The 72,089-nt window shown below is 35.0% G+C and overlaps 3 protein-coding genes across 5 annotated transcripts in view; all 3 read right to left on the reverse strand.

Moving 5' to 3' along the window:
- Positions 1-3,378: 3,378 nt before the first annotated feature.
- On the reverse strand, positions 3,379-19,040 carry LOC125664764 (uncharacterized). Its single transcript, XM_056149453.1, has 3 exons — positions 16,482-19,040; positions 6,051-6,117; positions 3,379-3,801 (listed from the first exon to the last, which is right to left on the reverse strand). Exons 1-2 carry the CDS (start codon positions 16,950-16,952, stop codon positions 6,085-6,087), a joined length of 504 nt encoding a protein of 167 aa, XP_056005428.1. The 5' UTR covers positions 16,953-19,040; the 3' UTR covers positions 3,379-3,801; positions 6,051-6,084.
- Positions 19,041-19,491: 451 nt separating this feature from the next.
- LOC130050205 (uncharacterized) lies at positions 19,492-41,288 on the reverse strand. The gene is made up of 3 exons (XM_056149454.1): positions 41,111-41,288; positions 31,984-32,159; positions 19,492-21,227 (listed from the first exon to the last, which is right to left on the reverse strand). Exons 2-3 carry the CDS (start codon positions 32,131-32,133, stop codon positions 20,358-20,360), a joined length of 1,020 nt encoding a protein of 339 aa, XP_056005429.1. The 5' UTR covers positions 32,134-32,159; positions 41,111-41,288; the 3' UTR covers positions 19,492-20,357.
- A 16,979-nt stretch (positions 41,289-58,267) lies between these two features.
- The window catches only part of LOC125659385 (uncharacterized), a 39,615-nt gene continuing 25,793 nt past the window's right edge, over positions 58,268-72,089 (reverse strand). For all 3 annotated transcript variants that reach the window (XM_048891042.2, XM_048891044.2, XM_048891045.2), the window contains one exon: positions 58,268-60,674. In XM_048891042.2, coding sequence (XP_048746999.2) covers positions 59,805-60,674 — 870 coding nt within the window. In that variant the 3' untranslated portion in view covers positions 58,268-59,804. The remainder of the gene's footprint in view (positions 60,675-72,089) is intronic.

Raw genomic sequence — 72,089 nt, forward strand, 5'->3', positions numbered from 1 at the left:
ACTAATATATTTTATAATTGTTCAAATTTTCATCAACGAAGTGTAAATAGAAAAGGTGCTCACAAGTTTTTATCTCTGTAGTCAAAAATATATTTGTAAATCATTTAAATATTAGAACATTTAAAACGGGGTTTGTTTTTTTTTAAATCGCAAATAGCTACAGTGTATATAGGCCTATATGTATGGCTTTTTGAATAATTTTTGAATTTTAAAAAAGGAATGGAAAAGATATTCATCGCCAAAACACAAGAGAGTACGTTCTGGTAAATCCGACAAAACTCATTTCCGTTTTTCTCATTTGTTCCTATAATGAAAAGTAAGTAATAAGAAAATTTTGACGGACATATTTTGAAAGAGAAGATTTTCGAGCTTAAGATATAGATTTGTTATGATTGATAACGCTGAATTTCGCCATGCTCATCAAATAAAAAGCAAGCATCGAGTAAATCCGGACACCAGTGGTATGACTTGTATAAATATTTCTCCCTTACCTTAAAAGCTTTAAGATGCAGGTTTCGGATGGTTAAAACCCCTTTTTCTCTTAATCATTTATGAAGCATTATTTCTAATTTCCTGTGTAATGGGTTAACCGGACCTGTCATCCTCTTGTTTAACACCAGTTATGCAATATTATCATTGAAATTGGACTAAATTTTACAAAGTTGTTATAGTTGTTTTTCCTTAAGTTGATTTATTCCTTTACCCTTTCTACGGGTTAGGTTTTCTTTTCAATTGGCTTTTCTATTAATTAAGAGCTAAGACGAAATTGATTTCTGTCCATGTTTTGACAATTTCTATTTTAATGATTTATGTTGAATTAATACCTATGTGGGTGAATAGTGTATGTGTGTAATGAATACAGTGTGGGTTTTTTCTTTGAAAATACAATTTAGCCGACATTTTAGCACTCTCAGCCGAAAATGTAAATAGTGCCTAAAGCACAGTGCATTGTGACGTAAAAAAACCCAACTTGGCGGTGATTCAAATCACAATCTAGCCAGATTTTTTACGTCATTTTTACAATTTTACAGCGATTTAGTTCCCATCTTGCGACTGTTGATAATAGTTTCTATTAGCTTTGGTACAATAACACCCCTTATTAGTAATACAAAATAATGATTGCATTTATACATGTAAATATAAATCATACGGAAAAGCAATCTTTCATTTCATACGTATTTGTTAAATCTTATTAAGAAAGTATCAATTTTATTAGGCCTATGTAGAATATTAGTAGCATACATGTACATGTATGCTATATTACAATTTTGAATATTTTAAGATCAATTCCATGTAAAAATCAAAGAAATCAGATAGGGTCTGGCCACTCAATGTCACAGATTTCTTTGATTTTCACAGTATTAACTTTACTTGCACCATCTTACATAATTTCAACCCCACCACCGAATTTCTACCATCCGTTGCCATGGAAACCGACAGCAGTCTATGAGGGCTAATTAAACTGCAAAATTCAGCCCGTTTTGCCCATGTTTGTCCTTGTGGTATATAAAAAATTGAAAAAGACAACTAATTTTCTCCATAAATCTCGATTCCCCATAAAATTCCCTCCTTATTTATGATATCTATATCCACCTATGGTAAAGAGTGTGTTACTGACCGCTGTACCAATGTATTATAATTTGGCACTTTGCCAAAAAGTGATTTTTTGTTGGATTTCATTGATGAATTTAGATAATTTGGAAAATACAAACAGCATAATCAACTGCCATCAAAGGATGTCCATATCAAAGACTCTTAATATATATAAAAAGATTAATGGTGAAACGTAGTGCAATTGATCTGTAGTAGCATGAAAACTGTAGATTTGGGCATTTTGCCAAAACGGGATTTTTTGTTGGATTTCGTTGATGAATTTAGATAATTTGGAAAATACATACAGTATAATCAACTGTCATCAAAGGATGTCCATATCAAAGACTCTTAATATATATAAAAAGATTAATGGTGAAACGTAGTGCAATAGATCTATTGTAGCATGAAAACTGTAGATTTGGGCATTTTGCCAAAACGGGATTTTTTGTTGGATTTTGTTGATGAATTTAGATAATTTGGAAAATACATACAGCATAATCAACTGTCATCAAAGGATGTCCATATCAAAGACTCTTAATGTATATAAAAAGATTAATGGTGAAACGTAGTGCAATAGATCTATTGTAGTACGAAAACTGTAGATTTGGGCATTTTGCCAAAACGGGATTTTTTGTTGGATTTCGTTGATGAATTTAGATAATTTGGAAAATACATACAGCATAATCAACTGTCATCAAAGGATGTCCATATCAAAGACTCCTAATTTATATAAAAAGATTAATGGTGAAATGTAGTACAATTGATCTATTGTAGTATGAAAACTGTAGATTTGGGCATTTTGCCAAAAATTCATACTAATGACAAATAATACAACCTACACCATTTTCAGTTAAAATGAACAATATGAGCAATTGATATTTAAAAAATAAACATGGAGAAGTTTAACATATCAATAAAAATTAGTTAGAGTGATTAAAAAAACCCATGTAAACATAAACTGTAATCCAGTAGAACCCCCCCCCCCCCCTCCCCAAGCACAAGTAGATTTTGCAATCATTTCCATAAACGAGCTATATTACATGTACTGTATTGACATGTAAACTATTATCAATAACTATAAAGTCTTCTCAAGATATTGGGTAGATACCAATAAATTGTTCATTGTACTGCCTTGTATTTGTTGACCTTTGACTTGGAAATCATTAGGGTCATCTACTATTCATAACCAACCAACATATGAAATATCATAATTGAACAACAGGCCCAAGATATTGGGGGGACACCATTGCAGAGAGTACTAGCTACATTGCACCTAGTCATTTTTAATTGATTGATTTATTGATATTTTCCGCCACACTCAACAATTTTTCAGTTTTCTGGTGGTGCCCAGTGTTTATTGGTGAAAGTGAGAACCCAGATACAATGTACCTGGGAAGAGACCACCGACCTTCCGAAAGTAAATTGGGAAACTTTCTCACTTAATACCAGTGCGAGCGGGATTCGAACCCGCGCCGACTGAGGCCGTGTCATTTTGAACGCTATGCTCCAACCACTCGGCCATGGAGGCCACTGCCATTTTTAATCTTTTGACCTGAAAATCAATGGGGGTCATATACTACCAGTGACCAACCCCTGTATGAAATATCACTATCAATCAAAGGGTTCTGAAGAAACTGGTCAGACATCAATTGTACAGAGTATTGCATTGCACCTGGTGACCTTTGGACCAGAAAATCAATAGGTGTCATTTTCTACTGCAGAAACTGCATGAAACTTTAAAATTTATTGAAGTTTGTTGAGTGTTACTGTAATTTATGTTGACATACCAGTAATTAGTAAATTTATAATATTAACACAGAACAACTCATTTTTGCAAAGTTGTTTATTCAACAAACATGGATCACAATGTTATCCAAACAACACAATCATCTTTTTTTAAAAATCATTATAATAGTGATTTTCCTTCAACTGTTCAGTAATGAATCCTTATTCAGTAGGTTCACATAAGACACTTGCAGGTTAATTTTGCAATGTTTTAGTTACATTAGTCTTCTGACACCAAAACTTGATCTTAACTAAGTCATGCTGTTTCCTTAGAAGAATAGTTTACTGAATCAGGATGGACTTGTGTCGTGAGGTGTGTTCATTGACTGTAAAACTCGCAGTTTTTTTTTCCATTCTCAAGAGCTCTTCTTTGTCTTCTATATCACATAAGAGTCATGGAATGCATCTTCTGCTCTTCAAGTTCTAAAAAAATGTGTTGAACAAATATTGAAAAGTTCATCTTATTTTTCACATTTTCATACAATACACACCTAATTCAATTTGATTAAACTAAATTTACATGTACAAGATCATTCATGATGCTAGAATAGTAATTTTACCACTTAATTAATTACTTAGTTGATAGATTATCATGCTCGCCCACCCGCCCCTCAAAAACATCTGTGAAATAACATAGATTTATATATCTGGCATTAAATTATGCACTTCTGTTGACAAAAACTCGTTTGTCATCAATATATTTCTCAGAAAATAAAAATTAAGAAATAAAATCTTCCCACAGTCTGCCCCATACTTTTTGGTGACCCCGGATGATAATCTTACTAATTAAGTTGAATTGGCCTAAAGGATGTTATGTTTTGATACAGTTTGTATACATGTGTTTATGCTGTATTGAAGAGCTATTAATAGTGTTACTACTCATAAATTAACAAGATGTCCACAAACCTTATTGGTTACCTGAGCATTAATCAAATTTAAAAAAAATTCAACGTATCACTATAGCTCTAAGGGCTACAAAATCCATGTTATACACTATATGACTCTTTTGGACCCACATTCACAACCCTGTGTTTTCGAAATTCGCAATTTTGGTACCCCTTTCTGGTTTTCCTTCATAAGCATTCAGCTTTATTTAAGGTGATGTCATAATATTTTGCGGAGTCAATGATTTAATAAGATTTATGCATAACATGAACATAAATTGTGTTCGAGTCTTTTTCAATAGTTATTGTAAAAAATCTTGTATAACCATAAAATATTTCAAACGTATATGAATAATCAATGAGCTACATTTTTCACAATGCTATACGAGTTATTTCCCCCTGATTACAGGGAGCGTGCATCACATTACTGTCATTCGATGGTGTCAAGTAAGGAATAAATAGAAAATTTGCAATTTCTTATTGCAATCAATTGCCAGTTAAGGATTTTTTCTAAGAATTAAGTATAATGACTTGAAAACAGTATAACTGAACAAAATGTCGTAGTCACTGATTACATGTATGTGGCCCATGTGTGTTTTTCTTGCAAGCAATGTATGGTCATGATGTAACAAAGTATGTAAATATTAACTAGTCCTCAATTTCTTTAGATCAGAATCATGATGTCCTCAGTATATCAGCAATTCTTCATTATTAATTTCTATCAATATTTTCGACAACCAAACACAACAAAACATGCAAGAAGATATGCCTAAAACACATGTACAACCAACGCATACATGTACATTATCAATTTATCGTTTCACAATGAACAACACTACTTGTTGCTAAATGTACACCAGATGCCAATAAACAAAGCATGTTAATTATCTTGAATTGGCATCTCTAGTGTAAATTTTAACAAAAATTTACTTGTTAAGAATTTTCAGGCATTATTAGGAAGTCCCCCCTCCTTATCACATGTATGCTTTCATTGTGCTCTTAATTCTAAGTGTCTGTTGTTTTAAAAACAGACTACTACTGAAATCCTCAGTGTTAATTGCATAATTTGGACACAAATAGATGTCAAATACACTTATAACCCCCCCCCCCTTCCCCAACTCTACAATTTAACGAAGTGTATATCTGAAAAAGTTTTCTCCATAAAATTGAAGAAATCAAACCCTGGTTCTAAAACAAAATTCTCAATTTTGGTATAGAGCATTTTTAAAAGTACCGTCAATCCAGAGTCCTTAGATTTACAATCTATGTTAATTCCCCTTGTCCCAAAGATGCTTAAAAGAAATTTGAAAAGAATTGGACGGGTGGTTATCAAGAAAAAATATTAATGTTCAATTAACGTCTTATGATGACTGACGCACACAAATAGCAACATGTAGGTCACTTGAGTGATTCTCAACATTGACCTAATTAGAATTAATCATTTTTACAAATGATACTGAGCTCATACACGTGTACATATATATGTGCGTCATTGACAACAAAACAACTAGTCTTTTTGAGTATGCCAATTAAGTGAAGTAATAAATTTTTTTTTTAGGAAGTTGTGATTAAAACGTTTCAAGTCATCATGTCGCATAAAAAATGGATGGTCTCCTGTGATTATTCTAGAGAATTCAGTTTCCATGCAGGCTCTATAACCAAAAAACTAAACCCAATGTACCACATTCCCCACATCTATTAATTTGTTTTAGGATTTATAATACTGGGATTCAAATTTGAATTTCAAATTATGTATTCAATGTGAATGTATTAATGCTGAATATTTACCTCCTCAAAGTTAGCAACTTGGTCAACTCCATCTTCAGGTGAATTGCACAGTATGATGCTCATATAGCTGAAACACAGAAAAGCACACATTAATTACATAAAATAGTGGTCATGTACTTTGGCCAAAATATGTGATTATTGGATGAATTAGTAAGAATTCAAAAGTATTTGAATATTTACAATTTACATTTAATATTTTTTGATTTACTTAAGTTGACAGGACCTACATGTATTAAAATTTGAGGGCCCAGTTACAGGACCCAATTCAAAATCATCAATTTTTCATCATTTAATTTTTCCAAACCAAGTGTCCTAAAGTTCATAATTACAGAGATGAGAAAACTTTAAATCATAATAGTATTTGTGTGATTTCTTCTGTAGATTAGAACCATCACATATTTGTGGGGGTTACCACAGGTAAACAAACTTGAAAGTAGCCTGGCTCACCAATATATATGATTTTAACAATCTTTATCTAGAATGCACACAGGCATTCACATGTTTGTTTTTATTGTAAACTTGACAGTCAGAGAGAGAGAGAGAGAGAGAGAGAGGGGGGGTCATCACTTAGGATTACATAAATTAAGCCTAGTCCTTTTGAAAATTTCCACATGAAACATGATTTTATAAGTATTCCCCAATTTTTACAGATCCTGAACTCTGTGTAAATGTGATAGGAAACTCCCCGAGTGAATGTTAGGTTGGGGACATACTTAACTAGTATTCTATATTGTACACCCATGCAGTAAATGATAGGACTACTTACAATGTTCAGTCTACATGTATACCACTATAGCTGACTAGCCTGGCTGGCAGTATAAAATAAATTGGGGTTCTCATATGTTTACTAAAAGCCAAATTTTCTGATACATTTTATTCAGCCTTTACTTTAGAATTTGGATTCTAAATCAAATAGAATACTGAAACGTCAATACAAGTTCCAACACGGCAACAGGCAGGGCTTTTTCATATTTTCTATGAATATGTCTGTCAGCCTTCTGTTTCCCTGGTCATTTTTTTAGTCGGATGTGATGCAATAAAGCGTTAAATTCCACAACATTTACTTTTTCTACTACTACGTAGACGATTGGATGCTAGAGTCCGGTGACTATGGCAAAGATCAAACGGATTTGTATTCCATGAAATAAACCGGAATCCTTTAGCACAATTGAAGATAAAGATCGTGGTAGTGAATTAAGTGAACAAAGAGCATCTGATATTGATAAACTTCTGAAGAACAAATTGAATAAAAACTCAATTTCCACCTCCTGCCATACTGAAAACAAATGAAGGCTGTTCATATCTCCAATACAAGAGAGTGTTACAAAGGACAATAACTCTTTCTGGTGTATTTTGGTTTGTGCACCAGAGGAAACTACTGGTTTATGTGTTTACCTTTGGTTTCTCCACAAATGTGTTTCTGTACTTTTTTAAAGTAAGATTCAATACATTTTACTAGCATTTGAGTTTACACCAAATGACTGGGCAAATATATTTTATCCCTCTCTAAAAATTACATATATCAAACCCTTATACATCATAAAAATAATTATTTCTATTGTTTCCAAGGATTAAATAAATACAAAAAAATTTCTAAAAGCTAGAACCTAGCTCAAAATAATTTTTACAATTGTTGTTTTTATAAACAATAGCGTTTAATTTTTGATTATTCAAAATATAACATACATGTGCATATCTTGTCCAGCTGTTGTGAGAGGATCGGTTTCCATGGCAACCGTTGCTAAGTCAAACCTTTGCATGTCCTTTTTGTTTTATATCTATCATAATATTGTTACACACAAAGTTTCATAAAAATCTGTGACATACCGTGGCCACTGAATTTTGATAGTTACATAGAATCAGTCTTAAGATGTCTACAAGTATGAAAGATATAGATTGTTTTTGTTGATTTTATTACAGTGCGATATTTCTGTTTTTCCCCAGTAAATATCCCCTTTCGTAACGTAAACGCCACATGTAAACGTTCATGTGGAGCATGGAATCATTAATATGGGAATACACCACAACAATGTTGTTCATATTAATTTATCAAACTTAATCTGAAGATTATTTATTGAAATATGATCGATTTCTATTGGTTCCAATTCAGTCCTTTATCCGGTTAATCCCAGCCTGGTCAGGACCGTAATCTATTGAACTGCCATTCCACACAGTATATGGCATTGAGACTGTTAAACCACTTAGTTTCTTATCTAGAAGACCTTTTACATGTTATTGATATAAATATAACTTTTGTTGGTCGAGAATTATTATCCTTGTCGTATTACAAACAATTTCACATGAGTGTAGTTCATGTAACAAGCGATAATTTTACACCGAATGAAATTGAAAATACAAATTACGTGATCACATAAATTGATAAAAAGGTTATTTAATAACCTTTTTAACAATTTATGTGATCATGTACATGTAATTTGTATTTTCAATTTCATTCGGTGTTTTTATCTAAAACGATAGTGACATAGTCGACTGTAAAATTATCGCTTGTTACATGAACTACACTCATGTGATTATTATTATATATCTTTATATCATATCCATACTACACAAAAGGTAACACACGCCTTAATTTATGATTTGTCGCGCTTATATGTAATCTTAGTGTGATGCGGAATTTTTTCCAGAAATATCAGATTTTATAATTTCACTATGTGCACAGGGAAGGCGATTGATGAAAGACCCTTTTTATTATTAATCGAAGTATTTCGTTTAACACATGTAAATATCATCCATCGCCTTGAATGTGCACATATCAGAATATTGACAAATGTAAGTAAAATTTTGAAGTTTTGGTTAAAAAATAGCGATCCGGTTAATTCGAGAGCGTATTATTCTACTATATGACGTTTTGGTACCATTTCGTTTGTATATTTGAAGAGAGGGTGTTGCCCCCAAATGACTTCGATGGGTAAAAGTGTGTCATCTTCTACTTTAATCTTCTTGATTTTACTAGGCCAAATTTATATGCTAAGCGTACCTTCTCCTTTTGTATGTGATAGAATTATAACTATTTGTGCGTTGTTTTGTGATGAAAATTTGCATATCTATAAAATTAAATATGAAGAGCTATAACTGTGTTGGGATGCCAACACGAATGTCTCCGAACACCTCCCCATGTCAGAAATGTTTTTGGGATGCCAACACGAATGTCTCCGAACACCTCCCCATGTCAGAAATGTTTTTTGATGCCAGATATGCACTCAGGATCCTCAATATACCCTAGAAAATAAATTTGGTTGAAATCCGACGGACTTGATTTTTGGCCGCCATTTTCTTCAATGGCAGCCATTTTGAAACATTTCAAAATTGATTGGAAGGAAATACTGAAGCTAGAAATGAATTGTTAACCCTCAATTTACCCCAGAACCAAAATGCTGTAGAGATTTTTACACGTTCACATATTTCGGTATATGGCGGCCATTTTGAAAATGGCGGCTTAAAAATTTTTTTGGATGGTGGAAATGGACTTGGGGTCAAAATATTACCCTAGAAATAGAATTTGGTTGAAATCCGACAACTTTGATTTTTTGGCGGCCATTTTGAAACGGCGGCCATTTTGAAAATTTGAAAAGTTGATTGCACCCCTCCTCAGGACCCCCTATCAGCTCAGAAAGTTTGAAGTTGATCAGTCGAAGCACTTTCATATAATCGAGCGGACACATTTCTCTGGAAAGAAGAGGAATAAAAAGAAGAAGAAGAAGAAAATAAGAATAATAAGAAACGGAGCAAAAACAATATGTCTCCGACACTTTGTGTTCGGAGACATAAATATAATAGTTTTAATTATTTGATCAATGTCAGTTTTTATCAAAACTGTACACGAACTTTACGGACAACCCTCGTATATGAAAGAGCTATTTAAAATTTGTCAAAGGCACATGGTTTTCAAAACGAAAATGACTAATAGGAATATCAAATCAGATTATTTCATGGTAAAAAGCTAATTATGATACATAACTTTATAGAATTAATTATTTGAAGATGATAATCAATCGAAATTATTTCAACTGAAATGCTTATCTGAAGTATATTTTACAAAGATGACGCAAGTGCAAGCCAATCCGATAACACGAGACGCAAAGTGATTTCACAACCTCCTTTAAGGCTGTCAATGGACGTAAAAGCTTGGGTACGACGAAATAAAGGCAGAATGCGACAAATAAAACGGATGGTATGGGATTTAGATAAAAGACATAAGTAGAATTATATTATATTAGCCTTACGATTGATGATTGAATGTTGTTTAACGCCCCTTTCGAGAATATTTCACTCATATGTAGACGTCACCACTGCCGGTGAAGAGCTGCAAAATTTAGGCATATGTTCGGCGCTTATGGCCTTTGCGCAGGGAGGGATCTTTATCCTGCTGTGACATGGGACCAAGATTTTTGCGGTCTCACCCGAAGGACCGCCCCATGTAGTCGCCTTCTACGACAAGCAAGGGGTACTGAGGACCTATTCACCCGGATCTCCACGGGATCATTAGCCTTACGAGATATTCGCAGAAATTCCTTCGATAAAGTTGGTTTATACCCCGTGAATAGGTCTCGAAGCAGGGTGGTCATCTATAAAGCTTACAGAAGGTACAAACTGACTATCCAGAACGACTTATGAGGGTGATCGGTGGGAAATAACATATTTTGGATACATTTTTGGTTCTGTATAAAATAATTTCATTCTAGAGGGGGTGGGGGCGTATGTACATAAGAGCTACATGTATCCAGACTTCAGGTGCCTGTGCATAATGCGACTTCGACGGGCGTATAAAAAGTTGTGTTGTTAGTTTGCCGTTAACATCTTAGTTCAATAATTATCAAAATATGAAGCAGATATAGAAGACTCTGTGGTGCCCTTTATTTCGAGTTGACATCTAATTCCCCCAAGTCCGTATAATCAGATAATCAAAATATTTTGATAACGTTAAAAGAATTAAAGAATTTTTTTAGTAACATCATCTTAATTTGAAATATTTTTGTTCCTGAAACAGAGAGTATACAACTATCTACATCTTAACGCAAAGTACATGTGTGTATGAGATTTCGGCTTGTGTAAATCTTTATTTTACATAGTATAATGTTAAAATACATCTTTAAGTTTTTCCCCCCATATAAAACCCAAGCATATATGTCCTTTGTATATTAAAAAGTGTAAACTGTGCAATAAGCGTAACATATTTTTTTCATTTACACAATTATACAAGTCTTTGACATCCTCCTTAACGTGTGTGCAAGGACTGCACTAATATACATTTATTGAGAAATGTGTTGCTACTAAGCATATCCGATAAATGTTTTTATGTGCCTTAGTTAATATGACTTGCCAAGTAGCCTTTGCTTGTTACTTGATAAAGGCAGTGAAAATAAGACAGTGATGTGAATTTAAAAAATGTCATTTATTTTGAAAATGACGAAGTTATATACAATGTAACAGAAATCTAGTGGGGGTCAGAATGAGTCGAAAACAAAAATACAAGAACATATGTATTACATAGGTATGATTATGCAATCTGACCCCTACAACACATAATGAAATATCGAAATAGAGCTGCCTGCAATTAAATAAGGTGGGTTTTACAAAATAAAACAGAAATAATTAGACGAAGTCATCTTTCATTTTAAATGCTTTTTTTAATTTTATGGCTTTATTTACTCAATTGATTTTTACATAGTTAAAAAATATAGAAAATTTCCAAAAATAAGATATATAAAACATATATATTACGTCCGTAGTTTCAAAGATTTATAGACACTCCTTTTGCGTAGCCCTGTTTTTACGCGCTATCGGTCATATTGACCGATACGGTAGAGAAAGGGTTAACCCTTTCTCTACCGGCACATTTTAGAGGTTTTTAAAGACTAAATGACAGTATTTTTAAATCGATTTAAATCTGCATGGATCACGATTTGGGGTAGACATACAACATATAATTTTGTTAGGAATTGGACAGGGAATCCCTCATGAAACATGAAATCGTTATAAATGTATCATTTGACTTAGTATATCGACAGTATGTCATATAAAAAAAATTGATATTTTCCCATTATTACATTTTCAACTTACGATATTATAATAACCAGTTTTGTTTTATTCGGTACAATATCTAAAAATTCGTACAAGGTTTTGAATAGCCTAAAATAGTACAAACATCTTTCACAAATAAAACACTACCCGATACTCACCTTTTGAAAACATGTTTTATCTTTATATTTGAATGTTTTATTATTCCATGATGGTTGTTGCACAAACTTCACATAAGAAAGTTTTGAATTTTAAATGCATTAAAACAACATATCTTTTGGAAGAATACCGAAATATGTACGTAACAACAAAAGTAAAATCACGTTTATCACGAAAGCATTAACTGATATATTTTTATGTCAGCATACGTCATGAAGTGCGTTAACGCATCATGAAAAGTACGCTGGTGCGAAGCGTTACTATTTATACCCTCAAGTATTTTTCAAAAATGATTTTTTAAATATTTCCATTTTATTTTCACTTCTGTCAGAATATGCCTAGCTGTTAAAATAGTCGTACTATATTTATCAAAGTTTCATGTGCACATTGTTCAAATTCATGAGGAAATTGCTATCATTCCAATTGGTAAAAACATCGAAGGTAAACATTCCTCTCTTACAATGACAATTAATGGTTGATACTAGTATCATGTTCTGTACAAAAGTCTGTATTAGGAAACGGGTTTCGTCTGCCATTCGAGTCACCTAAGACGCTTTTAAAGGCTTTAAATTTATTATTTCAATGTCTACAATTCCCAAACTATCGTCTTTCACAATTAAAGTGTTTCGTTCAATTCTGTACGTCACGCTTTTCCAAATAAAAGCAAAACTGTTTTATTTTAAACGTTTTGTTTGTATTCACTGGATGGCAGATGGCGCATTGAATCCATTTAAATATCAACTGCGATATCTAGATCAACTTTGATACACACACACACACACACACACACACACACACACACACACACACACATATATATATATATATACACAGAACTGTGATACATATGTTAATTGTGATACATATGTTAATTGTGATACATATATTAATTGTGATACATATGTTAATTGTGATACATATATTAATTGTGATACATATAATATTAACTATGATACATTTTATATTAACTGTGATACATTTATTAGCCGATACATATTGTATTAACCGTGATACATATACATATATTAACTGTGAAAATAAGCAACTCAGCAAAAATGCACTTTTTCTCTCTAATACACAGGTGGGTTTTAAAAAACAACAACAACAGAGCATGATTTACAGAAGGTTAGTTAATTGACTTTAACAGACAGTTAACTTGTCATTAACTCTTACATTTATTCTGTGATAACTAGACGTTAACTATTAGTTATAAGACTTAACCAACTTTTGTGGAACTGGGTCCTGCTCATTAAAATATAATCAAGTTCATTGTTCAGTCAATTAAACTAGAAATCAACGGATTTTTCTAATGGCCATACAATGTACATTGGAACTCAATTTATGTCTTAAAATGCTGAGAAAGGTCACCGAAGCTAGTTTTTGCTGTATCATATTAGATATAAACATAAGGCAAATTGAGTATGAAAAATGTCATTTATTCAAATGACGAACTAGATAACAAACTACTAACAAGGGGATCAGACTCACAAACAATCCACTGAAAATGTCACTGAAATAGAGAAAGAAAATAAACAATGACAAAATAATTCAATATGTCTGATCCCCCAAATTTATCTATAAAAGTCTACATCAACTACAATAAAAAACAACCTTACAAAGATGCAGCAAAAAGATGGCACATCAAAAAAATGGCACATCAAAAAATTGGCCGCACATCAAAAATTGATAGGGACTAGAAAGACAATTACATGGCAGGAATGAAGGGGTGGATGGTGGGTATAAAATACAGATCACACTTTATTTGCAGCCACGTCTGCCTACAAGCAAATCAAAATTGTAGAGTGACGCTAAGTTGGAGTCACGTGATTAATTACTGAATGCTGATTGGATAATATTATAAAGTATTGAGTTTGGGAGAATAGAAACAAATCTTAAATGTATGTTACAAAAATCACCTTAAAAACATAAAAATACGCATTTAAATCATAAATACAATTATTTTAATAATTGTTGTTTTATGTCTTAAAATGCTGAGAAAGGTCACCGAAGCTAGTTTTTGCTGTATCATATTAGATATAAACATAAGGCAAATTGAGTATGAAAAATGTCATTTATTCAAATGACGAACTAGATAACAAACTACTAACAAGGGGATCAGACTCACAAACAATCCACTGAAAATGTCACTGAAATAGAGAAAGAAAATAAACAATGACAAAATAATTCAATATGTCTGATCCCCCAAATTTATCTATAAAAGTCTACATTAACTACAATAAAAAACAACCTTACAAAGATGCAGCAAAAAGATGGCACATCAAAAAATTGGCCACAAGATGAGATCAACAGATCACATCCCGTGCCGAGCTTGCGAGCAACAAAATACAGGTATGGACATTAAAATCAACCCTCATCACTTACACAAAGAAAACCTTCCTGAGTAGTTTCAACAATCGTGAATAATACATAAAACAAATAACACAAATTCAAAATAACAATTTCTTAAAAATGGATGACAGCAGTGAGACACTGGCCTGTCAAATAGCACTTGAAATGTACAAAGTAGACTAAGACTAATAATCTAAATAAACATGCAACCTTGCTGAAGACTAGAATCAATCACAACTAAATGAGAATACATTTTATAACAGAAAACATGTAATGATAACAGCAGTGAAACACTGTCCTGATATCAAGCATGTGGCTTCTTATGCAAAGAGGAATGAGTATATGTTCATAAGATCAAAACCATAAGTAAAGTAAAGTCATGAATGCCGGCAAGTAGGTCAAGCTACAGAAATACATATATGCATCAAATAATCGTTCCCGAAAACTCAAAAGAATTTTGATGTTAACAAACATGATCTAACAGTAGTGAATGGTTCACCCGACATAAAAATATATATAAATAAGACATGGAAATGACCACATGTACAAATGTTATGACGCTTAAAGCAGCAGTGAGACACTGACCTGCTTTAATGTATTTAGTCAATGTTATAGTAATTGCAAAATGTGCTAGCTTATAGTTTGAAAGATTGTATTCTTATGTACCGATGTAACACATTTGAATTCCAACGACCTAAATGCTGAATATAATTTTTTCAACAATCGTGAATAATACATAAAGCAAATAACACAAATTCAAAATAACAATTTCTTAAAAATGGATGACAGCAGTGAGACACTGGCCTGTCAAATAACACGTTGAAATGTACAAAGTAGACTAAGACTAATAATCTAAATAAACATGCAACCTTGCTGAAGACTAGAATCAATCACAACTAAATGAGAATACATTTTATAACAGAAAACATGTAATGATAACAGCAGTGAAACACTGTCCTGATATCAAGCATGTGGCTTCTTATGCAAAGAGGAATGAGTATATGTTCATAAGATCAAAACCATAAGCAAAGTAAAGTCATGAATGCCGGCAAGTAGGTCAAGCTACAGAAATACATATATGCATCAAATAATCGTTCCCGAAAACTCAAAAGAATTTTGATGTTAACAAACATGATCTAACAGTAGTGAATGGTTCACCCGACATAAAAATATATATAAATAAGACATGGAAATGACCCACATGTACAAATGTTATGACGCTTAAAGCAGCAGTGAGACACTGACCTGCTTTAAGGTATTTAGTCAATGTTATAGTAATTGCAAAATGTGCTAGCTTATAGTTTGAAAGATTGTATTCTTATGTACCGATGTAACACATTTGAATTCCAACGACCTAAATGCTGAATATAATTTTCTGAGAAACCTAACTGGGCAGCATGAGTTTGGGGTTTGTTTGCTTGACGTACTCCCATTGATGCTGCCCTCAGGCGCAATTCAACAATTGGCCTTTCCCAGGGAATAACTGAAGATTCCCTGATACGACGAAAGGATTCATCATAATTTCTCCATGCTTGATCAACATGGAGCCTGCTGATTTCACGAACTGTGAAAGCATATTTAAGAAATTGCAGGCATCATTAGGGAACTTTTGCAAGTAAATTGATGTAAAGATTAAGAAAGCATCTGTCCACTGATTAATGCTTAGTGGCGTTTTATTGTTGGATGCCTGGTTAACCTCTATTTTACCAGCTTTGACCGTAATGGTCAGTGGTTCTTCACCTGAGGATGGAAGCAAAGATTTTAAATCTACGAATTCGTGATTCCATATCTTTTGTTTTATTTTTTGTGACACTGTTGCCCCAAGTGGCACAGAATCACACAATTTTATTGGCATTTGACTTTGTGACCTACTTGCCGACTCACCTGTGAAAACATGTCCAACAAGGAACTTAAGTTGGAGGCCGACACATCCTGATTTCCCTCACTGCCATTTAACATAGATGAGCTCACGGGTGTACTGTCAGTCATAGTTTGTGGCTGTGCTGATGCCTCCTGCTGAATTTCTGTTCCTTGTTGTCTCTGTTGGGCAACTATATGCTTTGCTAATTCTGCATAGTCTATTTGTGAGGCTAAAGTGTTCACTCCACTTGAACTTGATTGAATGGGATTCAGATCATTTCGCACTGAATCACTTGCACATGTGAAATTGGGAGCTTCTGAGCTACCCGGAGAATTGACTCTCCTGCGCTTCGCTGACAGGCGCTGGCTGGGTTTGGGTGGCATTGTTCCTGTAACAATACACATTTTACAACAAATTGTCAAATAATTATGGAAGGTGGCATTATTTAGCAACCAATTTGCCACGAAAAATGTCAAATCAGTATAGAAATACATAGCATACACCTACATATGTAATGCACAAGGTGCATGCTTAACTGATGAAGGGTGAGTATGTAATAACTGCCATACACACAGAAATGTAAGAGTAGAATAATGATTTACTATGCATAAGAAAACTGAACTGCTATCAAAGGATAATGATAATAATATTTGCTGAATGTAATATCAGCAGACCACATGGTCATTGTGATTTTGAACTGAATTATAATTTCATTAAGAAATAAGGTAAAATGACACAAATTAAAATAGGTATTGAGAGTAAATTGTGCCTAACGTATAAATACTTAATCATGAAGAATGCACCCCAAACAGGGTGACAAACATCAAGAAATATGGTTTGTACCACTATTAAATGAAATCTAAAGTGCAACTAATCCCTGGGATACTCTACATAAATGCATAACCCCTTATAAAAATAGCAATGGTTGACTCTGACCCAAACTAAATCTGGGTAACTCTGACCCAAAATGTAAATGTGGGTAACTCCAACCCAAAATGTAAATGTGGGTAACTCCGACCCAAAATATCAATGTGGGTAACTCCGACCCAAAATATCAATGTGGGTAACTCCGACCCAAAATATAAATATGGGTAACTCCGACCCAAAATATCAATGTGGGTAACTCCGACCCAAAATATAAATATGGGTAACTCCGACCCAAAATATAAATCTGGGTAACTCCAACCCAATGAGCAAATAAGGGTAACTCCGACCCAAATAAAAAGTAGGGGTAACTCCGGCCCACAGAAATTTATGGGTTAACTCAGACCCACATAAAATGAGCAACTTTGACCCGCTTGCAAATAAAAATGAATAAAACTCTAATTCACACGATTACTATGTATAGGTACCTAGTAACTGACCCATATATGTACAAGATTCAATATGCATTGAATTGAAATTGCTGCTAGGATTATCTTGGACTGTAATAAAACAGAGATAGACTATGTATCAATATATTGCATAAGACGCATTTAAATGTCATTATGCACATGCCTTGTTTGTTGAACAGAAAGCAAATAGTACCTGCATGTGGATGTTGAACATAATTACAAGAGTCAATCAATCATAGGTACCATATTACCAAGATGCCATATACATGTCAAATACAATTCAACGAATGTTGATCTGATATGAATGCTTTGCTTGAAATTAAGCCTAGGTCAGTGTATATTAAAATATTCTATATACACATACTAACGGAAAATATAAACAATTCCGTGCAAACTTAAAAATTATACTGGCCTGAGGAATTTTGGAGCCTGAATTACAGCATTTCTTATACTCCGAAGATATTTCCTCATAGGCTGGCTGAGGGAAGGGGTGCAATCCAGGTGTACACCATCTGGCCCAAGATAAGACAGGGAAGCCCAGAAACCACGGTGACGCCAAAATACCACTCCCGATAAGTTTTTTGTCATCATATCCAGTTGGATGTTGATCCGTATCACCATTTCGTTGTATCCCGGACAGGTGGCGAACGGGAGTCTACGAATTAATTGGCCAATATAAACTAATCGAACTCCGACACCTAGCACCAAATATTCCGCCAAGGAAACAATATCTTTGGCCAGTTGAGCAGAGTTCGTAGATCCTGAGATGTCATTACCTCCTATTTGTATGAAAATCACGTCGGGGACCTCGTCAAAACGGGGCAACGCATGCCTAGATCCGCCCGCTAAGTGTTTAACATGGCGTGCACGAAACCCCCCTTTTCCACGAAAGTTTATCGAACAAAACTGTTTTTGTAACCTTAGATTTAACATGTCCTTCGTCATACAGAATTCCTTCAGCCGGCGAATATAAGAGTCTCCAATAACACATACGTTAAGTGGTTTGTTGATATCCATTAGGCAATCGCTTATAATTACATAGCGTCCCCTGCACTGACCGACTTCCCACAGCACATGTACATAAATTGACAAAGTAAACAAAGGAAACCAATTTCCTCACTTACTGTTTTAGAAAACTGCACCAGATTAAGAAAACGTTGATATGATTATCGAAAATCACATTAATTCCCAAGTTTTATAAAATACAGATCACACTTTATTTGCAGCCACGTCTGCCTACAAGCAAGTCAAAATTGTGGAGTGACGCTAAGTTGGAGTCACGTGATTAATTACTGAATGCTGATTGGATAATATTATAAAGTATTGAGTTTGGGAGAATAGAAACAAATCTTAAATGTATGTTACAAAAATCACCTTAAAAACATAAAAATACGCATTTAAATCATAAATACAATTATTTTAATAATTGTTGTTTTGGTGTCCGACAATAAAAATATGTTCGAGCGAACTGTAACATTGTTAAATAATTCACCTAAGAAATAAATATTTTTTTCTCCATGCATGATTCAGATAGCTTTCCCATACCTAAAGCTTCGCGCTTGACGAAGATTTAGACAATATATCCACAAAAATCAGAAATACTGATTAATTTATTTACTTTTATAACGATTATCATAGAGATTGCACATTTTAAGTAGTATTTAAGCCAAAGCACGATGTGGATCACTTGCACTAGCATTGTTTGGTTGAGGTTTTTTCTTCTTTTAATCTTTTTGAAATAACCTTCTATTACTTTAATCAAATTTAACTACATGTACCAATATTTACATTTCCAATGTTTTTACCTTTGATATCTACAAATTGAAGTGATATGCATTTCCCCATGAACGCGACGCAGTTGTAAACTACACGCGCATGAATACAGAACAGTTTACTACTTTATACATGTACATTGTAGATAGAGTGCGTCAATTTGAATGACTGGAAATTTCGACAGAAATGAAGGTAGAATGTGAATATAAGAAATAAATTTCATTTTAAAAATACATGAGGGTATGAACTGCAACACTTCCAGCAAGCATATCCTTCATAAGCGCTAATGCGCGTCATTGAGTATCCCGGCGTGAAGCGTCGCAGTTCATACCCTCAATCATTTTCGCAAATAAAATGTATTTCTTACGTATACATGTGTTCCATCATCTTTGTAGAAGTTAGATGTATGATGAATGGATAAGTAGGACAGATTTGTTGACAGACAGGCCTGCTGGAAGACAGGCGGCTTTAATTTTTACGATATTTCAGTCAAGATACAACGCGCATAAAAGCGGAAGATACACTGCAATTAGTACTAAACACTATGCTATACTTACATGTACATATCTTCACAAAATATTAAGCTATATCAAGTTCAGAAGCATGACGAAGTTATGACCTTACCATATATTGGACATTGCATCAAACAGTTCTGAAGATGAAATAAGCAAACAAAATATGCAGGTATTTTCATAAAATATCCATCTATAAGACAATACTGCAGGTAATACATGAAAGAGACCTTGGTCCTGAAAGACAAATTCAAGTTTATACAAATATCAATATTATCAGTTATTTTGGATCCTCCCTATACATCAAATAACCCAGATAAAACCACGGGTTACTGTTCCTGACTCGCTTCTGTCCAGGTTTATATAACTGTACTTCCACATCTATCGGATACTTTTTCCTCTCTGATTTCGTGTACATGGCGTATAGAATATGCTGCTCTACATTCATGATTCCTTGACTTAAATATCGCATCACAGCCTTTTTATATTGATCGTGAAACTTTAGAATTACTTCTGGTTTACCCAGGAAGAGTCCACCGCCAATCCAATTTATATTCATTAATATAATATTTCTCGCATTTACATTTTCTAAATCCGCGTAGAAAACGCGAGTCACACCAATGCGAGATTTATTGAAGTCATCTGGAACCTCCATCCAAAATTTCCTCTCACGGTAAACATTGTCCCTAAAATACCCCGCATCCAGCCAGCAGTAGAATTCTGTATCGAACGGATGTCTATTCACAGTATCGGCAAGTACCTGCTGTTTAGAATGGGTTAAACTTGTATATTCCGGGCTAATCGTGTTCGGGTAGTGGCGCGGATATCCAGGAGTTGAGTATATTTTCTTGATTTTAGGAATTATTTTAAAAGCCCATAACTGTGATCGATTAATATGTATTACTTCTGTAAGCAGAGAGGAGTTTTTTCGGAGTGCTACAAAGAAATCTGCATAGGCCTTATCATCTGTGTAGAACACAACGGGATTTTTCAGATACTGAAACGTCTTCATCCACGTGTTGTAGGTCTCAGATGTCCTTACTTGACTTGGATTTCCTTTAGGAAAACGTCCTATATTGAAATATGCTGTGACAACTGTGATGCTTCTGTTTGTACCCTTTATTGAGTCCAGAAATTCCGCTGTTTTATTCTACAAATACAAAATCTAAAGGTAGATTTAAACTAGAACTGTCCTAATGGGACTAATACCCCCCGCGGGGCATATAAGATGATGGGAAATATTTAATGCAAGCACATTGGATATTTTCACATTATCTACAGGGCAATCAATGTGAATGCAGAAGTGTATATTCTACAGTACAGCAGTACATGAAATATTAAAAATATGCTTAATATAAACAATGAATACTATTTGGCACATTTTAGGCTGTATGATTGCAAATCCCTGGTCAACTCTTCTAGTCTTTAGTTTATATTCACTTTGTTAAAGATCATTATGTTATGCCAACTTTACTTTGTCATTGATTTTGTCAGTAAATAAATGACATTAGCTCAAGTATTGGTATTATTGTAATCTTTTCCACTGGTATAACAACTCTAAGTAGCTGCAATAAAGGCAGTTTACTATGAATCCCATTGCCAGGGATAGTTGAGATTATAAATACTATCTGACAAATAAGTATTCAACACACATGAGCCACTTTATGTTTTACCGAGAAGTCACAAGATTGCAGATACAGTACTAGTATCTGGATGCCAAACCCGAAAATGTCCGTAACTTCCATAACTGTTAAAATATTTCAATGAAAATAGAAGATGCACTACTACATTATATATATAAGATGAGAATAAAGTTTGAATCAAATCTGTTCAACGATATTAGAATTAAACTCTGGACAAAGTGCGCAACCCCCAAAATGAAAAGAAAATGTGCGTAACTTCTATAACTGTTAAAATATTTCAATGAAAATAGGAGATGCACAACTACATAATATATAGAAGATGTGCATAAAGTTTGAATGAAATATGTCCAGCGGTATTAGAAATAAACTTTGGACAAATTGCGTCTACGGACAAACGGACGGAAAGACGGACGGACGGACAGACGGACAAAGTGATTCCAGTATACCCCCCCCCCAAACTTCGTTTGCAGGGGGTATAATAATTCAGTGTAGTTGCACGTGCAAGTCACGTGGTGTCCATCTATGATTATTTTAAAAGAAGGAATACGACATCACTGACATTATCGTATTTGGGGGGAGGGGGTATTTTAAAAACAACAAGATGTACTGTGAGCAATGCTCACTAAGAATACCCCCCGCTTACCCCAATCTCCCAAAGGGTGTTGTTAATAGGTATAAATTACCTCTTTCCTGAGTGTAAAAATATGGTATGCATTTGTAGAAGAAAATGGAAGATATAGTCCAAACACAAATCCATGGCATAAACCTATAATTTTGACCTTGAGATCAAAGGTCAAGGTCATAAAGAGATCAAGAATGTACATGACACATAGTCTCATGGTGATACACCCATGTCTTATGGTATGACTATGTCAAAACCCTATAATCAATTTTGACCTTCAGGTCAAAGTTCAAGGTCATATACAGGTCATGAAGGTACTCGACACATCGTCTCATGGTGATACACTCATGTGTCAAATATGGTATGCCTATGTCAAAGAACAAAGAAGTTATGGCCCGGACACGAATCCATTGTAAAAACCTTTAATTTTGACCTTGAGGTCAAGGATCAAGGTCATATGGAGGTCATGAAGGTACATGACACATCGTCTCATGGTGATACACTCATGTGTCAAATATGGTATGCCTATGTCAAAGAACAAAGAAGTTGTGGCCCGGACACGAATCCATTGTAAAAAAAAACTTTAATTTTGACCTTGAGGTCAAGGGTCAAGGTCATATAGAGGTCATGAAGGTACTTGACACATCGTCTCATGGTGATCTACCTGTGTGCCAAATATGGTATGCCTAAGTCAAAGAACAAAGAAGTTATGGCCCGGACACGAATCTGCACAGACAGACAGACGGACGGACAGACAGACAGAGTGATTCCTGTATACCCCCCAGAACTTCGTTCGGGGGGTATAACAATCATACATTATATGATCTCAATCATATGTTCTTGCTAATAGAAGGTAAAATCCCATGGTTGTTGCATTTCAATGATATCGATAAATTATTTGGATTATCAACGTATCCCACGTATCGTTGGATTGTCAGAGATAAATCTCAAAGTAGCATGATGCAAGCCTGCATTATAAAATGAAAACAATTAAGGTCAAATCGGGGGGGGGGGGGGCAACTATTTTTCTTCATCTTTGTTCCAGATTATTGCAAGATTAGTATATATGTGGAATATGAAAACACAATGGAATACACTTCCAACAGTAAAACGAATTTTGTCTGAAAAAAAACCCACCGGGGCACTAACTTTAACGATAAACAGACAGAGCTTCTCGTGTTATACATGTAGAACAGGACAAAACCGGTATCAAATAAATTGAAATAGATGTTGCTAGCTAAAATGCGTTTCATTAATTGTTAAATAAGCATTTTAAATCCTCTTTCCTTGTTTTGAGAATTGAGTATGAATTTCACTGCTGTCTTTTTTTATCCACATCGATAAACTATTACATAATGTATGTTACGACAGAGACTGGAGACTGGTTAGTGCCCAGTGTTACTCTCGATCGATCGATTGATAGATTCTTGTTAAACGTCTCTCTCGATAATTTTTCACGCATATGGAGACGTCACCAAGACCGGTAAAGGGCTTCAAATGTAGGCCTTTGCTCGGCGCGTACGGCTATTGAACAGTTACAGTTCTTTCGCGTGCCACACCTACTGTGACACGGGACATCCGTTTTTAAGGTCATCTCCGAAGACCCGTGACATTCATACCTGATGCCGAGCGTTTGGCGATGGACCTGTCACTGCCTGTTTTAACGACATAGGTCTGTCGCGGCCGGGATTCGAACTCCGGCCTTCCGCATGCAGGACCAACGCGCTAACCTCCAGTCTAATTAAAACCAGACCTTCAATCTCAGCCCTCTTTTTTTCTATGTCCGCTTGTTGAACGGGTCTAGATTAGAAAAACAGCTTTTACTACAAGTACCCATCAAACCCCTAAGCTGGCTTAGGTTTATCGATGACATAGAAATCAAATGGGTCGAAGGAAGGGAAAGTCTGGACAATTTTGTGACCTTTGTCAATTCATTTCACCTTAGTATAAGTTTACAGTGGATATTTCAGATATCAACAATACATTTCTTGATACAACATCCACTCTTAGAAATGGTGAAATTGAAAAGGATCTCCATACCAAACAGACCGACACCCATTTAAACCTAATGCCATCCAATTGTCACCCACATCACATTTACAAGGGTGTGCCGAAAAACCTAGCAATTCGTGCCAGACGAATTTGTTCCATTGAACAACACAATCAACACTTAAAGTTTCATTTATGCAAACAAGTTTACAAGCCGATATCTGTTACAAATGCCATTGTGAGGTTAAATTAATTGAGGAATCTTCAGTGTTGCAGTATGGAGAAAACGAAATGAGTAAAGTACCTCTGGTCACCACTTACCACCCTACATTGAAGGACCTAAACAAAATCCTAAAGGATAACTTCCCTAAACTCTTGGATAATCGTAGATTGGCAAGAGAATTTAGTGAACCACTAATGGCGTCCTTTAGACGATCCAAGAATATCAAGGATTTGGTGGTAAGGGCCAGATTGAACCCTTTACCGAATGGAGGCTTTTCAACTTGTTCTGACAAGAGTTGTTTGCTTTGCAAATTTAGCCATGATTTAGAAACATTCCAAAGCTTCACCAAAGGCAAAACTTATAAAATATTCAGTGAACTCTCCAGTAAAACCAACAACTGCATATATACCTCATCAATTGTAAACAATGTGGCCAACAATTTATATGTTGGGGAAACTACAAATATCAGACTTCGAACCAACAACCACCGATTAACCATCAAAACCAAACGCGTGACCGAACCCGTAGGAAAACACTTCAACAAAGAAGGTCACATTTGGCAAGACATGCTAGTAGTTGTTACATGTAATGAACATAACCAAACATGGACCGATGTTGAGAGAGCACAGAAAAATCCTAGATGCATCGTTTGAAATAATTCCGTCCAGGTGGAGTGAATGCTTTCACGCGCATGAATCTAGGATAAATCCTTGGTTTAACCAGTTTCCACAGCCTAATCGCCAATATTCACCTGATAAAATATATGCTGGTGTATGATTAATAGAATGATTGTCTGGCGTGTTTCAGACTGATTTTGATTACGGATAACTCGTTTACCTGAGCAAGGTTCATGGCGGGTGTGGTCGGTCGACAGGGGATGCCTACTCCTCCTAGGCGCCTGATCCCACCTTTGGTGTGTCCAGGGGCCCGTGTTTGCCCAACTATCTATTTTGTATTACTTATGGGATTTGTGAGATTGATGACTGTTCGTTATCATCAAATTTTCTTAAAACTACAATTAGGGGAGGGGGGATCGTTGCAAAGCTCTGACATTGAATTCCTTAATTTAGGCATGAGAATTCACAAATTTGCGACTATTGTTTGACCTTTAATACCTCCACATTATGTTAAAACATTATTAGAAATCATTATAATTATGAATTTATAAAGCAATCCCTATTTCATACCCTGGTCTCAAGACTGCGACTTTAATTTGTTTTTAAAAACGGGGGATAGAAAGAAAAATATATCGACCTTGAAAACTAGTGTATCATCAATATATCAGCTTAGGCTTCTAAACCATGATAAAACATTATTCTAAATATTCATAAATACGGATCCACATAGCTCTTTATGTTTCGATATTAGAATTTCATGATTGCATCCCGTGTGGATCCGGGTTAGAATAGTTCCTCAGTACCCCCTTACTTGTCGTTAGAGGCGACTAAATGGGGCAGTCCTTCGGATGAGACCGCAAAAACCGAGGTCCTGTGTCGCAGCAGGCGTGGCACGATAAAGAACCCTCCCTGCTCATTGGCCATAAGCGCCGAGCATAGGCCTAAATTTTGCTGCCCTTCACTGACAGAGGTGACGTCTCCATATGAGTGAAATATTCTCGAGTGGGACGTTAAACAATATTCAACCAATCAATTAAGATTGCCGCTTCAATTTGTTTGACCTTTAAAAATATATTAGCTTGAAAACTATTACAGTATTTTTTTTTCCTTGGACTTCTTTGCCACTCACCTTTTGGATTGTTAATTTTAGTACGAGATTTATTTGTTTATTAATATGATTTTGTAGTTTAATCGTGTTCTTGTAGTAAGCATATATTAATTTCCGTTGTCGGCATAGATCCTCAAGTCCAGTACCCCATTGCTTGTCGTATGAGGCGAATAAATGGGGCGGTCCTTCGGATGAGACAGCAAATACCGAGGGCCCGTGTCACAGAAGGTGTGGTACGATAAAGACCCCTCCCTGCTCAATGGCCATAAGCGCCAAGAATAGGCCTAAATGTTGCAGCCCTTCACCGGTAGTGATGTCGTCTCAATGGATAAGTGAAATATTCTCGAGAGGGGCGTTGAATAAATATTCAATCAATCAACCATAATTATTCCACAATAGTACAGACTACCAAAAAACAATTAAAAACTTAATCACTCCAATTCATTATCTCCCAACCATTTTATTTCACAATCACATCAATCTAATTAAATTAGATCCTCTAATTTTAATTAGATAATCATTGCAATCACATTGTTTTGGAAGTTTTTTCCATAAATTCTATAATTTTGAAAAATAATTCTATTTTCATCCCGAACCAATTTTTCAGTTATCTCGTAGCGACCAGTTTTTATTGGTGGAAGAGAGAACCCATATACCATTAATGTACCTGGGAAGAGACCACCGACCTTCCGAAAGTAAACTCTGGAACTCTAACTTATCGGCGCGAGCGGGATTCGAACCCGCGTCGACCAGAGGTGAGAGGCCACGGAGGCTCCTTATAAAAAAAAATCCCGACAAATATTAATTACATGTAATATAATATTGATTGTATCTTGATTGACGTCCCTCACGAGAATTTTTCACTCATATGGAGACGTCACCAAGACCAAATTTAGGCATACCACACCTACTGTGACACGGGACATCTGTTTTTAAGGCCATCACCGAGGACCCAACATTCATACCTGATGCCGGGCGTTTGGCGATGGAACTGTCACTACCTGATTTAACGATTTAGGTCTGTTGCGGCCGGGATTCGAACCCTGACCTCCTGCTTGCGGGGCGAACGCTCTACCTCTCGACCACCGCGGCAGTACAAATATTGATAGCGAGCAAAGCTCGCTCCAATGATTACACATATGAGTCACGTGATTTGCTCGATCTTCGCCAGCTGAAAAAAGAGGAGTTTTACCCGTAATGCATATGGAAAAATATCGCAGCCACTGCGGTATACTTCACAATCCCATAATTAAAATAATTAGATTGTGTAGAATGTACCATAACGTTCATAAATTCTACACAAGTTTTCTTATAGCTTCAAACGTTTTGTTTTTGCTTGGTTTGAAAGAAGAATAACATTGCAGCTAATATGACGTCATGTGAATATACAGTAACTGTATACACATCCACGGCGAATAAAATATGAGTCACGTAATGCATGCCTATAAGTCCTGTTGCAAGATGTCAATGGGCTTCACTCATCTCAACGGTCACACCGTACAAGATATTAGCGAGATCTGAGCTAAATCTAAACCTTTGACAAGAATTTTTTTTTACGCCAATCCCAGAAGTACCTTGTCAAAAATGGCCGAGGTCTCGCAAAGTCGCGTCTTGGACTATGATTGTGAACTTACATGTATCATCATCCTAATTTTATGGTCTCCTAGCTCAAAAATTCAGTGCACCATTAGGCGTAATTTTTAACGAAGTGCAATGTTTATGAAAGGCAGGGTAAGATGATGTGTGACGTCATGTCTACGTTTTGGCGTACGTCATAATAAGACTGACAGTGCCGGATCTAAATACTTGTTATTTCTGTTTGTAAAAGTCATGCTACCGGAACAATATACGATAACATTAGGCATACGTAATATGATATCGAATACAGATTGTGTATAATCGACTGCAAACCACAAATCTGATTAAATTACCACAGTCTCAACTGAAATTGATCATTCTAACAAGAAAAGAAAAAAAGACTAACTTGTCAAATTATATGAGGGAGAATAGGCACTGAATTTAAGCTATTTAAAAAATTGAGAACAAATTTATGGAATTTGGCCGGATCGAAAACATTTCTTTTCTAAATATTTGGTTTTTTTTAGCGTCTAAAGATAAGAACTGCATAGGCCCTAAATGCAAACCTCGAACCAACCAATCTCCCTTGAAAACCAATCATGCCACTTAATATTAACGACTGAGAAATCATTAATTAATTCTAGTTTTGTGAATAAATCATAATGCATCCTTAGAGCAACAGTGGAGAGGGGCTCAAATATGTTGCCATTTATTCAATAATTATATGTGAATGCTGAAAGAATTCATCATTATGTTACAACTAGAATTATGAACTGTATTATAAATATTGTTCTATTTTTTCTTCTGAAACATGCCATTGCTACAAGGAGATTTTTTTCTTATAAATTTCATTTTTTTTTTAATTAGATGGGTACGCAGGGGGGAGGGGGGGGGTCTGCGCATGTACATGTATCTGCAATAGTGTTGAATTTATCGATTTATTTAATATTTTCATTAGGCCTATATTGAAACGCGTTTTATGTTCAAAGACAGTGCTGTTCACACAGTTTTACAAACTTAAAAGGTTTGCAACAAGACTTGGGGATTTTTATCACACAAGTATTGACTTGGAAAGATTGAGAGTAGAAATAAGGAAAGTAGAGGCAGTCAAGAGCATGCAGTTGAGAAAAGTCGTGCGTCAAAGGTTAAGCAAGTCAGTGAAGGCAGCAAAAATAAATTGTATAGGGCCTATAGTTTAAAAATATTTCAATCTCACCCATCATGTTTATGTATGTTTTATGTTTTAATGATTTAGTATATAACCCTTGGATTAAAACTAAAATGGGCCGTTTCTTGTTTAAATTGAACCTGATCAAAGCATGAAATATGTATATGTATATTATATGTAGCTGCTCAAACGGTACATGTAGCACCGTCAACATATTAATCTACATTGTTAACAATTAGAATAATACACTCATGTACTGAACTGAGAAAAAAAAATCAAAATTAAAGAAGTCAGATAAATTTAGAAAGAAAACTTTTAACAACGTGATTTTGAAAGAAAATGGAGGTAAGATAATGATTTATGATTAAGTTAAGGAGGTACTCTACATCGTCATAATGCCTGACTTCCTTTTAAACCATGGATGAAAATATGAATATCAGCAATATTAGTCTACTGCTAAACTGTAGATCGTTGGTTAGAGTCCTGCAGGGGTTTTAAATTTTTTCTGATTGCTTTTTTTCTAAAACTGCATATTTTGACCAAAAAAGTAAATTTGAAAGTTTTCAATTTCAAAATATTGTTGTACATATCCTCCACTTTTCATCCAAATCAAAGTTCTCTGGGGTGTAGCAAACTTCCTTCAAAATATTATACAGCAATCCTTACCATTGTGGATTCGGATATGGTAAATCACGTTGTTTTAGAAGTTTTCTCTCTAAATTTATCTGATTTCTTTGATTAAAAAATAATAATTCTATTTTCATCCCGATCCGATGATGTTACAAACTCTCTACACCATCGTCTTTAGACACGATTACAACGAAACCATTTTTCTCAATTCAGTACATCAGTGTATCATCCTTGTTAACATTGTAGATTATTGACATTTGTCGTTTTTTCGTGGTGTGTGAAATTTGTTTATGGAATATATATGTCTCTTGATAAAGACGCGGTTTGCTACGAAAATTTGAGGTTCAAATAACCAACCGTGTCGTGGCCTTTTCAATGCTTTTATAAATCTTTACTGGCCCAAAATGGCCACTATGACAGGTCAAGGTCAATGACAACAGCAAACAATTTGTCTGGTGCAAAAACACCGCCGAAATAGCAGATTCTATTATTACAGACAAATGACCAATCGCTGAACATCTTCACAAGTGTGAAAAATATTACAAGAAATTATTTTACCTCATAAAGAAATGTTTTTGCTAAAATATATACATAATAACTACGGAAATAACAGTTTTTAAATTCACTTCTCCATCGTCAACTTCCCATATTTATGTAGCAATATTCCATTATCACCTGCATATGGTGTTTATATATCTCAACTGATTCGATGTGCAAGAGCTTGTTTATATGCGTATAATCGAGGTAAGCTACTGACAAACAAGTTGATGGTGCAGGGGTTTCAACAGTCTCGATTGAAGTCAGCATTTCGCAAATTAGATGGTCGTTATAACGATCTAGTTCGTCAATACAACCTATCATTGGGTCAAATCCTGTCTGACGTGTTTCATACCATATTGTTAAGCCGTTCTTGGCACACTAATTTTGACTGCGGATAACTCCGTTTACCTGATCAGGATATGGGGCTCACGGCGGGTGTGACCGGTCAACAGGGGATGCTTACTCCTAGGCACCTGATCCCACCTCTGGTGTGTCCAGGGGTCCATGTTTGCCCAACTATGTATTTTGTATTGCTTATAGGAGTTATGAGATTGATCACTGTTCGTTATCTTCACCTTGCATTGATACCTAACAATTATTAACCATACACACAAAATATTCTATTATGCTCTGTGCAATAGCAAATATTCGTGGCATAATGGATGAGACCGTCGCCCACTAAGCAAAACCACACCACCCAGACCAGGTCTAAATCCTACTTGCGACAATAACCCCCTCCCCCCCCCCCCACACACACAGATATATATATATATAATATAATATATATAGAGCATAATATGGGCAGAAGTGGGTATCCATATAAAGTGAAATTTTCTGTGCTTTATATTCAATATTTCTTCACTTAGGGCAATTGTATTCATTTAAGAGTTCATTTCTATATACAAACTGTACATTCAGCGAGAAAAAATTACGGTGGGGTAACTTTTAACTGAATTGCATGAAATACGTGATCAGTCTTGATAGAAAACGCTTACATGTACAACAACCTGTTACATGTGTTTGTGTACGTTGACAAGGACCATTCTGAAGTTTCCAAGATAGATATGCCAATAACATTTGTTTTATTATGCCTCCTTCAAAAAAGAGGAGCATATATTTTGCTTTGCACCTGTTGGTCGGTCGGTAGACCACATGTTGTCCGCTCACTATTTTGAGAACGATTCACTTCATCGTAATGATTTCATATATGGGTTGGTTACGAGTAGAAGAAAACCTATATTGATTTTCATTTCAAACAGTCAAGGGTCAATCTATTCTGGACATAGGAAGACATTGTCCGTTAAATATCTTGAGATCCCTTTGCTTGACAGACATCAAACATGGTATACTGGAACACCCTAAGAAGTAGATGACCTCTATTGATTTTCAGACCACATGTGCAAGGGTCAAACTGGACATAGGAATATACTGACCACTCAATGTCTAGAGAACCCTTTACTTGACAGACATCAAACTTGATACACTGGTATATCTTTAGAAGAAGATGACCCCTTTTGATTTTGATGTCACATGGTCAAGGGTACATTGATACAGCATATGGAATAGATTACCCCTATTGATTTTAGGTCATATTATTAATCCACTCTGAACATAGAAAGATATTGTCTGCTCAATATTTTGAAATGGTTTGGCACTACTATCATATTTAAATGATGCATGTGTATAACCCTTTGCAATTTTGCACCCGGGGGGTGGGGGATAGATGTTTTACATGTACAAACATTTCTTGTCATATAAGTTATCATAAACTAGGATAAATTGAAATACCTGATGGTTGAGGTAATCCCGTATGGCACTAATCGGGGGATATTGGAGCACTGTGTTTTTCATGGCGTTGTACTGGTTGGTGTGAAACAAGACTAGTGTAACAATGATAATGAAACATATGGAAAGCACGACCACAAGCTGCTTCCTCATGATAGAGATTTTCACTCTTAGAGAACCTACAAAATATAAAGATATACATGTACTTAAAAATATTCATTTCATTTATGACGAATTTGTATCATGTTTAAAGCTTTTAGGTCACCTGAGTAAACTCAGGTGACCTATTACAATTGGTTGTCATCCGTCGTCGTCCGTCGTGCGTTAACAATTGAACATTTTTAACTTCTTCTTAATAACTACCAGTCCCATTCTTTTCAAATTTGGTATGAAGCATCATTGGGACAAGGGGGACATAAATTGTAAATCTCAGGACTCCAGCACCCCTGTGGCCCTAGGGGCGGGGCAAAAACTGTCCAAAATTGATCAATTTTCAAAAATCTTCTTCTCAAGAACCACACACATGTAAGAAAAACTAAATGCATGGTGATGTAAAGCAGGAAGGCCTCTACCACAATTGTAAATTTCATGATCACCAGGGTAGGAGTTCTGACCCTAGGACGGGGCCAAACTTGGTATATAGTGTTTATGTGTAAAACACTTAAATAATACCTTCTTTAGTGTTATTGATACTAAATTGAAAGTAAATAGATATTTAGAAAGAACAGTAGTCCTTTACCAAAATTGTAAATTTGATGATCCCAGGGGTAGGGGTTTTGGCATCAGGATGGGGCCAAAATGGTCAGTTATTAAATGTGTGAACAATAGACATTTTTAACTTCTTCTTGATAACTATAATTCCAGTTATTTTCAAATTTAGTATGAAACATATTTGGAACAAGGGGAACATGAATTGTAAATTTCAGGATTCCTGGGGCCCTAGGTGCAGGGCAAAATCTGCCCAAAATTGACCAATTTTCAAAAATCTTCTTCTCAAGAACCGCATATGTGTAAGAAAAAGTAAATGCATGGTGATGGGAGAGCAGGAAGGCCTCTACCAAAATTGTAAATTTCATGATCCCAAAATTGTTAAGTTGATTTTCTCCAGAGTAAGGGTTCTGACCCCAGGGTGGGGCCAAACTTAGTATATAGTATGTATGTGTAAGTTTGCTGATACTGTGTAAAATCTAAATGCATACTTAGAGATAGCAGAAACGGATGTACAAAATAATGGGGAATTTCATAACCCAGGGTTATGACTTTAGGATGAGTCCAAATTAGTCATATCTTTTGATATTTTAATGTTTTAAATACACCTATTATTTGAAGCCTTTCATCATTGTATGCACTATTGAGGGCAGTGAAGTTTTAAGAACACATCTTGTTTATACTGTTGCTGAACATTAGAATTTTGCTTAGATATCAGAACAGGAATTTTTTTTATAGATTTCATAGCCCATGGAAGTAGTGATACTTTTTCATTAGTATTCAGGTAACCGATAAGGCCTGTGGGCCTCTTGTTTGTTACCGGGTAGGTTTTTATGGGTTTCTTTTTGTGTGTGTGGAATGCCACCTTCATGAGCGAATTATGTTTTGGGGTTCGTGTTTCTTTGTATTTATCTCATAGACGATCAATTCTTAGTTGTTAGGTTGATTCTCTTGTTTTGTAAGCATTGGTGGGGTGGTTTTTTTTTTTTACTGCTATGGCCATTTTTTAATCAATGAAACATTCACTGAACACAGTGTTGTGTGTATCTTTAATATTATTAATTAAGCAGATATACTTAATCGTAATAATGGTTGAATTATTTTCAAAACATGAATGATAATAAAAATATCAGCAATATTTGTATATTTTAACTTTGATTGCCTAACTGGGTACTCAGTCGGCTTACATGTCCACTGCTGTTAGATCTGTGAATCACGGATTTGAGTCCTGCAGGGGTTTTCAATTTTTATGCCCCCCGAGATCGAAGATCGAGGGACATATTGTTTTTGTCCGTTCTGTCATTCTGTTTGAAACTTTAACCTTGCTAATAACCTTTGGACAGTAAGTGCTAGAGCTTTGATATTTCACATGAGTATTCCTTGTGACAAGACCTTTCCGAGGGTACTAAACCATTTGACCTACTTTTTAAAAAATTGACATTGGTTATAACTTCTAAATGGTAAATATTAGAGCTTTCATATTACATATGACCATTTCTTGTGATAAGATCTTTCTACTGGTACCAAGATATTTGTCCTTGTGACCTTGGCCATCTTTGGAATTGGCCATTATCGGGGGAATTTGTGTTGCACAAACACATCTTGTTTTAGACTACTTTCTACTTAAACCGCATTAAGTAAATTTGAAAGTTTCCAATTTCAAAATAGCATTGTTCATATTCTACATTTTTCATCCACATCAAAGTTATCTGGTGTGTTAGTCCATTATGATACAAACATAAAGAAATTGAAAACAAACACACAAACAAAAAGTTTGAGAAACAAACAAATACAAAAAAGCAGTGAACTTGCTACTTATCATGACACAAGGACATAAATACTGTTGCATTTCTTAATTTTTTTGTAAGAGCAGTTTATACTTGTTTCAGCATCTGTTTACCCCAGAATACAGAACTCCGCCGATGTTTTCGCAGTGTCTACTATAAAGGAAACAACTGTCGTTTCAATAACAGCGTGACGCTTTGCTTGATCGAACTTGCAAATGTTTGGGCGAGGCTTCTCACCAAATTTTAATGAGCCAGATTTTACTTTTGTTTTCAATGACCAATCACATTGATGGCAGAACATAGCGTGATCACCCAAACTCACTTTTATTGAAACCATACGTCCAATCACATGACTGATATTTGCATGCTCGGTCAAGCGAAGTGACACACTTTTGTTGGAACGGTCAATTTGTCCAGACATGGCCAATTGATGTTTTTAGCTCTTCCAAGGGTACAATGTACAGAATTTTTTAAAACAAGTTTTGGTCTAGAAACTTATCTTGAAAATCTACCTTCAAAACTTTGAATTTCGTGCCACGAACCATCACCTCCCAGTAGAGACTGGGCGGTGGTTTAGTATACCATGTAACGAAATATTATGTGTTTTATGTAATGAAACAAAAATTGCAGCTGAATATCATTTCGTATTAGAGTGTAGTGCTTTATCCGGTATAAGAAAACATTATCTATACTGAAAATATTGTACGAGACCAAATGTCATGAAATCATGTCAACCAGTAATGCTAAAAACCTGTGCGTGTTTATTTTAAAGATATATGTATTAGTCTGTTCTCCTTAACACACAACTTCAAATTTTTGTACATATTTATGTATATATTTCACTATGTTTATTTGCATACCTATATAATTTCCTCTGACGTTACTTGTATTGATACATGAAATTTCTGTATTGTACCTCAAGTACCATTTCCATTGTGGTCTGAACGAATAAAATGTATGAATGAATGAACGATAGTAAATATGATTATGAAAATGCTCTGTACAATGTAAAGATGACACGTTTTGATGATGCTATACTGAATTAACAATTTTGAATCTTAGACATCGCTGTGTATATTTTTACTTTACTTTATGAAATGAATACAAAGTGATAATTCGACTGCAGTTTAGTTATTCTTTAGTTTGTTACTTTTAAGCTAAGAGTTATATTTTGATAGTTTTACGAGTTATATTTTGATAGTTTTACTCTAGTTTGTAATTTATACCTTGAATGATTTAACATTTTGATGCTTTCATTTTTGACATCAAGAATTAATTTCTGAAATGAAATTATACAAACAGTTGACACCCCACCCCCAAGAATTAAAGATAGGACCATGAAAATAAAAATTAGTTATGTTATTCTTTAAAAAAAGTTATTGTTAAATGTTAGTTTTAAAAGGTTATTTACAAAATGTTTTCTAAACACTGTCATTTACAATGTGTGGCTTTTAATCTAATAATTAGGGTGATGAAAAGTGAAGATAACGAACAGTGATCAATCTCATAAATCCCATAAGCAATACAAAATAAATAGTTGGGCAAACACGGATTTGAATTTAGACTACCTTACTTGGTAGAATTTTTTGTTATGAATTTAAGGAACTAAAGATATCCTTTATTAAAAAGCACTCTCCCTTTGTCATTTCGCAAGTCGGTCTACTACCTATGGTAGATGAAAGCTGAATCCCCTCATTTTTAAATTTCTGAATCTTTTATACATGGATATTCTGAATTTATTATGACTTGAAAATGAAAGTCTTCCCCTTTGCTTTAATATTTTAGGAGATCTTATGAACACTTTGTTACAGTGTATTAATCAAAGCCGAGTAATTGCAAATCCTGGATCCTCCCCTGATAGTAACATTTATCTGCGAGATGCACAATCGCACCTCTTTCGCAAACAATTTATGGATATGTTAAATTCAGCTCGGTTGTATATTTGGACTGACGTCTTCACCGAATCTCACAGCAGTCCTTCAGATTTCATGTCTTGAAATTCACATTTAACTTCGGCTGATTCTATCAATTAAAGTGCACTTAGGTGACACGGCTGAGTGATTTCACTCTCTATCACTGTTAACGCTGCATTGCTTACCGTCTATGAAAATCCCAAAATAAAAAAAATTTCACTTCAAATGAAAACTCTTACATATGATATTGAATATTTCCTATAGTCTGGGGGTTTTTTAAATCAGGAATATACAGTATGTATGGGAAGGGGCTACATAAAGGTTAAGTATATGCATTGAACATCCATCAGCAACACCTGTCTCATCGGCGAGTCGCAAATATAGAATTTCCCCCCCCCCCCCCCTGGTGATGCATAAATATGCAAGTAATCAAGCATTAATGTACAATATTTTTTTGAGACAGACATGATTCCAGAAAAAAAGCAAATCACTTGCCTGGAGAAGTCTGGGATGTACCCCCCCCCCCCCCTGCCCGGAAGAGCATCTCCCTTAGATCTGATGATCTTGATCTGAGAAATGATGTAACATCCCCAGAAGAGGCTTTGAAAAGGTCAAAGCTGACAGGAACAATACCCCTGCAGAGCCATTTCCAAAATGTGGTATATTCAAGAAGGAACAACACAACAAAAAATCTGATATGGAAGGAAAGTGGAGTAATATTGATGAAAGAAATTGCCAAGCTGGATACGCAACATATTATCGACATACATGTAATTTAACCGACAAATTTTTTTCTTTATTTGTTAAAGTATAAAAATCTTTATTATTCTTAGCAATGCCCTCAAAAAACAATGTCTATCACATTTATATATAAGGGACATTAGGGAGATTCAATCAGTGAATGAATTGTATCCTCTACACAATTCATGGCGAACATTCCTTTCATGTCTTTTGCCCTTCCGTGCAATTGCAGTGTGTAAGATATAAAAACAACTCGTTATGAATTTCCGGATTGTTTTGATAATGCACTTCTATCTCTTTCCTACATGATGTCGTTCACTTTGGTAAAACAAATGCACTGAAAAGTTAGTACATCTAGTACGATTTCTGAGTATCGTACGGCTGTGGTATGCTGAACCGGGTATATGATATTGAAATAAAATTGTTTCTACTGTTTCAATTTTTAGAATAAATGATGCCATAAAATGTGTGTTTTCTTGGAAATAGTTTAAAATGCTTATTTGCCAATTGAGTAATTTATATTATCGTGTTACAATAATGTGGAGCAGGGAAATTTAGTAGTGGAGCTGACGAATTAACTAAGCCAACTACATGTAATTCTCTTTCATGACTCTAATGTACATGCATAATTACGAAAATAGATGGTTAATCAAAGGTCATTGAAACATTGAATTCTGTTAAAGTAGTTCCAAAAATCAGCCCTATCAGGCACGTCGAACTTGGTGGTGAGGGGGGGGGGGGGGGGGGGGGGAGCGGGGGTCCTCCGCCACTGTTTTGACAACCATCATTGTCCGTTATATTTGCATGCAAAATAAGATGAATTAAACCTATGTAGTGAAAAACAAAAGCCTACCTCTTAGAATTCGAAATTTAGAGAAAACATCTTTTCATGTTTTTGTTCCTGTCTTTTGTTTATGTTTGTTAAGAATATAAAACGCCTTTGGGTGGGGTTAATCCAATTCATTTTGCCTTGGATTCATGGCCTTGATTTGTTGTTGCTACACACCCTTTTTTGTGGGCAGGCAATATTTTTATGCTAGTCTTTTTACATATGTGTATGCAATAGGGGGTCATCTTGTTAGATCCCCTATCGGATGTTTTTATTTTGTGTATATATGTTCTCTTTCTCAATGTTAATCTTATAGATGTATGTAACAGGAGGTCATCTAGTCATTTGCAGCATATGATCTTAATTTTTACTTGTTTTTAATGACCCCCTGTACTGTATATACTTTTCGTCATTTACTAAATAAATGACATTTTCTATTCTCAAACTTGTTCTGTGTTGCCTGCTTTGAGCAAAAAACGAGTGCAGTCCACTTGGCTAGTGCCTTTGAGCTAAGGATCATAAAACACGTTTGTGAAGTCAACCTCTCCCGAGAAATGATTCCACCTGCCTCTAACACAGATGTTAGATGGCCGAGTAATACTAATTAACACCTCAAATTACCAAACTAAACCTTTACTATATAGTGTTTGTTTTATATGATAACTAGATAGACGAAGGAATAAACATGGTAATGATGGGTCGATAGAGTGCTATATTTCTAAATATGAGGGGGATTAACTTTGTGTCTCCCATCCGTCAAATCTTCCGGTAATAAAACAACATTGCATGACATTCCGTCCAGCATTATCTGCCTAATTTACTATCGAAATTACATTGACTGACAAACCAATCCAAAGTCAAAGGTAGATTTTGTTTGCTCGTTTATTACAGTTCCAACTTCACGTACTCGAGACTCGAAGTGTCACCGTATGTACATTCAGGTTGAACATCCTCTGAATGGAGTGCCTTTAATCGATTACAAAACCGTAAATCAATCTTCTTCAGATGTATGTCGACTTATTAAGAATATGAGTTCCCTTTTGCGACGTTCCTTATTCACATTTGAGTTCACAATGTTTATTTATTTGATTTCATTATTACCATTTTTTCTTACAAAACGTAATTAGTGCACTCATTAAGCAAACCAAGTTTTTACACAATGGACTGTTTCTTCCTGAAGATATAGTACCTAAACTTTCGTTGAGTATTTTCAGAAATTATAAATATACATAATGCAGGGAATAATTGTTTTGCTTCAATATTTTTTTTTACCAAAGACAATTGCTCTCGCGCAAATATGAAGATACATTCATAAAATATGTAAATAATTTCAAGGTCATTGGTAAATGGGTAGAGCAAGGGTAGTGGAAGCACCCCCATTTGTTCTTTTTATTTTCTTTAAAAAAAATCGCATTAGAAACTTAATTTTTTTTAAAAATTATTATTAGAATGTACAATGTTACAAACAAAAAGGCAATCAATGACGCCTTATTAACAAGTGCTGATGTTTTTTGTTTTGTATATATTATTCGATGGTTTTTGGATATTTTATCATTATATGGAACTCTGCCAGAGCACCAATATTACATAATACTGCATTATTGTAAATAATGGCATTTATGTAATTTGATTGTGATATGCGAACCCATTCTCTATCTACATTGTATACATGTATGTAATTTTGTAACAGTCTGTATTTAAGGTCATTTTGTGTTTTTAACCAGTTCAAGTTTCTGATGTATTGTCCAATCATATGGTAAGGTCATAGCACGTGATGTTTAGATAGCGTCCGTTCTGAAATTAATTTGTTACAAGGAGGAATTTAGAAGTTTTACCCACCCTCCTTCCCCTTCCTTCACCTATATATTTATATGCAGCTATTTTGTAATGTGTAGGCATCCGCTGCTGTTTTTTCTGCTAGGCTGATGTTTTTTGTTTTGTATATATTATTCGATGATTTTTGGATATTTTATTTTGTCAAGTTTTTAATTTTACTTGTATAACAGGGGAGATCACTTTATCATATTCAGGGATTTTTATAGAAGCAACTTGTGCTGTCAGTATTGTCTAGATCTCTCCTTAGCTGTTTTTGTTATCATTATATAGAATGATAATATTTGTTTATTGTCATCTAATAAATGACAATATCTCACACAATACCGGTGTTATGTTACATGTATGTTGTTGTTCCATCATTATATGGAACTCTGCCAGAGCACCAATATTACATAAACAAGTGTTTCTTATAAAAACGAATCTCGTGTTACGTTAAAAATCTCACTTAGGTGCCATGCATCCCATGCCATTGTGGCGAGTAACACTGATCTACGTGAGCGGATCATAGGGTCTGATTTTAATCAGATTGATAACGAATGATGACGTCACCAGTTGTAGGTTAAATGTCACAACGTTTGTCCTCTAATGGTGCTCAAGATCGTAACAGTGAGCATTCTATATACCCTGGTACATATCATAACATCACCTAACACGAAAACAACTCGACACAAGCGTGAAAGATATCAGGCCGCAGAATAGGGAATTTTTTTTTTTTACATCGAACCTGACTGACGATATGGATTTTGTACATTTCTTCTGGACGAAGCTTTAGACTTCATTGTAAAATCATATCTTATAATTAAGATATCTTAATTGCTACGGTAACAAAATTAGTTACATGTAGTAGAAACAATTTTGGTAAATGGATAACTATTTAATAAAACAGATAATTATATACATGTGTATATATATTAGGATTTTTCACTTATCTTGAATCCACAAAACACTGTACACCTTTTTGTATTTTATAAATGAATGAATCGATATGATGTTGTAAATGAAGTAATTTGAACCCGAAACAAACGCATACTTACCAATTAACAATTCTAATGTTTATTGCATTTTTTTAAATATTGATACGCTTGAATTATTTCTAGATATTGTATAACTTGAAGGCTAATATTAACAATAATTTCAATACTCAATTAAATACGTATTACATTAATTTAGAAATTCATTCTTATCAATCCCGAAATGAAAAACCGCACCAGAACAGACCGCGCTCTTCCTCGTCCTTAAGATATTTCCATCTTTCACTATATTGCCGACAAACTCCTGGACAATGTGAATCTTTGATGGACGGTATTATACTCTACCTGCAATGTCATAAAATCGTTGACTGGTACAATTTAGACTGTCACTACTTCATTCGTCATCAGAAATTCACCGAAAAAGATATTGCACAATCAATTACCAGGCAAGGAAACCGGAAATTATTCTAATCAAGTCTTTCTGGCGATTACATCATACCAGAAAACACCAGCACATGATGAAAAGTTAGAAAGTTACAAAACAAATGTACATCTGGCGCATTTTGTCTCCAAGGCAAGATGAAATATTTGCAATATGTGTCGTGTAGGTATTTTAACCCCGCCCCCATTTGTACCGTTTTAATAATCATTGGTCCATGCTTAAACGCTCATTTTGAAAGGATTGATTTTTTGTTCTTGCCAAAACTTGGTCTTCCATCTCTAGAAAAAGTCCTGGATCCGCGCATGACAATTTACATGTATTAATTAAAAGGGGAAGGGAGGCAAATCTAATTAGAATAATGAAGTGGGACGATCAAGGAATTTGAATTTTAAAGATGAGAGAGGTATCCACTATTTTGTATGGAATAGATTTTGATATACATCTTAAATGTAATTGATCAAATATTAATGAATCGAATATAATCGGAGATGAAAACAACGGACTGCAAAGGTGATATGTATATTTATTGATATCTTCACAAATTCTAATGATAGACATTTCCTCAGATGTTAACAATGCGCGTATGAATACAGAACTATTTGTTAAATATAGTACGTCTATTTAAACAGCTGTTGAGAATTCCGACAGAAATTAAACTACATGTACAACATAGAAAAAGTAAGCCGACGTGTATCATCGCAGTTCATACCCTCATGTATTTTCAAAATGAAATCCATGTACGTTTTATCATTGAATATTTACACAAAACACCCTACACCCTTACATTTAGCTGTCTAAACAATTAACAAAGAAACATAAAAAGCAAAAATACACAATAACATATCGAAAACAACAACAACCAAAAATTAAAATTCAAAGAAAAACGGGAACCTATTTGTGACGCAAGCATGAGTACTTAATTCAATGAGGATATATAAACTACAACTACATCAATATTGAGCTCATTTCTGTAAGGAAAAAAGAAAAATGTCGCGTAATAATACGAAACATTTGTGTTCTTAGCTACTGTAGATCTAGTGTTCCAGTACAGATGAAATTGATTTACATCGACGTTGAATCGGCAACCCTTTCCGAAAATGCACACTATTAAATTCACTGCTGGTGATTTCACTAGGTCTATAGTTAATTTGAGGTCCTCAACTCAAAAGAGCCATGAATGTACGAAACAATTTGGGCGGGGATGTGTAGGTTTCAGTGGACGTACTACTGACGTAGCCCTGTGTGATATATGACCTGCAGTATTTGCATGACGACACATTGTATGCAAGGTAAGGCCCAAGTTACATGTAAGTTTATCGTGATTAGATTTTGATGTGAATTATAAAGATGTGCAGAAGAAGAAGAAAGGAATTCAGATTGAATATGAAAGCTAAATTAGTCCAAAATTTCAATACACATATAAAATGACACGAACACGTAACTTTGCCGACACAAACTCCATTAATAGTATGGAAGATAGATAGAATGTTCTATCGTTAAAATGATAATGTCCTACGGAACCGATTTAACGATAGAATGCGTCCTATATACCTGCAATGTAGAAAATGAAAATTGCACACAGTCCATGTTTCGGTCAAATTATCTAACACATCACTCATATGCATTTCAAAAAGTTACCTTAACGACCAACTTGCCTTTAAATCCATTTTAATTAGTTGAATGTAAACCCACGAGTTTGAATTTCGCTGCTAACACCTTCCATTTTACCGGAACTTGTCATTGCGTATGCTCACAGCGTGAAATACTGAATATTAATGACCTTCCAAATATGGAGATATAGTCTTTTACGGAAAATGCTACTACGCTCTTTACTACTTTGTTATTTGACATGAAAATGAATTTAAAGTTTGAAATAAACGTTAGAAATCGAGAAGTATATGTCAAGTAAATATTGTAACGTGGAATTCAAGTAATATGAAAGTAGAACATTCTCCCTATATAAGCTTTTGCTCAAATTTGATTTTATTGATAAAGAAAATTAACCAGAGTGCACTGGGGCATGCAGGAATTATGGGAAAACAGTGGATGCTTCAGAAAATGGCGGGTACGGATGAAGCCATCAACATTCCTAATTTCCTTTAATGGTTTATATGATCTCATAATCAAAATGGAATCCAACAATTGCATAAGCTGTGGAAAAACTTTTTCATGTTCTAAAAAACCTGGAAACAACGTTAGGATTGACAGAACTGTGAAAGATGTTTTGCAGAAAGACTTAGGGGTAAAGTTTACCCCAGAGCAGAAAAAACAAAGATTCCTGTGTCCACAATGCATTTGGACCATATCTTCATTTGCCAAATCTCAAGAAGCTAGTGCATAGGCCCTTAAAAAGATTAAGGAGACAGCTCATGGACCAACCTACCTTGCCAAGAAAGTCCTATGATCACTCTCAGAAAAATTAAGAAATTGCGAACGGTGTCTACACAGAAGGTAATAAAGTGATTATTGTGTATGCAGGCATGGTTTAATTAATATATTAAATGAGTTAGAATTATATATATATATATATATATATATATATATATATATATATATATATATATATTATAACATTATTGTAAAATAATAAGTTTTATGTAATCGCGTTCGTAGAGTGTGATGTTTATTTTAGGTGTTTTACATGGTTTTAGCCTGACCCCTATGTTTTGGTCACGTGACAAAAAGTTAGCGTCACTTGATCATTGTTATCAGTGGAGCTTGTAGAAATTTCTTGCCAAATTATTAACCCACCCACCTTCCCCGACGCTCACCGAGCATTTTACACTTTGTTCTCTTGGGCATTTTGTTTTTGAACGCCAACTTTTGGGTTGTATTGTATATATGTTTTTACACTTTGTTCTCTGTTTTTAAATCTTACAGTATTTTGTTTTATATCAGGGGAGATCATTAGGCAACTTTCAGTAGCAACAATGTATGATATATTTATGGGTGATCTCCCCTTTTTACAGTGTCATTGTTATTTCTACATTAATTTGTTTTTATATCAGGGGAGATCACTACGCAATTTTAAGTAGTACCAATGTATATCATTCTGGGTGATCTCCCCTTTTTACATTGTCATCACAATAAATGACAATTCACACAAGTAATGTTGTCTGTCTTACTGTTGGGGTCAGAGCAACAAGTTTCTGTGATCATTGAACGGGTATTACATAAATATATATATTTACAATAAATGTCTTGGCATTTCGGGTAATAGTTCGTACATCGATAAATTGAAATCGGAAAATTGAAAAAAATTCATGAGGTCGGTGGATATATTTAGGGTCGGTCGGCGACCTGAAACAAACATATTTTTTTTATTTTGGCCTAAGTAACAAAATCATTAAAAAAAAACCAGTATCACCTACCATTGTGAGATGCAGTGAGCCTCATCAAATACAACAACTGAAATAGCTGTTTTCCTAATTATTTTCTTCCACTTCAATAAAATTCTGCTACCTTCAAGTTCTGAAATTTAAAAACAATACATTTAAGAAAAATTGTGACAGTGTACAAAATCAAATCTTATGTTAGAAGTGCATAGTTTTTTTTCCAATTCTGGTGCATCATATGTACCTTCCAATGAAGTGGTGTCCAAAAGAGCTCTAACTAGCTTTCACATTGTGGGAATTTTAGTGATTGCATTAAAGCTCGCAAAGGAGAAATTACAAGAACTGTGTGCTTGCATTATACCTAGAAAAAACCCAACAATACTAGCTATTATTATGGTGTAATAAAATTGTGTTGCAAAATTGTGCTGACAGAAAGAAAAAAGAAAGTTATTTAACTTTTGTTACATTAATATTTGTGTTCGAAAACCTAACCAGAGGCTCTGAATGAAGCAAAATTACATGATAGTCTTCACGTTCAAAACCTGATATCTTTATAATGCTATTCCTGTATATTAATCTCTGATACTCTTTAGAACCAAAATCTTTATTTTGAAGACTATGCCTAAGGTTAAGTTACATACAAAACTATCATAATGGCACATTTTTACAACAAAATAAAAGTTTCATATTTAGAGGTGATATTACATTAGTACAGAGCACTTTCACTTAATGAATGTAGTGAGGAAATATTACATAATCATGTTAATATTTACATGAAGTTTGCCCAGCAGAAGTGGGATGAGTGTGTAAATCAGGCTTTTTCCATAGCCAGTAGGAAACTGGGCAAACACATCCTTTCCCTCAAGCACTGCAGAGAGTATCTCTATCTGTTCTTCTTTTAATTTGACTGGGAAATTGTGTAACCGCAGCAAATCGTCAACTTTCTGTCTCCACGCCATATGTATAAACCGTCCCCCCCCCCCCCCCCACCAATGCCTTATATGGTAGTGGGCCGTTCTTATTTGCAAATTAGGTAAGCGTTCGTTTTTCGAAAACAGCAGGGTGTTCCGATTGCATTTTCCGGTAAAATGGCAGTTAGTTTGAATCGAGAAAAGTGACATTTCAAAGTGTTGAGTTTACAATATTACAGACCCTGAAGCGTACTACTACACCACTTGCACGGAACGAAACGATTCTTGCACTGAACGCTTTGCACGGAACGCTGAACGCTTTGCACGGAACGCTGAATGCTTTGCACGAAACGAAACGATTTTTGCACGGAACGGTGAACGCTTTGCACGAAACGCTGAACGGTTTGCACGAAACGATTTGCACGAAACGCTTCCCATTTCCTGAACGGTCTGCACGATACGGTAGGCGTGGCTTGCACGCTTTGTAAATGGCTGTGAATGGTTTACATGAAACGGTAGGCGTGGTCTGCACGTTTTAATTATGACTAAACAGTTTATAATAATGACTAGTAAAATTAAGCACTAAAATTTTACATTTATTAGGTTTTGGTCATTTTTTGGGAGGAAGTGAAAGTGGATTTTTTAATTCGTATACAATAATTAATGGAAGACTGCGTGACAAAAAAACCCCCCAACAACATACCAACAAAATATGGGATTTATCGAACTCCAGTAAATGTGCTTTGTATTAACATTTTATTGATGTTCGATTATTGATTGACAAAACACATATTAATCATGTATATAAGTTAGCAAAGAATAAAAATTTTATCACCTAAACAAATAAAAATAAAAAATATCTTTACTTTTAAACAAATCTTTAAAAAACTCCGTACTTGCATTAAGAAAATAATAAAATAAAATGTGCTTCCCTACCTAGAATGCCCATACCTCACATTAATAATAACACGATTTTTTCTAACTTGATAAATACTTTATTACACGCATGTATTATATATAAACGTACGAAAGGCTTTGGCTTTTTGAGTAACTACAAATAGCGTACAGCGTCTTCAATTCAAAATTTTTAATTTGTGAACAAAGCAATATTTTCAAGATTTTTTGGTAATAAACATCGTATCAATTTATATTGTGATAATAAAACAATGAGACTTTATTTTTCAACACAACGAATATACAATTTTCATTCTGTGCGGTATCAGTACATAGCACTTCGTGGTATAAAACGGAAAATCGAGCTGTAGACCCATGTTTTGTTGCAGTTTTCGGCGATAAGAGGCAATGAATGCAGTCATGTCATGCATGGTTTTTAAGTTGAATGATTGTACAATACAACGCCGGTAGTAAATACATTTGCATCGCATATTCCCTGAAAGCTCAAAAGGCCGACATTCTCAGGGGGTGCCATTTGAAGCTAGGTACTTTGTGTTATTATTAGTATACAGAGGTCATTTACAGAAACAAGTGCCCGTGTCCTTTCACCATCCCGTGGGATCTGTGTTAACACAGGTCCTCAGTGCCCCTTGCTTGTCGTAAGAGTCGACTAAATGGGGCGGTCCTTCGGATAAGACCGCAAAAACCGAAGTCCCGTGTCACAGCAGGTGTGGCACGATAAAGATCCCTCCCTGCCCAATGGCCATAAGCACCGAGCATAGGCCTAAATTTTGCAGCCCTTCACGTTCCTATATGAGTGAAATATTCTCGAGAGAGACGTTAAACAATATTCAATCAATCGTTCTTATTTTCTGTAACGTTTTCAATAGAATTTTTAAAATACTTTGCAGAACCACAAGGATCCGATTAGTCTAATGAATATGGGCATCCTCAATTTGTCATACTCTCATTGCTCTGGTGATGTGATTGCATGAGGAATATTGCTCAGGTGAGCGTTATGACTACTGGACCTTTCTCATCGTTTTAGATGTGAATTTTGCGAACAAAGTATTTGAAATGCCAGTAAAAAAAAATTCAATCAAGGTGTTATATGATTTGTATAAAGTTAGTCCAAACAATGCGAGAACGAGTCAGAAGTAGACATTTACCTGAATGTAACTACCGGAATCTACAAACTAAAATATGTGGATATTAGATTGATCAAATTAAGAGTCTACTGATCAATATTGAACTAGGATAATTGTACTATATTACAAATTCACAACTTTTAACACCGTAAGACTTCAATATTGACAATGTGTCATAAATTTTCAACTCGTAAAACTTAGCCAAATACATGAAGTCTGTAAGGTTGCCTACCAATGATATCCATATCCAAGTACCAACCCTGGACTGATCCCAAAAGCAAAAGACAACTCACCAAATTTCTGAGGAGTTTTTACCAATGTTGTGTAATATATGGTCCATGGGGTGTTTAGGCCCCAGGATATGACGACAAAGATCATAAAGTGGATGTAAATCATGAAATTATGGCCTGTGGGCCAAGAATTCAGGCTTAAATATGCGTCTATATTTATAATGTAGTGAACATTGATTGATTACGGTTTTAAGCCATTTTGGTAATATTTCAGCCACTTTACGGCGTTAACCAATTGAAATATGTTTGGTTGTGATTGATTGGGGTTTTACGCCGTTTTGGCAATATTTCTGTATTTTACGGCGATTTGAGTTTCCCTGACTGCCCCCAGTGAGCCATTTTTTTCTTGCTCCTTAGCACGAAACACGCTTTAACGTCCCATCCGACGGACATAAAAGTTAAAAATACATGTACTAAAACAGGTAAAGAAAAAAGATTATTTCGTGTATATAAACAGTTGTATTATGAAAATATTAATTTTTTTCTGTAAAAATCGCATTTTTGTAAATATTGTATAATGAAATGATAGTCGATATTTGTAAAGAGTTATTGCATTAATTGTATTAAAAAGTCTATTTCGTATGGGACTAAAATCATTGCATTCTAAAAGAATGTGATGTATAGTTAATGGACAGTCAAAAGATATACATTTAGGTTGAAGTGCTCTGTTTAGTAGGCAAGAATGGGTCAATTTTGATTCTCGAAATAATCACTTCGTCCTGGCGTTACATTACTTGTTTACTTTGTTTTGATTAGAATAAAGTTTACTTGTGTCACAGAAATCGCAATAGATTTATTAAATTACCAAATAGAATTTTTAAATAGTTCTATGAAATATTCTAAATCGGTGTAGGGAATTTTAGAGTGTATCCAATAACATCTTGAAGTGCATGTTTGCCACTTTGGTACCAATATAACTTAGGAACCAGCAGAACTCAGCTTGTGTAGTAGTTAGAAGATACAATCGGTTTAAAATATCTAAAATATATGGATGATCGTCGTAGTATCTTTATAAAACGCTTATAAAAATTCTAAGCTGGTAAATTTTAGACGATTTTGATGTGTAGGGGCAATCGGGTAAGTGGACACATTAAGGGGTTAATTAGACTATGTGGGCTTCTAATTCAGAATATTTTTTTTCGTAGTTATACAAACTTCTAGGTCACTCTAATCCCTTTGTAATGTAAATATTTTTCATCTTACTTTGAATGGCTTTAAACATATGACCTTTGAAGATGAATAAGGTAAAAGTGTCCATTTACCCCATATAATTGGGGTAAATAGTCAGCACTAAAAGTTAAGCACAACGTTTTTGGATTTGTAATTTCGAGTACATATATACAGTATACACTTTAAGAATTTATTTCCTCATTTTATTTTTCTTTAAAATTCCATTATAATTTGAGACAGAAAAACTAAAATTATTGTTTTCATAAACCCATTTACTTTAGATATTCTATTGTAATTTTGTATATAAATGAAACATATACTCGTAATTCAAAACACCCTTAAAACTAACATTAAAAGAACCAAACATAAGCCTTTAATTATTCAATTACAAAATATTCAACAAACTTATGCAGCTGACGATCCTAATTCACAGTAGCAGTCTTCAATTTGAGTACATTTTATTCAGAGCTTTGAACTTAGTCATTTTCTCCGCTTTAACATGTCGAAGAGCTTTACTTAATGATTTACTATCCCATTTTCCTTGTGTAGGTGTCCCAATCTAATATTAAAATGAGATATTCTCTAACCATTCTTCTCCAGTGTAACTGTAAGAGAAGATCTGATTTAATTAGATTGGTATTTATGTAATGACCGTTTAATGTTGATCACAGAAACGTGTTGGTCGGACCCCCAACAGTAAGACAGACATCATTACTTGTGTGAATTGTCATTTATTGTGATGACAATGTAAAAAGGGGAGATCATCCAGAATGATATACATTGGTACTACTTAAAATTGCGTAGTGATCTCCCCTGATATAAAACAAATTAATGTAGAAATAAAAATGACACTGTAAAAAGGGGAGATCACCCAGAAATATATCATACATTGTTGCTAATGAAAGTTGCCTAATGATCTCCCCTGATTAGGTGTTCAGTTCTTTTTCTTTCTGGCCATTAGATCTACAATGTTTTTGCAAATATAAAAGTTATGTTGAATACCCCTAAAAATCCCAAACAAGCATCAGAGTATTTTCATAAATATCCTTTATTAGGCAGTTTATAATTAAATAGTACATTTATTTCACAAAAAGTCTATATGTAAATGTTATTATATGATTTGGAAATTGCATTTTATTATTTTATGAGAGAAAACTTGATTTAAATTTCGCGGGTTTTACACTGAGTCCAGTTACCCCAACACTTTGAGGTAAGTGGACACTGCTAATATGATTGGGACTGTTTTAATTAATCCAGAGGCAAATTATCTGACCAAATAGGTCTTGCTGCTTTCAAATTAATACTTTTTAAAATTATGTTGACATTTGATGCATAAATGTTAATTCTATACTATAAATTTTCGCATTGACCTGCATCTCCATCCATACGCAGAATGTGGTTTCATTATCATGTGACTTTCAAAACAGCAGAGGCAAAATATCTCCTAATTAACCTCCTTATAAAACAATAAAATACTCCTTTTTTTTGTTATTCGGTATAACATTTTTAAACAATGTCCATTCATTTTAAAAAAACAAATCACATTATTGTTTGAATTCGGGCATTTGCGTCTCAAGTCATGTTTTGTTTGTTTATGTACAGTATTCGCTATCTGACAGCGCCAGTAGCCATTTTGTCTGTGAGATGAAATTCTTTATACATTAATGACGCAATAATATTCAACCTAATGCAAAACTACATTGATGTCAACACTATATTTATAAAACTGAGACAACACGCCATAAATAAAACAATTCTGGTTGTTCAAATGTTGCTCAAAGGTTAACAGATTTTACTGAAAAGTTGATAAGGCATTGCAGATTCTATTAAAATACCAAGAAATAGTTCCGTGCAGATTACTTATGGATGAAGTAACATTCCTCGCTCGTTTTTAGATGTTATAGCTGACCTTGAATTTTCCCTGGCTAGGATGTTTACACATTTGTTCCCTCCTTTACCAAGAGAGGTGAACAGGGTTGGTAACTCTTGCTCACTGCAGTGTTTAAAACAATATTATCAAAAGGTGTCCACATACCACAAGTGTCTACTTGCCCCAATTCCTATATTCGACCCTTCTGAACACATTTTTCATTTGTTACGAAGTCATATTCGAGGTCGGTACTATTTTTGTACGAAATGCGGGCAAACACTTGTAACATCTCAAAAATGAGAAAGGGTCTGTCCAATATCGGTGTATGACGAACTCACTATAAACAATAACGTCAGATATTTCGGACTACAGGATGACATGCGTGAAGGAAAACCTTTCCGAGATTGCAGTGCTGTAAAAAAAAAAATGAATGTTCGTGACAGTGATCGGCGACTAACAGTCCGTGAAATTGCAGGAAAATGTGGAATATTTCAAAGACTACGGTACATGAAATTTTATCCCATGATCTAAATAAGAGTCGTGTCTGTGCTCGATGGGTGCCGAGAATTCTGACAGATGAAAATTTGGCAAGGAGAGTAGAATTGTCAAGACAGTTTATACAAAAATTTATCCGAGGCGGTGCAATGTTTTTGGACAGAATTATTACAACCGTGGAAAGCTGGTTCCACTACTATGATCCTGAAACAAAACAACAGTCTAGTCAATGGGAAAAAATATGAACTCTCCTCCACCGAAAAAAAGTGAAAGTTAAATTCTCTTGGAAAGGATATGTTCATTTTTTTATGAACCGGAAGGGAATTATACTTAAACATCCTCCGTACAGCCGGGATTTAGCCCCTATGGACTTTGTCGTATTTTCGTACATAAGTCGTTTTTACGTTAACAGAGGTTTGATGGTTTGCAAGATCTGAGACAGGAAGTGTTAAATTTTATTTTACGTATGAAACCAGAACAGTTTGTGCACATTTTTGATGACTGGTTAAAGTGACATAAGAAATGTGTTGAGGTAAACGGTGATTACGTTGAGAAAAGGTAGCTATATTTAGCGTTTGACGTCGGATAACGTCGAGGCTTTTCATTTTAGTGCTCCGGAAATGAGTTTGTGTAATTTTGTATGTGATAGAATTATAACTATTTGTGCGTTGTTTGTGATGAAAATTTGCATATCAATAAAATTAAAACATGAATTTAATGAATATAATAGTTTCAAATATTTGATCAATGTCAGTTTTATCAAGCTGTACAAGAACTTTACGGACAACCCTCGTATATAAAAGAGCTGTTTAAAATTTGTCAAAGGCACATGGTTTTCAAAACAAAAATGACTAGTAATAGGAATATCAAATCAGATTATCTCATGGTAAAAAGCTAGTTATGATACATAACTTTATAGAATTAATTATTTGAAGATGATAATCAATCGAAATTATTTCAGCCGAAATGCTTATCTGAAGTATATTTTAGAAAGATGACTTAAGTGCAAGCCAATCCGATAACACGAGACGCAAAGTGATGTCACAACCTCGTTTAAGGTTGTCAATGAACGCAAAATCTCGGGTACGATGAAATAAAGGCAGGATACGAAAAAATAAAACGGATGGCATGGGATTTAGATGAAAGACATAAGTAGAATTATATTAGCCTTACGATTGATGATTGAATGTTGTTTAAAGTCCCTTTCGAGAATATTTCACTCATATGTAGACGTCATCATTGCCGGTGAAGGGTTGCAAAATTTCGGCCTATGCTAGGCGCTTATGGCCTTTGAGCAGGGAGGGATCTTTATCGTGCCACACCTGCTGTGACACGGGACCAAGATTTTTGCGGTATCATCCGAAGGACCACCCATTTAAATGTCCCCCACCGCAACGCGGAAGGGACATAGAAATACCGGTGTGCGTGCGTCCGTCCGTCTGTCCCACTTCACTTTGTGGACGCAACTCCTCAGAAACCGCTCAACAGATTTTGTTCATATTTTGTAGGATTGTTAGTCACCATGTATAGTTGATCATATTTTGCTGCCATTTTGATTCGACAATTTTTACAGGCGTTATGGGACTTTGTTGAATTTGAACGTGATACACTATAGGAACACATTGTGGACGCAACTCCTCAGAAACCGCTCAATGGATTTTGTTCATATTATGTGGGATTGTTAGTCACCATGTTTAGTTGATCATATTATTACGCCATTTTGATTTGACAATTTTTACAGGAGTTATGGGACTTTGTTGGATTTGTACATGTTACACTATAGGATCACTTTGTGGACGCAACTCCTCAGAAACCGCTCAATGGATTTTGTTCATATTATGTGGGATTGTTAGTCACCATGTTTAGTTGATCATATTGTGCCAACATATTGATTCTAAAAATTTTACAGGAGTTATGGGACTTTGTTGAATTTGTACATAGTACAGTATAGGAACACTTTGTGGATGCAACTCCTCCGAAACCGCTCACCGGATTTCATTCAAATTTTGTAGGATTTTTAGTAGTTGATCATATTGCGCCGTTAATTTGATTCGACAAATTTCACAGGAGTTATGGAACTTTGTTGAATTTGTACATGCTACACTATAGAAATTTAACACTTTGTGGACGCAACTCCTCTGAAACTGCTCAACGGATTTTGTTCAAATTTTGTAGGATTGTTAGTCACCGTATGTAGTTGATCATATTGCGCCGTCATTGTGATTCGACAAATTTTAGAGGAGTTATGGGACTTTTGTGTTTCAACTTTTTTTGCGGCGGTGTGGGACATGGCTACGTGTAGCAATCTTGTTTGAAATATTTTTGTTCCTGAAACAGAGAGTATACAATATATCTACATCTTAACGCAAAGTACATGTGTGTATGAGATTTCGGCTTGTGTAATTCTTTATTTTACATAGTATAATGTTAAAATACAACATCTTTAATTTTTTTTATATAAAACCCAAGCATATATACGTACTTTGTATATTAAAAAGTGTAAACTGAGCAATAAGCGTAACATGTTTTACATTTACACAATTATACAAGTCTTTGACATCCTCCTTAACGTGTGTGCATGGACTGACTAATATACATTTATTGAGAAATGCGTTGCTACTAAGCATATCCAATAACTGTTTATATTTTGCCAAGTGTTTTGCTAGGTATATACATGTATATGTAATTTATCTAATTGTTTGTATAATTATATGTTATACCAGTCTTACTTCTCTACGAAAAACTGTCTATTAAGTACATTTTGATAACCCAGAATCGAGAATTTTTTTTTACGAATGAACTTTCGTAATAAAATTTATGATCTCCATTTTTATAAGAATATAAAATACTATATTCGAAGAAACCGGTTTTCTCATGTCCCACAGCTTTGTTATTTTTCTTAGCAATTAACAATAGAATACATATAGTTGGTTAAAAATTGTCATTTATTAATTACGATTGAAGAAGTTGACAACTTATTTACAACCCCTATAATAGGGAGATCTCCGAGTATCAAAACTACAACTCAGACAACCTAAACAAGAATGACATTGGGATCTCCCCAATTTTTAGTTCTTCTGAGCCAAAGGCTCAAAGAGCTAATGCTATGGCCATTTGTGCGGTGTGCGGTGTGCGTAAACTTTTTAGAAAAAGGGCTATAACTCAAGAACCCCTTGGCCAATTTTTTTCAAATTTGTTACAGGGTATCATTGGCCCAAGGGCTTTCATACATACTAAATAGAGGGATGTGACCCTTTAACAAGGGGAGATAATCAGGAAAATACAAACAAAAGTAGTGGTTGCTAAAAAAATCTTCTTCTCAAGAACCACAGGGCAGATTATCACCAAACTTACACATAAGGATGAGGATATCTTGTAGATTAAAAATTGTTCAAGGCATTACCCTGGGGCAAAGGGCGTGGTCTCAAGGTCACTTCAAAGTTGACCTAAATTAAATTTTTTTTTAAATTCCTTAAATCTTAGATATTTTAGTCATTATAAGGACTAGGATCATCAAATTTTGACAGTTGATGCATCTTAGGACCTTGTGTCAAGTTGTCTCAAAAGTAGGTCACGGTGACCTACTTTTTGAATTTTGCAGGTATTTATTTTAAAATTAATTTTGATGCATATCTTGGACACTTTGAAGCCTATGATCATCAAAACTTGTCAGTTGGTGGATCATGGGACCTTGAAATGCGTCAACTGAAAAATAGGTCACCGTGACCTACTTTCTGAATTTTATGGCTTATCATTTATAGATATATTTTAAGTTGTTATTTCAAATACCGAGAGGTTTAGAATCATCAAATCTTGTAAGTTGATGCATCTTGAGGCCTTGAAACATATTTATAAAAAAAGTAGGTCACAGTGACCTACTTTTTGAATTTTGCAGATATTCAAATTTCACATTTTCAATTTTAGATGCATATTTTGGGCACTGTAAAACCTAGAATCATCAAACTTTGTCAGTTGATGCATCTTCAGTTTTCGGTTTGTGTCGACCAAAAAGTAGGTCACCGTGACCTACTTTTGGTATTTGACAGCTAAATTACTATATTTCAGACACTATTTGACCTACAATCATCAAACTTTGTCAGTTGATGCATCTTGAGTCTTTGGAGTGTATCGACCAAAAAGTAGGTCACTGTGACCTACTTTTGGCATTTGACAGTTATATTTATATATTTCAGTCACTAATTGACCTACAATCCTCAAACTTTGACAGTTGATGCATCTTGAGTCAATGGAGTGTGTCGACCAAAAAGTAGGTCACCTTGACGTACTTTTGGAATTTGACGGCTATATTTATATATTTCAAATACTATTTGACCTACAGTCATCAAACTTTGTCAGTTGATGGGTCTTGCATGTTCGAAGGGTTTCGACCAAAAAGTAAGTCAACTTGACCTACTTTTTGAATTGGACACCTATATTTATATATTTCAGATACTATTTGACCTACAGTCATCAAACTTTGTCAGTTGATGCGTCTTGCATGTTCAAAGGGTGTTGACCAAAAAGTAGGTCACCTTGACCTACTTTTGGAATTGGACGGCTATATTTATATAATTCAGATACTATTTGACCTACAGTCATCAAACTTTGTCAGTTGTTGGGTCTTGCATGTTTGAAGGGTGTTGACGAAAAAGTAGGTAACCTTGACCTACTTTTGGAATTTGACGGCTATATTTATATATTTCAGATACTATTTGACCTACAGTCATCAAACTTTGTCAGTTGATGGGTCTTGCATGTTCGGAGTTCGCTGACCAAAAAGTAGGTCACCATGACCTACGATTGGAATTTGACAGCTATATTTCAATATTCAGATACTAATTGGCTTAAAATCATCAAACTTTGTCAGTTGATATTTCATGGGTTCTCAAAATGTGTAAACCAAAAAGTAGGTCACATTGACCTACTTTTTTGAATTCTTAGGATTTAACTAAAGATTTAGAATACTAAGAGGCTAAGAATAGAAATGGTGGGGTTGTACAATTTATCAGAAGAGCGATTCTAGGCCCTTGGGCCTCTTGTTATAAATCTTGATAAATACAAACATAATAAAATAGAAAAATAAGGTGGCACCTTAAAAGTTTTGCCACACAACACAAATATAGTAGCTGGTACAAAACAAACCGTAAAAACTGATAAACAGTTAACTGCAGAACTGTAGCTCTCTGAAAAAATATTTTGACATAAGAGAGCTACAGATCCACCCCTTATAAAAACCTTCGATTTATGACGCACAAAAAGCTGTGCACGGTTGAGGCCTTATATCGTATTTTTGAGTTGCTGTCTCATAAATTCACTATCAAAAAATTCTTAACATATTTTCCTACAATACTTGTGTCCAAACATACCTTCAAATATTCATTAAAGCCCCCATACGATCTCAAAACTCCCAGCTTTGAATGGTTTCGTTTGTTGACGTAGCCATGCTAGGTAGCAGGTCAACATCGATTGTGATACATAATATTATTTATTAAATGGAAAGGCAACCCTAACCACATTGTTGCATTTATGAGTAAAATATTACTTACTGATATCGTAAATGACAAAAAATCCTTGCTCAACAATTAAATCATTATTAATCTATCTTATATTTCAAATTACCCGCCGCTAAGAGAGCGGCCATTGAAGTTTAGTTTATGACGTCACACCGTCGGTTCCGGTTTATTTCATCAGCAGCACTGTAAACATAACAAGTCACGAACAGTTAAGTTTGGGGTCGTAGATATATGAGCCCGTTCTTTCGCAAGAAGAATTTAAGAAAAGAAGACGTTCAGTCGAGTCGCAGACCAGGCAGATGGTACTCGTTGTTTCAACCCTCAACTTGTCATTACGCAAATGATGGATCCACAGTTTACATAGTATTTTTTTTATTCAAATAACATTGTTGGGTCAGGAATTTCGGGGGGGGGGGGAAGGTGGGGGGGGGGGGGGGGGCTTTTTTCACATCTCCCCTTCGCATTAGTGTAATTAACTGCTTGACAGGAAGGCATCCACATATTTACAATGTATTAGTAAAATCTACCACATGTACATTTTTTATGATCTTAGAATCTCATCAAAATCGGAATAGACGGTGTGACGTCAAAATTGTTGATTTTTATGGTCTTGAATACAAAAGAGTTCCACATCATGGCAGCCTCTATACATGTAGATGGAAGAAATGTCAATTTTTAACGTATCAAAATTAGTACTGAAACTTATCTAGGCTGTATATCAACAGAATAGTATGACAAATTTTTATCATATAATTAATCCTGTCATTAATCATGTCAAATGTTTTTGGGTTGCCTTTCCCTTTAACTTAAATTAATTCCATCCTCCTGTGATGTCATCAGATTTTGCAAAATCAACTATTTATTTAGATTTATGCATGATAGGAACATGAATTTTGTTAGAGTCTTTTCCGATAGTTATTGTAAAAAAATCTTGTTAAAGATAAACTATTTCAAAAGTCTAATAAGTATGTTATAGATGAATAATCAATATGTTTTAAAATATTGAATCCAAGGGCAATAACTCTGTTTTTATTGATTTCTTTATCAAGTCTATTATGTGATAGATTCCTTTATTTTTTACAGACATTTTGTATATTTTTGTGAAGATACAGTTTCATGAAATCGTTATGAATGCTATTATATCGTCATAACCAGTTTGCATAAAATTTTGATAACGTTGTTTAAGGAAAATTGCAATTTTCTGACGGTGATATATGATTTTGTTTATGTACGTCTCGAATCTTAAAAAGTGTGATGACCTAATATGTATTTTATTTGATAATTTGTTAGTTTTAACTCTAATGAATGGAAATTAAATATACTTATAAAACTTGTATCAGATAAAACTGCGAGTATGGATTTACCTTAATTTGAATATCAACTGCGATATCTAGATCAACTTTGATACATATATACAGAACTGTGATACATACATTAATTGTGATACATATATTAATTATGATACATATGTTAACTGTGATACATATATTAATTGTGATACATATTATATTAACCGTGATACATATACTAACTGATACATATTATATTAACCGTGATAAATATATTAACTGTGAAAATATTTCAAATAAACAACTCAGCAAAAATGCACTTTTTCTCTCTAATCCACAGGTTTTTTTTTAAAAACAGTGCATGATTTACAGAAGGTTAGTTAATTGACTTTAACAGACAGTTAACTTGTCATTAATTCTTACATTTATATAGTGATACATGTAACTAGACGTTAACTATTAGTTATAAAACTTAACCAACTTTTGTGCAACTGGGTCCTGGTCATTAAAATATAATCAAGTTCATTGTTCAATTAAACTAGAAATCTACGGATTTTTATACAATGTACATTGGAAGTCTATTTGATGTCCTACAATAAAAATATGTTCGAGCGAACTGTAACATTGCTAAAGAATTCACCTAAGAAATAATTTTTTTTCTCCATGCATGATTCAAATAGCTTTCCCATACCTAAAGCCTCGCACTTGGTCAATATTTAGACAATGCATCAACAAAAATCAGAATACTTATCAATTTATTTACTTTTATAACGATTATCATAGAAATTGCACATTTTAAGTAGTATTTAAGCCAAAGCACGATTCGGATCACTTGCATTATCAATATTTTCCCTAATAGCATTGTTTGCTATTACTTTAACCAAATTTAACTACATGTACCAATATTTACATTTCCAATGTTTTTGCCTTTGATATCTACAAATTGAAGTGATATGCATTTTCCCATGAACACGACGCAGTTGTAAACTACGCGCGCATGAATACAGAACAGTTTACTACTTTATACATGTAGATAGAGTGCGTCAATTTGAATGACTGGAAATTTCGACAGAAATGAAGGTAGAATGTGAATATAAGAAATAAATTTCATTTTAAAAATACATGAGGGTATGAACTGCAACACTTCCAGCAAGCATATCCTTCATAAGCGCTAATGCGCGTCATTGAGTATCCCGGCGTGAAGCGTCGCAGTTCATACCCTCAATCATTTTCGCAAATAAAATGTATTTCTTACGTATACATGTATTCCTTCATCTTTGTAGAAGTTACATGTATGATGAATGGATAAGTAGGACAGATTTGTTGACAGACAGGCCTGCTGGAAGACAGACGGCTTTAATTTTTACGATATTTCGGTCAAGATACAACGCGCATAAAAGCGGAAGATACACTGCAATTAGTACTAAACACTATGCTATACGTACATGTACATATCTTCACAAAATATTAAGCTATATCAAGTTCAGAAGCATGACGAAGTTATGACCTTACCATATATTGGACATTGCATCAAACAGTTCTGAAGATGAAATAAGCAAACAAAATATGCAGGTATTTTCATAAAATATCCATCTATAAGACAATACTGCAGGTAATACATGAAAGAGACCTTGGCCCTGAAAGACAAATTCAAGTTTATACAAATATCAATATTATCAGAGTTATTTTGGATCCTCCCTATACATCAAATAACCCAGATAAAACCACGGGTTACCGTTCCTGACTCGCTTCTGTCCAGGTATATATAACTGTACTTCCACATCTATCGGATACTTTTTCCTCTCTGATTTCGTGTACATGGCGTATAGAATATGCTGCTCTACATTCATGATTCCTTGACTTAAATATCGCATCACAGCCTTTTTATATTGATCGTGAAACTTTAGAATTACTTCTGGTTTACCCAGGAAGAGTCCACCGCCAATCCAATTTATATTCATTAATATAATATTTCTCGCATTTACATTTTCTAAATCCGCGTAGAAAACGCGAGTCACACCAATGCGAGATTTATTGAAGTCATCTGGAACCTCCATCCAAAATTTCCTCTCACGGTAAACATTGTCCCTAAAATACCCCGCATCCAGCCAGCAGTAGAATTCTGTATCGAACGGATGTCTATTCACAGTATCGGCAAGTACCTGCTGTTTAGAATGGGTTAAACTTGTATATTCCGGGCTAATCGTGTTCGGGTAGTGGCGCGGATATCCAGGAGTTGAGTATATTTTCTTGATTTTAGGAATTATTTTAAAAGCCCATAACTGTGATCGATTAATATGTATTACTTCTGTAAGCAGAGAGGAGTTTTTTCGGAGTGCTACAAAGAAATCTGCATAGGCCTTATCATCTGTGTAGAACACAACGGGATTTTTCAGATACTGAAACGTCTTCATCCACGTGTTGTAGGTCTCAGATGTCCTTACTTGACTTGGATTTCCTTTAGGAAAACGTCCTATATTGAAATATGCTGTGACAACTGTGATGCTTCTGTTTGTACCCTTTATTGAGTCCAGAAATTCCGCTGTTTTATTCTACAAATACAAAATCTAAAGGTAGATTTAAACTAGAACTGTCCTAATGGGACTAATACCCCCCGCGGGGCATATAAGATGATGGGAAATATTTAATGCAAGCACATTGGATATTTTCACATTATCTACAGGGCAATCAATGTGAATGCAGAAGTATATATTCTACAGTACAGCAGTACATGAAATATTAAAAATATGCTTAATATAAACAATGAATACTCTTTGGCACATTTTAGGCTGTATGATTGCAAATCCCTGGTCAACTCTTCTAGTCTTTAGTTTATATTCACTTTGTTAAAGATCATTATGTTATGTCAACTTTACTTTGTCATTGATTTTGTCAGTAAATAAATGACATTAGCTCAAGTATTGGTATTATTGTAATCTTTTCCACTGGTATAACAACTCTAAGTAGCTGCAATAAAGGCAGTTTACTATGAATCCCATTGCCAGGGATAGTTGAGATTATAAATACTATCTGACAAATAAGTATTCAACACACATGAGCCACTTTATGTTTTACCGAAAAGTCACAAGATTGCAGATACAGTGCTAGTATGTGGATGCCAAACCCGAAAATGTCCGTAACTTCCATAACTGTTAAAATATTTCAATGAAAATAGAAGATGCACTACTACATTATATATATAAGATGAGAATAAAGTTTGAATCAAATCTGTTCAACGATATTAGAATTAAACTCTGGACAAAGTGCGCAACCCCCAAAATGAAAAGAAAATGTGCGTAACTTCTATAACTGTTAAAATATTTCAATGAAAATAGGAGATGCACAACTACATAATATATAGAAGATGTGCATAAAGTTTGAATGAAATATGTCCAGCGGTATTAGAAATAAACTTCGGACAAATTGCGTCTACGGACAAACGGACGGAAAGACGGACGGACGGACAAAGTGATTCCAGTATACCCCCCAAACTTCGTTTGCGGGGGGTATAATAATTCAGTGTAGTTGCACGTGCAAGTCACGTGGTGTCCATCTATGATTATTTTAAAAGAAGGAATACGACATCACTGACATTATCGTATTTGGGGGGAGGGGGTATTTTAAAAACAACAAGATGTACTGTGAGCAATGCTCACTAAGAATACCCCCCGCTTACCCCAATCTCCCAAATGGTGTTGTTAATAGGTATAAATTACCTCTTTCCTGAGTGTAAAAATATGGTATGCATTTGTAGAAGAAAATGGAAGATATAGTCCAAACACAAATCCATGGCATAAACCTATAATTTTGACCTTGAGATCAAAGGTCAAGGTCATAAAGAGATCAAGAATGTACATGACACATAGTCTCATGGTGATACACCCATGTCTTATGGTATGACTATGTCAAAACCCTATAATCAATTTTGACCTTCAGGTCAAAGTTCAAGGTCATATACAGGTCATGAAGGTACTCGACACATCGTCTCATGGTGATACACTCATGTGTCAAATATGATATGCCTATGTCAAAGAACAAAGAAGTCATGGCCCATACATGAATCCATTGTAAAAACCTTTAATTTTACCTTGAGGTCAAGGTCATATGGAGGTCATGAAGGTATATGACACATCGTCTCCTGGTGATACACTCATGTGTCAAATATGGTATGCCTATGTCAAAGAACAAAGAAGTTATGGCCCGGACACGAATCCATTGTAAAAACCTTTAATGTTGACCTTGAGGTCAAGAGTGAAGGTCATATGGAGGTCATGAAGGTACATGACACATCGTCTTATGGTGATACACTCATGTGTCAAATATGGTATGCCTATGTCAAAGAACAAAGAAGTTATGACCCGGACACGAATCCATTGTAAAAAAAACCTTTAATTTTGACCTTAAGGTCAAGGGTCAAGGTCATATAGAGGTCATGAAGGTACTTGACACATCGTCTCATGGTGATCTACCTGTGGGCCAAATATGGTATGCCTAAGTCAAAGAACAAAGAAGTTATGGCCCGGACATGAATCTGCACAGAAAGACAGACGGACAGACAGACAGAGTGATTCCTATATACCCCCCAGAACTTCGTTCGGGGGGTATAACAATCATACATTATATGATCTCAATCAAATGTTCTTGCTAATAGAAGGTAAAATCCCATGGTTGTTGCATTTCAATGATATCGATAAATTATTTGGATTATCAACGTATCCCACGTATCGTTGGATTGTCAGAGATAAATCTCAAAGTAGCATGATGCAAGCCTGCATTATAAAATGAAAACAATTAAGGTCAAATCGGGGGGGGGGGGGGGGGGGCAACTATTTTTCTTCATCTTTGTTCCAGATTATTGCAAGATTAGTATATATGTGGAATATGAAAACACAATGGAATACACTTCCAACAGTAAAACGAATTTTGTCTGAAAAAAAAAACACCGGGGCACTAACTTTAACGATAAACAGACAGAGCTTCTCGTGTTATACATGTAGAACAGGACAAAACCGGTATCAAATAAATTGAAATAGATGTTGCTAGCTAAAATGCGTTTCATTAATTGTTAAATAAGCATTTTAAATCCTCTTTCCTTGTTTTGAGAATTGAGTATGAATTTCACTGCTGTCTTTTTTTATCCACATCGATAAACTATTACATAATGTATGTTACGACAGAGACTGGTTAGTGCCCAGTGTTATTCTCGATCGATCGATTGATAGTCTCTCTCGATAATTTTTCACGCATATGGAGACGTCACCAAGACCGGTAAAGGGCTTCAAATGTAGGCGTTTGCTCGGCGCGTACGGCTATTGAACAGTTACAGTTCTTTCGCGTGCCACACCTACTGTGACACGGGACATCCGTTTTTAAGGTCATCTCCGAAGACCCGTGACATTCATACCTGATGCCGAGCGTTTGGCGATGGACCTGTCACTGCCTGTTTTAACGACATAGGTCTGTCGCGGCCGGGATTCGAACTCCGGCCTTCCGCATGCAGGACCAACGCGCTAACCTCCAGTCTAATTAAAACCAGACCTTCAATCTCAGCCCTCTTTTTTTCTATGTCCTCTTGTTGAACGGGTCTAGATTAGAAAAACAGCTTTTACTACAAGTACCCATCAAACCCCTAAGCTGGCTTAGGTTTATCGATGACATAGAAATCAAATGGGTCGAAGGAAGGGAAAGTCTGGACAATTTTGTGACCTTTGTCAATTCATTTCACCTTAGTATAAGTTTACAGTGGATATTTCAGATATCAGCAATACATTTCTTGATACAACATCCACTCTTAGAAATGGTGAAATTAAAAAGGATCTCCATACCAAACAGACCGACACCCATTTATACCTAATGCCATCCAGTTGTCACCCACACCACATTTACAAGGGTGTGCCGAAAAACCTAGCAATTCGTGCCAGACGAATTTGTTCCATTGAACAACACAATCAACACTTTTAAAAAGTCTCATTTATGCAAACAAGGTTACAAGCCGCTATCTGTTACAAATGTCATTAATGAGGTTAAAATAATTGAGAAATCTTCACTGTTGCAGTATGGAGAAAACGAAATGATGTAAAGTACCTCTGGTCACCACTTACCACCCTACATTGAAGGACCTAAACAAAATCCTAAAGGATAACTTCCCTAAACTCTTGGATAATCCGAGTTTGACAAGAAAATTTGGTGAACCACTAATGGCGTTCTTTAGACGATCCAAGAATATCAAGGATTTGGTGGTAAGGGCCAGATTGAACCCTTTACCCAATGGAGGCTTTTCAACTTGTTCTGACAAGAGCTGTTTGCTTTGCAAATTTAGCCATTATTTAGAAACATTCCAAAGCCTCACCAAAGGCAAAACTTATAAAATATTCAGTGAACTCTCCAGTAAAACCAACAACTGCATATACCTCATCAATTGTAAACAATGTGGACAACAATATGTTGGAGAAACTACAAATATCAGACTTCGAACCAACAACCACCGATTAACCATCAAAACCAAACGCGTGACCGAACCCGTAGGGGAACACTTCAACAAAGAAGGTCACATTTGGCAAGACATGCTAGTAGTTGTTACATGTAATGAACATAACCAAACATGGACCGATGTTGAGAGAGCACAGAAAAATCCTAGATGCATCGTTTGAAATAATTCCGTCCAGGTGGAGTGAATGCTTTCACGCGCATGAATCTAGGATAAATCCTTGGTTTAACCAGTTTCTACAGCCTAATCGCCAATATTCACCTGATAAAATATATTCTGGTGTATGATTGATAGAATGATTGTCTGACGTGTTTCAGACTGATTTTGATTACGGATAACTCGTTTACCTGAGCAAGGTTCATAGCGGGTGTGGTCGGTCGACAGGGGATGCCTACTCCTCCTAGGCGCCTGATCCCACCTTTGGTGTGTGCAGGGGCCCGTGTTTGCCCAACTATCTATTTTGTATTACTAATGGGATTTGTGAGATTGATGACTGTGCGTTATCTTCAAATTTTCTTAAAACTACAATTAGGGGAGGGGGGGGGGGGGATCGTTGCAAAGCTCTGACATTGAATTCCTTAATTTAGGCATAATGAGAATTCACAAATTTGCGACTTTTGTTTGACCTTTAATACCTCCACATTATACATTATTAGAAATCATTATAATTATGAATTTATAAAGCAATCTCTATTTCATACCCTGGTCTCAAGACTGCGGCTTTAATTTGTTTTTAAAAACGGGGGATAGAAAGAAAAATATATCGACCTTGAAAACTAGTGTATCATCAATATATCAGCTTAGGCTTCTAAACCATGATAAAACATTATTCTAAATATTCATAAATAAGGATCTACATAGCTCTTTATGTTTCGATATTAGAATTTCATGATTGCATCCCGGTGGATCCGGGTTAGAATAGTTCCTCAGTACCCCCTTACTTGTCGTTAGAGACGACTAAATGGGGCGGTCCTTCGGATGAGACCGCAAAAACCGAGGTCCTGTGTCGCAGCAGGCGTGGCACGATAAAGAACCCTCTCTGCTGAATGGCCATAAGCGCCGAGCATAGGCCTAAATTTTGCTGCCCTTCACTGGCAGAGGTGACGTCTCCATATGAGTGAAATATTCCCGAGTGGGACGTTAAACAATATTCAATCAATCAATCAAGATTGCGGCTTCAATTTGTTTGACCTTTAAAAATATATTAGCTTGAAAACTATTACAGTATTTTTTTCTCTTGGACTTCTCTGCCACTCACCTTTTGGATTGTTAATTTTAGTACGAGATTTATTTGTTTATTAATTGATTTTGTAGTTTAATCGTGTTCTTGTAGTAAGCATATATTAATTTTCGTTGGCATAGATCCTCAAGTCAAGTACCCACTTGCTTGTCGTATGAGGCGAATAAATGGGGCGGTCCTTCGGATGAGACCGCAAAAACCGAGGGCCCGTGTCACAGAAGGTGTGGTACGATAAAGATCCCTCCCTGCTCAATGGCCATAAGCGCCAAGAATAGGCCTAAATTTTGCCTTCACCGGTAGTGATGTCGTCTCAATGGATAAGGCCACTGATAAAATGTGTTGTGTTTCCGCTAACCCGACCGACCCTAAATTATAGCCCCGATCCTAGAATTTTTTTTTCGATATTTAAAAAAAAAAATCGCCATTTTCCCGGAAAAAATATATTCCCGGTTCTTGGTTTTCGTTTTAGTTAGACATTGAGATGAAGTCATTCAAACGCTTTAATGATATACAAAATTGCATGGTATTGTATCAAGCGTTTAAACAACATTGATAATGTTTCTAACTAAAAGCATGGATGATGGTTGACCCAGTGGCTAGTACCTCCATGCGTGCTCACGCAACGATGATTTAACAATTGAAGTTAACAGACGGTCGAGAGACTCTGCCAAGTGTCATGTTTTCATAGAAGACTTTCTTTTGTTAAAATTGCCAACTCCTATGTTGTTTTTAGACGGTGGCTATTTATAGCCATGTACTGTCTTATGCTATCATTTCAACGGGCATTAGACGGGGACCCTAGTTTTATATGGAGGTCATGATGCAGAGTGACAGACATGAATGTCCAGTCTGTTAAATTTGTATGCACATCCTTGGTTTCTGCTGCAGTTCTAACTGAAAACACTATGAAAAAGGCCGCAAATAAAGCAGTGAGCGCATTCGAGTTGTTGATGGCTGGTGAGAGCCGAGAGGAAAAAAAGATGTGCAGATTGTTTTTAAAATAAAAATTTATGTCCGGTAAAAGGTTTTAGCTGGAAGAGAGTTGGATCCCATTAGGATAAGTGGGATCTGCCCAGACTGTCTTCCTACCCTTGTTCCATTTAGATTGTGAAAATACATTCAGAAATGTATTAATAAACTTAAAATATGTTAATGATGTTGATATTTTGGTGATGATTTAATATATTTTTTCAAAACCATCACATTATTTTCCTGTCAAACATATCCAATAGAAGTATTCCTATGACAACCAATCTAAATGTAGAAACAATATATCTGGTACTTGTAGAGCATAGTGTTTTATGCTAGATATGTTTCATTGAAAAATATAGTTTCTTATAAAACATTTGGAAATAATCCTCAGCCAATAACGGGTGAAATGTTATGATTGAAAGTTTACTTGCAATGCAATTTAAGCAAAATTTTATTTTGAAAGTATAAAATTCAATAGAACATTTAACTTGTGCAGTAATTAGGGCTATACGGACCATGGATATCGGCCTGGATAGCTCAGTGGTTAGAGCACCTGACTAGAAATGCAGGGGTCCAGCCAAAGATTTTCTCCTTCCCATACTACATTTGGTGCCGTTGACCACCCCTAATGGTGCAGGTTGGTCTGTCAGGGGCGAAAAGAACCTGGGTTGATATTGAAAGACAATTATAAAATTATAATTGATCTTAAGGAGGGAGGAATGTAGTAATTAGGGCTATACGGACTGGATATCGGCTTGGATAGCTCAGTGGTTAGAGCACCTGCCTAGTAATGCAGGGGTCCCGGGTTCGATTCCCGGTTTCTCATCCTTCCTATACTACACTTGTTAGAGTTTACAATGTTTCTGCATACTTTGAAAAAATAAAATTAAAAAAAAAAAAAAATTATTTCCTACCTACCTACCCTATTTTTTTCTGGAACGTTAGCGGAAACTCAACAATTTTTATCGTTGGCCTAAGTGAAATATTCTCGAGAGGGGCGTTGAACAAATATTCAATCAATCAACCATAATTATTCCACAATAGTACACAAAAAACAATTAAAAACTTAATCACTCCAATTCATTATCTCCCAACCATCTTATTTCACAATCACATCAATCTAATTAAATTAGATCCTCTAATTTTAATTAGATAATCATTGCAATCACATTGTTTTGGAAGTTTTTTCCATAAATTCTGTAATTTTGAAAAATAATTCTATTTTCATCCCGAACCAATTTTTCAGTTATCTCGTGGCGACCAGTTTTTATTGGTGGAAGAGAGAACCCATATACCATTAATGTACCTGGGAAGAGACCACCGACCTTCCGAAAGTAAACTCTGGAACTCTAACTTATCGGCGCGAGCGGGATTCGAACCCGCGTCGACCAGAGGTGAGCTGCCACGGAGGCTCCTTATAAAAAAAATCCCGACAAATATTAATTACATGTAATATAATATTGATTGTATCTTGATTGACGTCCCTCACGAGAATTTTTCACTCATATGGAGACGTCACCAAGACCAAATTTAGGCATATGTTCGGTGCTTACGGCCATGAAGCAGTGAGGTTCTTTAGAGTGTCACACCTACTGTGACACGGGGCATCTGTTTTTAAGGCCATCACCGAGGACCCAACATTCATACCTGATGCCGGGCGTTTGGCGATGGAACGGTCACTACCTGATTTAACGATTTAGGTCTGTTGCGGCCGGGATTCGAACCCTGACCTCCTGCTTGCGGGGCGAACGCTCTACCTCTCGACCACCGCGGCAGTACAAATATTGATAGCGAGCAAAGCTCGCTCCAATGATTACACATATGAGTCACGTGCTTCGCCAGCTGAAAAAAGAGGAGTTTTACCCGTAATGCATATGGAAAAATGTCGCAGCCACTGCGGTATACTTCACAATCCCATAATTAAAATAATTAGATTGTGTAGAATGTACCATAACGTTCATAAATTCTACACAAGTTTTCTTATAGCTTCAAACGTTTTGTTTTTGCTTGGTTTGAAAGAAGAATAACATTGCAGCTAATATGACGTCATGTGAATGTACGGTAACTGTATACACATCCACGGCGGATAAAATATGAGTCACGTGATGCATGCCTATAAGTCGTGTTGCAAGGTGTCAATGGGCTTCACTCATCTCAACGGTCACACCGTACAACATATTAGCGAGATCTGAGCTAAATCTAAACCTTTGACAAGAATTTTTTTTTGACGCCAATCCCAGAAGTACCTTGTCAAAAATGGCCGAGGTCTCGCAAAGTCGCGTCTTGGACTATGATTGTGAACTTACATGTATCATCATCCTAATTTTGTGGTCTCCTAGCTCAAAAATTCAGTGCACCATTAGGCGTAATTTTTAACGAAGTGCAATGTTTATGAAAGGCAGGGTAAGATGATGTGTGACGTCATGTCTACGTTTTGGCGTACGTCATAATAAGACTGACAGTGCCGGATCTAAATACTTGTTATTTCTATTTGTAAAAGTCATGTTACCGGAACAATATACGATAACATTAGGCATACGTAATATGATATCGAATACAGATTGTGTATAATCGACTGCAAACCACAAATCAGATTAAATTACCAGTCTCTACTGAAATTGATCATTCTAACAAGAAAAGAAAAAAAGACTAACTTGTCAAATTATATGAGGGAGAATAGGCACTGAATTTAAGCAATTTAAAAAAATTGGGAACAAATTTATGGAATTTGGCCGAATCGAAAACATTTCTTTTCTAAATCTTTGGTTTTTTTTTTTAGCGTCTAAAGATAAGACCTGCATAGGCCCTAAATGCAAACCTCGAACCAACCAATCTCCCTTGAAAACCAATCATGCCACTTAATATTAACGACTGAGAAATCATTAATTAATTCTAGTTTTGTGAATAAATCATAATGCATCCTTAGAGCAACAGTGGAGAGGGGCTCAAATATGTTGCCATTTATTCAATAATTATATGTGAATGCTGAAAGAATTCATCATTATGTTACAACTAGAATTATGAACTGTATTATAAATATTGTTCTATTTTTTCTTCTGAAACATGCCATTGCTACAAGGAGATTTTTTTCTTATAAATTTCTTTTTTTTTTTTTAATTAGATGGGTACGCAGGTTTTTTTTTTTATATAAATTTCATTTTTTTTTAATTAGATGGGTACGCAGGGGGGAGGGGGAGGGGGGGGTATGCGCATGTACATGTATCTGCAATAGTGTTGAATTTATCGATTTATTTAATATTTTCATTAGGCCTATATTGAAACGCGTTTTATGTTCAAAGACAGTGCTGTTCACACAGTTTTACAAACTTAAAAGGTTTGCAACAAGACTTGGGGATTTTTATCACACAAGTATTGACTTGGAAAGATTGAGAGTAGAAATAAGGAAAGTAGAGGCAGTCAAGAGCATGCAGTTGAGAAAAGTCGTGCGTCAAAGGTTAAGCAAGTCAGTGAAGGCAGCAAAAATAAATTGTATAGGGCCTATAGTTTAAAAATATTTCAATCTCACCCATCATGTTTATGTATGTTTTATGTTTTAATGATTTAGTATATAACCCTTGGATTAAAACTAAAATGGGCCGTTTCTTGTTTAAATTGAACCTGATCAAAGCATGAAATATGTATATGTATATTATATGTAGCTGCTCAAACGGTACATGTAGCACTGTCAACATATTAATCTACATTGTTAACAATTAGAATAATACACTCATGTACTGAACTGAGAAAAAAAATCAAAATTAAAGAAGTCAGATAAATTTAGAAAGAAAACTTTTAACAACGTGATTTTGAAAGAAAATGGAGGTAAGATAATGCTTTGTGATTAAGTTAAGGAGGTACTCTACATCGTCATAATGCCTGACTTCCTTTTAAACCATGGATGAAAATATGAATATCAGCAATATTAGTCTACTGCTAAACTGTAGATCGTTGGTTAGAGTCCTGCAGGGGTTTTAAATTTTTTCTGATTGCTTTTTTTCTAAAACTGCATATTTTGACCAAAAAAGTAAATTTGAAAGTTTTCAATTTCAAAATATTGTTGTACATATCCTCCACTTTTCATCCAAATCAAAGTTCTCTGGGGTGTAGCAAACTTCCTTCAAAATATTATACAGCAATCCTTACCATTGTGGATTCGGATATGGTAAATCACGTTGTTTTAGAAGTTTTCTCTCTAAATTTATCTGATTTCTTTGATTAAAAAATAATAATTCTATTTTCATCCCGATCCGATGATGTTACAAACTCTCTACACCATCGTCTTTAGACACGATTACAACGAAACCATTTTTCTCAATTCAGTACATCAGTGTATCATCCTTGTTAACATTGTAGATTATTGACATTTGTCGTTTTTTCGTGGTGTGTGAAATTTGTTTATGGAATATATATGTCTCTTGATAAAGACGCGGTTTGCTACGAAAATTTGAGGTTCAAATAACCAACCGTGTCGTGGCCTTTTCAATGCTTTTATAAATCTTTACTGGCCCAAAATGGCCACTATGACAGGTCAAGGTCAATGACAACAGCAAACAATTTGTCTGGTGCAAAAACACCGCCGAAATAGCAGATTCTATTATTACAGACAAATGACCAATCGCTGAACATCTTCACAAGTGTGAAAAATATTACAAGAAATTATTTTACCTCATAAAGAAATGTTTTTGCTAAAATATATACATAATAACTACGGAAATAACAGTTTTTAAATTCACTTCTCCATCGTCAACTTCCCATATTTATGTAGCAATATTCCATTATCACCTGCATATGGTGTTTATATATCTCAACTGATTCGATGTGCAAGAGCTTGTTTATATGCGTATAATCGAGGTAAGCTACTGACAAACAAGTTGATGGTGCAGGGGTTTCAACAGTCTCGATTGAAGTCAGCATTTCGCAAATTAGATGGTCGTTATAACGATCTAGTTCGTCAATACAACCTATCATTGGGTCAAATCCTGTCTGACGTGTTTCATACCATATTGTTAAGCCGTTCTTGGCACACTAATTTTGACTGCGGATAACTCCGTTTACCTGATCAGGATATGGGGCTCACGGCGGGTGTGACCGGTCAACAGGGGATGCTTACTCCTAGGCACCTGATCCCACCTCTGGTGTGTCCAGGGGTCCATGTTTGCCCAACTATGTATTTTGTATTGCTTATAGGAGTTATGAGATTGATCACTGTTCGTTATCTTCACCTTGCATTGATACCTAACAATTATTAACCATACACACAAAATATTC

This window comes from Ostrea edulis, chromosome 9, assembly GCF_947568905.1.
Source record: "Ostrea edulis chromosome 9, xbOstEdul1.1, whole genome shotgun sequence".
Lineage (NCBI taxonomy): Eukaryota > Metazoa > Mollusca > Bivalvia > Ostreida > Ostreidae > Ostrea > Ostrea edulis.

What these genes read in the sequence shown, in the direction of transcription:
- LOC125664764 (XM_056149453.1), bottom strand. Translation starts at nt 16,952, where the DNA reads ATGTATTTCTATACTGATTTGACATTTTTCGTGGCAAATTGGTTGCTA. An exon ending in TGTTGGACATGTTTTCACAG is followed by an intron (nt 6,118 to 16,481) that starts GTGAGTCGGCAA and finishes TCTGTGTTTCAG; the next exon opens with CTATATGAGCATCATACTGT.
- LOC130050205 (XM_056149454.1), bottom strand. Translation starts at nt 32,133, where the DNA reads ATGAGGAAGCAGCTTGTGGTCGTGCTTTCCATATGTTTCATTATCATT. An exon ending in GGGATTACCTCAACCATCAG is followed by an intron (nt 21,228 to 31,983) that starts GTATTTCAATTT and finishes TTGTATTTGTAG; the next exon opens with AATAAAACAGCGGAATTTCT.